This window comes from Salarias fasciatus (assembly GCF_902148845.1).
Source record: "Salarias fasciatus chromosome 23 unlocalized genomic scaffold, fSalaFa1.1 super_scaffold_20, whole genome shotgun sequence".
Classification (NCBI taxonomy): Eukaryota; Metazoa; Chordata; class Actinopteri; order Blenniiformes; family Blenniidae; genus Salarias; species Salarias fasciatus.
Window position 1 is genome coordinate 14,317,447 of NW_021941230.1, and position 72,089 is coordinate 14,389,535.

The 72,089-nt window shown below is 46.0% G+C and overlaps 4 long non-coding RNA genes across 4 annotated transcripts; 3 read left to right on the plus strand and 1 right to left on the minus strand.

The window, feature by feature from the left end:
• Positions 1–3,698: 3,698 nt before the first annotated feature.
• LOC115384210 (uncharacterized) lies at positions 3,699–8,815 on the plus strand. The gene is made up of 3 exons (XR_003930859.1): positions 3,699–3,745; positions 3,828–4,115; positions 8,757–8,815. It is a non-coding gene; the product is annotated as an uncharacterized LOC115384210 (long non-coding RNA).
• A 202-nt stretch (positions 8,816–9,017) lies between these two features.
• On the plus strand, positions 9,018–9,609 carry LOC115384098 (uncharacterized). Its single transcript, XR_003930799.1, has 3 exons — positions 9,018–9,071; positions 9,147–9,437; positions 9,556–9,609. It is a non-coding gene; the product is annotated as an uncharacterized LOC115384098 (long non-coding RNA).
• Positions 9,608–10,286, plus strand: LOC115384097 (uncharacterized). Its single transcript, XR_003930798.1, has 2 exons — positions 9,608–9,973; positions 10,059–10,286. It is a non-coding gene; the product is annotated as an uncharacterized LOC115384097 (long non-coding RNA).
• Positions 10,287–55,146: 44,860 nt separating this feature from the next.
• On the minus strand, positions 55,147–57,922 carry LOC115384237 (uncharacterized). Its single transcript, XR_003930863.1, has 3 exons — positions 57,644–57,922; positions 57,237–57,319; positions 55,147–57,151 (listed from the first exon to the last, which is right to left on the minus strand). It is a non-coding gene; the product is annotated as an uncharacterized LOC115384237 (long non-coding RNA).
• Positions 57,923–72,089: the final 14,167 nt, after the last annotated feature.

Consider the following 72,089-nt stretch of genomic DNA (forward strand, 5'->3'; position numbering starts at 1 on the left):
GATCTGTAATTCTGTCATGGAAACACGACCACCTCCTGATGTGTGACAGCATCCTCCTACCAGATCTGATTGTATAAGTCCGTTACTCAGGAAATCACTTCTTGCTCAACATGGTTACAAAAGTTTCTCAACCTGGACAAACATCCAGAGTTAAAACTCCAACAAACATAAAAGTCCAACAAACTGATGCAAATGACAACAAATAGATGTAAAGCCTCCAGAAAGTGATGGAAGCCGAAAAGCAGGTGTAAAAGTGCCGTAAAGACATAGAAAGTCAATCCTCAGGTGTGTAAATCCACCAATAAGAGAGCTGATGTTTGACTGGACACCAGGATGAAAACTGCTTCATTTGAATTCAGAAAAAGTTTCCCATGTGAGTCTGAGATAACAAGACTCTTTGTCGCTGGTGAAAAACATGCAGATTGGACGTGGGTGTATGTGGAAGCTCCACCTCCAGCTCCACCGAGTGGCTGATAAATGCTGGGGACAGTTGATGATGACTCGTCACTTTTCATTCTAATTGTTTTGAGGAATGCATCCACTGTTGTGCAGGAGTAAAAAAGTGATGTGAGGAATGATCCAGAGTGATTGAGAACAACTGTCATTTCTGGAATAAAGAGTTTTGGTCCCGATACTGACCCCTGGTGGACACTACAAGCAATGTCCAAGCATGAAGACTGAAAATCTCCTGTTTTGACAAACTGTTGTCTGATGCTTCAGTAACTGTTCCTCCAGTGTGAGGCCACGCCCCTGACAGCAGAACTCCAGTATATTGATGAATATCTCATTATTTATTGAATCCAATGCTTTTTTCAGATGAGTGAACTCTGGAACTGCTTCATTCTTTCTTCTTTCTCTCCATGAGCTCTGTTAATGCAGTGATGTGGATCTCTGTGATCTGGATCCATGGTGACTTTCACACAGCAGCTTGTGTTTGTCAGTAGATTCATCCAGTGAAAACTTTTTCTGAGTTTCTGGAAAAGTGTGGGAGTAAAGAAACGGGCCTGTAATTATTGATCTGGTGTTTCTGTTATGGGTACCGGCCTGCGGCTCCCGTGGGCAGTTATATGTTGCTGAAATGATAAAGTAGAGACGATGACATGGGAGCTGTGGCTTCTCCTTTGCCGGATCATGCAGTTATGAGAGTGAACCGGAGGGTGAGGTGACAGATACCACAGGCTCACAGTGCCTCCTACTGGTTGGAGTGCTGTGACTACATGTCCATTTCACCAATATACCTTTTATAGTACTTCTTCACAAAATAATACAGACACATCAAAGAGGGCAAACTCAAACACAAAAATACATTCACAAAAGTGGACATACACTGGTGGGCATCACATCTCCAGTTCTGTCCAGTGGAATGACTTCAGCTGTTTTCATCTCTTTTGGGGATTTACCAGTTTGCAGAGACAGACAGCTGATCGTCATGTCGATACCATCCCAGTCCTGAGAAAAACCCCAAACCAGCACAAAACTAACCTGCGACTCCAAAACCTGCCTGAGAGCTGAACCACGTCATGGATTTCAGACGTATTCCCAGATTTAGTTTCTCTGGTCCCGTTTACACAACAACGTTTCAGGAGGAAACAAATCGTTCTGGAGTTTTTGTTTTGGAAAAGTTTGGCATTCATGAATAAAACACTAGTTTAGTTGTGTATTGGGGTTTCTGTTTCCATGACAACAATGCTTGGAGTCTCTGAAAACACCAGTTTTTGGAAATGGCTTCCAGGGTGGAAGTTGTTGAAAACACTGGGCTCTGTCTCCTGGTAGAGGACAGGAAAGGAGACTTTGTGGAAATGCTCGGGGCGTCTCCTGGTCGACTGGGGAAACTCTGCTGCTGCACATGCACAGTCCGGCCGGGTCGACTGGGCTTCTGCTCATGCTCAGGAGATGGACGACAACAACATCCTGAACTCTGTCTCTGTCTCCCCTCAGGAGTCCATCTGGAAGACAGAAACCGTCCAGCTGGTAAAGAAAGTCCTCAGAGATGAAGACAGAAAGAGAATCTTTGTTCTTGCTGACTTTGTGCTCTTTGCTCAGAGGCTGATGGTGAGTTCAGGTTGGTGGGAGGAAGCTCTGGCTGTTCAGGTGGACTGGAGCTGAAACTCCTCGGAGAATGGAGACCAGTGGGCAACTATGGCTGGAACCTGAAGTTATTAACTGCAGTCTGTGAACGTCTGGACTGTGGCTCTGCTGTTTCCATCAATACAACATCTGAGTCATCCAGAAGATCTGTGTGGAGTGTCCACCCTCGATGTTCCCAGTCTCTGTCATATTTGAAGAACTGCTTCTGGTCCTCTGATTCTTACTCTTCCATTAATCTCAGGTGCTCAGGTAAGACCAGTGAGGTTTCATTAACTGCATGTTGTCCACATGGTGAGTTCAGACAGAAAGATTCTAACATGACATCAGGATGGATCAGTCAGTAAAGATTCAAGGTTTTTATTTTCCATCTGTTCACATAAACCAGCAGCTCAGACACACAGGCTTTCATGTTTCTGTGGAGTCAAGTTGAAAAAACAGATTCATTTATCAAATGTAGAATCAAATAAAGCAGGGCCGGTTTTAGCTATGCGCAATGTGGGCGACCGCCCAGGGTGCAATCTATGAGAAGGCGCACTGGCGCCGTGCGCACGAGACACAAAAACAAACAAACAAAAAAACCACCAGTTTTTCAGACTTGCTCTCATTTCCATGTCAAGTTAGTGGTGTGAGCGCTGAGGCACCATGATTTGTCAAACCATACAGCTTGTGTGTCTGTCCGGGCTGTCCGAAGGGGGGGGGGGGTCAACGAGTGATTACAGAGGTTGGTAAGGGGGGCGGTGGTGCGCAATGGTGCGGGGAGGGGGTACAGACCCACACATAACTGACTGGGTTATGTGGGAAAAAAAATGGAAAAAAAATATCTATGTAAATTTGTTTACGTCGCGTCACTCCGTACTCCAGTTGATTTACGGGTGAACCGTGACCGGAAGGTGCTGGCAAAAGGTAATGTTTTGATCATGGATCCAAGTAAAAGACCAGAGAAGCTATCAGGAGCCCAGTTTAGAAAAAGAAGAAAAGAAGAAGGGGAGAAACAGGCAAAAGATAAAGGTATGCATATTTTTATGAGAGATGTGAATGACATTATAGGCCATTTATTAGCCTTTTGCAAACATGTTGCTAAGCCACAGAAGACGACTGTATGTGTTATTTAGTTTTGCTGAACTGCAACTATTGTAATTGAGACATCATGTCATGCAACTAATTTCACCCAGAGGCAACCTAGTATAGCTACACACACTGCAGCTACAGCCGTAGCTGCAGTGTGTGTGTGAGGCTGTAGCTGCAGTGTGAGTGAGGCTGTAGCTGCAGTGTGTGTGTTTGAGGCTGTAGCTGCAGTGTGTGTGTGAGCTGTAGCTGCAGTAAACTCCTGTTCTGTCTTCAGACTGGGTGCGGCTGCTGAATGGATCCAGTCGTTGTTCAGGCAGACTGCAGGTGAAGACTAACCCGTCTGACCAGACCTGGTCCTCAGTGTGTGAAGCAGATCTGGACCTGCAGGATGCTCAGGTGGTGTGTCGGGAGCTGGGCTGTGGGGCTCCTTCAGTCCTGCAGGGGGCGCTCTATGGAGACGTGCAGACTCCCAGGTGGAGCCCAGAGTTCCAGTGTGGAGGCCATGAGTCTGCTCTGCTGGACTGTAGAAGCTCAGGCTCAGCTAGAAGCAGCTGCTCACCTGGTAAAGCTGCTGGACTCACCTGCTCAGGTAGAAGAGGAGCTGCAGCTTCCACTCCTCTTCTCTTCAGAATCACTCCATCCTCTCACTCTTCTCTCTGCTCTGGGTTCAGGGGGTGATGAGTTCAGGTTGGTGGGAGGAGCCAGTCGCTGTGCAGGAAGACTGGAGCTGAAATATCTTGGTGAACAGAGACCTGTGATGAGCGATACCTTCACCATGACGACAGCAGTTCTCGTCTGTGAACATCTGAACTGTGGCTCTGTTGTTTCTGTACAACCAACTGAAGTGTCAGTTCAATACATGTGGAGAATCGACTCTCGATGTTTTCAATCGGGATCTGATCGAAGGAACTGTGTGGAATCAAGGAGGTTCCCTGACACCCTGAAACTCACCTGCTCAGGTACTGTTTGGCAGGTACAGTTGACTTTAAAAAATGAATCTTTCCTTCCTGGTTTAACAGCAGATTAATTTCCTGCTGCTTCTCTGCTGCTTCAGTTTGTTACTCAAACCAGAGATCAGCTGATTGGTCTCCAACAAAATCATGTGAAAAAAACCTCAAATTCACAAAGATCTGAGGATGAAAATACCTCAACTGCTGGAGTTGAGCAGAGTTTCTACTGTTTTATCTGAGGTTCTATCGTTTTTTCTCGAGTTTCTACTCTTTCCTCTTCGGCCATGAGGTCAACCATGAAAAAGTGGCTAGAAAATGATTTTCGTTCCCATGTCTGGGCTCTCCTTTTAAGATGCATTTTTGTTCAGAACATACCCTTACAGACTTTAGGTTAAACATTTTCCGCAATACATGCTGCAGTTGTTTTTGTCAGAAGCCATATATCTAAATAGATATGAACTGAAAAAAGCGACACTTCTATGGTGCTAAATTCACCTGCTTTTTTTTTTTTATCAACATCCACTTTAGCAGCACATCTCTCACATATTTACGTTCATACATTCACACTTTGAGGTGCAGGATTTTTAGTCATCCAGGTCTCTGTTATGCCGGGCGGACACTGCGATTTCGAGGGGATTTCGCCACGATTTTGCCGTCGCACACCACGCTGCGTCATTGTGGAAACATCATAGCGTCGGGATGTCCGGTCGGGAGGTCGTAAGCCGTGCGGTGTGAGAACAGCCATGAGGAAGGATTAATTGCTGCTACGTTCTAACGATAATGCTGCGACCTCCCGATCGTCAGAATTTTTCGCTTAGCTCGTACAGTGATGTTACATCACGATTCTACGTTCGCACCTGCGCAGAAGACACCGGTGGAGCTTTTTGCCGGGGCAGTATAGTGTTTAAAGCAACATTGGCTGGCTCAGTGCGGCTCCATGCTAATGCTAATTGCTAATTCTAATGCTAACATGAAACTATCATAACAATATACAGTTTACATTAATGTTACCTCAAGCTCCTGATGAAGGATGGACATCCCATAAGGACCATGTCTCCTCAGCCATACACGTACCCAAATCCTTTTCTTTTTTTTTTTTAGTTTCAGCACAGAAGACGGCGCACACAACTGCAACAACTTGCTGCCTGCTCGCCATCTTGTTGTCATGCACGCTGTGGTTGTCATAGGAACTAGGAACCTTTTGTTTTTCGTTGTTCACACTCGAGCACGTCGTGCCGTCACACGCCGTGGTTGTCAATAATCTTGACTGACAGCAGTCGAACAGTATGAGTGCACATGTCGTAGGGTCAAATAGAGTACGAGTGACAAACGCAGTCCTGCAGTGGGAGCATTTCTCCGACGGTCAGATTTCTAAAATCGCACAGTGTCCGCCCGGCATTAGCTCCCTGTCTTCACTGTGCCGTCCTCTGCCACACAGAGCACCTTTCAGACAGCGTCTCAGTACTGCTGCCTGGTAGTTTTCCCTTTTGCAGTGCTGGAGTCGAGCATCGTGGTGGAGGCAGTGCTCGTTCTGCCGAAGCTGGTGCTGCCATATAGAATGCTCTGTATCCTGCATCTTTCATATTTTCAGCAGAGGACTGGCCGTACAGGCGGCACACATATTTGCAAAGTACTTCAAAGACGGACTCTGTCGTGATCATCCCGCCCCCAGCCGGTCCTTCCCAGGGTGAAGCTCTCCCCCCACCCCCCACCGGACCCTCCTAGCACTGGCCATGGTGAACCACAGGCCACCCTCACTTTCCTCCCACATCACCGACACCAAATTGGCAGAAACAAAAACTAAATGAGGCTGGTAAAAGAAAGTAAACAAAAGAAAGCACTAAATGTGAAAAATTAAATCATCCTTAAATGTGTGTTTTTATGAGCAACGCTTTAAACGGAGTCGCTCTTCTTCAGGCATAAACACGCAAAAAAAATTCTTCAGATGAATAAAGTGAAAATAGAGAAAATCCAGGTTCTCGTCTCTCCAGAGGATAAAGACAGAATCAGACAAAGCCATTGTTTGGCGCAGTTCTTGAATGTTTCCCATCACGTTGCTGAAAAATTCTGAATTTGTTCTTTTTTCTCAGATATCAGGAGCATATCGCACATTTTTGATGACTTCTTAAAAGTTTTCCTTGTGTTTTCATCCTCTGAGCTGCTGAAGATCGTAGCCAGGTGGCAGCCATCTTGAATATTTCATGCTCTCCTATTGGATCAGCAGGTTCCACATGACTCGAACCGCAGCACGCATGACAACAGCAACACTACGCCAGTGAAGGAAATAGTACCGACTTCAAACACTGATTAAAAAAAAAAAAAAACTGTGGGATTACAGATTGAGAATTTTCAACATCTTGGTCAGAACCAGTGCATCTTTTTAAATGAGTAAGAAGACTGCAGTGCCCCAGATGTGGGAACAGGATGAAACGATACGGCTTTGACCGTACGGCCAATCTGTGTTTAGACTGTTTCCTTCAAGCTTCTACTATTTCCTATGAGGTTTTATTGATTCATCTGAGGTTCTGTTGTTTCCCCTGGTTGATGTTCTGTTATGTGTTCAGCAGGGTTTGGAGGGTTATGTTAAAAATGTAATCTGGTACAGTTACAAGTTACCTGTCAAAAAGTGTAGTCAGTAACTTCCTCTAACTACTGAAAAAGTGAAGACAAAGTTATGTAGCAGAGTAGTTTAAATTAGTTTAAGACCAGTAAACAGAAATAAAGACAAGGACAAGCACAGTGTGTCATCCACTCAATGTTCTGACAACTCTCACTCTCCACAAACACTAAATACTCTCAGTAATGTGATTACCTGCTGAGCTCTGTGCTCAGCCTCAGTTGCTCCCAGCAGCGGTTGGTGCTGTGGTCAGTGTGGACAAGCGTCCAGGAAGCAGTCCCTGAAGGAGGAGCTGTGCTCCATACAGGTGAACTGTACAGGAGCTGGATCAGCTGGAAGCGGCTGCTCTTCATACATTCACTGCTGGGCTCCTTTGGTTTCCTGCGCCCCCTGGTGGCCACAAGGAAGAACAGTTAGTTCAAATGCAGTCCGGGCCAAGAGTCCACTCTTCATTAGTGTTGGGCGAAAGACTTTTAAAAAGTAATTATTTATAGTTACTAGTAACTCCTTCAAGACAGTAACTAAGTTATAATGTTTTTAATTACAAGGCAAAATCACTCTTGTCTTACTTTCGCAAGAAAAAATGCTGAAATACTTTAAAGAATCTGGCTCCCTCTGAATGGAACTTTAAGATGCGTGTTCAGTTATTTATTATAAAACTGAACATCTGATTCATGAAGTAAACAGTCACTTGACAGACAAAACTACAAGCAGGAAGAACTCCATTAATCAAAATGATTCAAATGTTATTGTGTGATGATATGAGACACCATCAAATCTGATTTGTCTCTGTAGATCACATTTCCACAGCTACTGACATGGATATTTGTCAGTAGAGGTCTGAACTTCCATTGAGTTTAAAAGCCTCTGAATGATCAGGGCTCTCTGTGGCTGTATCTCTGTCACGTCACGTGACGCACTTTGGACCAATCAGGTTCCTTTTTTCTGTAAACAAACTCCACTGGACTGTGGAGGAGGAAAAAACAGCTGAAAGGGTGAATTATAGTAACGGAAACACAGAATTTCATTGTCAGTAATGGTAACGGTGTAATGCTGAGAAAAGTCATAAGATGGATTACTTGTGACTCAAATAGTAATGAGGTTTATTTTAATGCAGCTCCTCCCATCACTGCTCTTCATATATCTATGGTAGTGTCATGGTTTGTGCTGTAAAGTCTGGACAGCTCATATGTCTGGAATATCCATCCATCCATCCATTTTCTACCGCTTATCCGGGGCCGGGTCGCGGGGGCAGCAGTCTCAGCAGGGATGCCCAGACTTCCCTGTCCCCAGACACTTCCTCCAGCTCCTCTGGGAGGATCCCAAGGTGTTCCCAGGCCAGCCGAGAGACATAGTCTCTCCAGCGTGTCCTGGGTCTTCCCCGGGGTCTCCTCCCAGTGGGACATGCCCGGAACACCTCCCTAGGGAGGCGTCCAGGAGGCATCCTAAACAGATGTCCGAGCCACCTCAGCTGGTTCCTCTCGATGTGGAGGAGTAGCGGCTCTACTCCGAGCTCCTCCCTGGTGACTGAGCTCCTCACCCTATCTCTAAGGGAGCGCCCAGCCACCCTACGGAGGAAGCTCATTTCGGCCGCTTGTATCCGGGATCTTGTCCTTTCGGTCATGACATCCCTAGAGCCAGTCTCTGTGTCCGGGGATCGGGTCGCCGGGCACCCTGCCGTCGGCTGCCACCCAATCCACACTGCACCCGGCCCCTACGGTTCCCTCGGTGGGTGGTGAGCCCACCGGAGGTCAGGCCCACGTCGTCCCTTCGGGCTGAGCCCGGCCGGGCCCCGTGGGCAAAGACCCACCAGGCGCTCGCTTACGAGCCCCAACCCCAGGTTCCATGTCTGGAATATTCAATCTGATTTTCAAATGTAATCTCACTCAGTAATCCATGTTTTTATTAGATATACCTGTAATGAGATTACAAATGTTTTATGTACATTAAAGGATTACAGTTACTCTTCTTTTGTATGCTATTAACGTAACTGTGTCACATGTACTCTGTTCCTCTCCAACCCTGGTGTTCAGACTCGGTGCGGCTGCTGGATGGATCCAGTCGTTGTTCAGGCAGACTGCAGGTGAAGACTAACCCGTCTGACCAGACCTGGTCCTCAGTGTGTGAAGCAGATCTGGACCTGCAGGATGCACAGGTGGTGTGTCGGGAGCTGGGCTGTGGGGCTCCTTCAGTCCTGCAGGGGGCACTCTATGTAGACGTGCAGACTCCCAGGTGGAGCCCAGAGTTCCAGTGTGGAGGCCATGAGTCTGCTCTGCTGGACTGTAGAAGCTCAGGCTCAGCTAGAAGCAGCTGCTCACCTGGTAAAGCTGCTGGACTCACCTGCTCAGGTAGAAGAGGAGCTGCAGCTTCCACTCCTCTTCTCTTCACTCTCACTCCATCTTCTCACTCTTCTCTTCGTTCAGGGTTTCCTGAAATCAGGCTGGTGGGAGAAAACAGTCGCTGTGCAGGTTCTCTGCAGATCAGAAGGTCTGGAGTTTGGAGACCAACAGATATCTCCTGGTGGTCTTTGAAGGAAGCAGCTGTTTTTTGTTCACATCTTCACTGCGGCTCTGCCGTGTCTGCAGATGAGACACATTCAGTCAACTCCACACTTACAGTGGTGATCAGCAACAGCTGCTTTCAGTCTGTACCTGATTTCATGAAGTGTTCATATTTCTATGAAAGTTACTCCAGCAATAATCTCACCTGCTCAGGTAAGTTCATCAGTGGTGTGTTCCTCACTCACCACAGTCAGAGTTACAGTTCTGTGTGTGTGTGTGTGTGTGTGTGTGTGTGTGTGTGTGTGTGTGTGTGTGTGTGTGTTCGTTCCAGACCTGCTGCTCCATCCAGTCATCTCCGTGTCCTCCTCCTCCTCCATCCTCGGGGTCTCTGAGGCCCAGAAGCAGGGGCTCCAGGTGATCTGGGGCTCCACCTTCACCATCAGCTGCTCCATCCAGCCACAGTACCCAGGAGGCTCCTTCCAGCTCACCTTCACCTCCTCCAACACCTCCTACAACTCCACCCAGTCGGCTGTCAATCACTCTGCACACTTCCTGTTTCCTGCCGCAGAGCCCGCCCACCAGGGAAACTACAGCTGTGTTTATCACCTCCATGTTTTTGGACACAACTTCTGGTCAGAGAGCCGCCTGTTGTCTCTGTCTGTGTCCGGTAAGAAGCTGTGATCGTCAGATGGGTGGTGGTGCCGCTGTCTCTGCTGCTGCTGCAGGGGGCGCTGTGGCTGTACTGTAAGGTACTGTTCACCTCTCTGCTGATGCTCTGGAGCTCTGGGTGGAGCCAGACTCTCCTCATTCCTGTGTGTCGTCATGTCTCTGCAGGCCAGCAGGGGGCAAACCAGCAGACCGGGCGGGCGCTGAGCGGAGTGCAGTGGAGGGATGAAGTCGTTCCTCTGAACCTTCCTGCTGTGAAGACCAGATGGTTTTTATGAGCTTCTTACAACAATGATGAATCTCATCACGTTCCCACAGACAGTGGAACAAGGTTCCTTTTCGTTTTGTGGACCGTGGTGAAAAAAAGAGCGTTGTTTTCCTGTATACTGGACCACGGTGGATGTCCTTTTTTTAATCTCCTTTTTACTCTTTTTACTACTTTTTCATTGATGTTTTTCAGTCATATCATAGATGCTCAGTTCATCATATATTATCATCTGCTCTGCTCAGGCTGACTGTGTTTAACTGAGGAGATATTTTTGTGATTGTAATCCAACTTATTAGCTTGTTCTGCACCAAGGTGAGGCAGGATGTGGTTTGCAGCAGGTGTTGAACAGTATGGAACCGGACCAGTTTGTGTTTCATCCTGAGTGGTTCCATCTGGCCTGAAGAACTCGTGTGGATCTCACTGCCTGCATGTTTTGTTTTTCTTCTCTCTTCTTTCTCTTTTTGTTGAGAACTGAGGCTGTGGTTGGTTTCCTTGGTAACGAAATAGCATCAGAAGACCTGTCCATGGGACTGGCGCGTTTAAGTAGACTCTGTTTTCCAGTGGGTGGCGCTCTCGCTTTGCCTTTCTGAATTGGCAGAGAAAAGATGGAAACCAAACCTGAAATCTGGAGAGAGGTCACCTCCGAGGTTGATGTCAGCCAGATACCAAATTTAGACTAAAAACAGATTATTATGAGCTGCAAAATCTAAAAACGGCTAACATAAAGTGACCTCATTAAAATAACAACGCGCCTGAAATTTCAGACATGGAAGAACCAACGCAACATCAGTTCTTTGATTTCTTAATTTTTGGAATTTTACTTTTTTAATCAGTTTTGAATTATAACCTGTAATCCTTTGAGTGAATAAAAATCTGGTGAACATTTCAAATCTCTGGTGGAGTGGCGTTATTTCTCTGAGTGAGACCAAAGAAGGAACTTGGAATCGGGTTTGAGGGACGTTTCTTGGCCCCTGAGAGGGAAGCCTCCAGTAGAACCTGCACTCCGGCACAGCACCAGACCCGGCTCACCCAGCCCGTCAGGAACGCTCACTCTGGTTTTCTGCCAGCTGGGAGCGTTCCAAACTTCAAGCAGTGCTTTGTGAAATAATCTGGTTTCTTTGTGCAAAGTCAAATAATGTGAGCATCAAAACCAACAATGAAAAAACCTTCAGTTTCACAGGATTCTGACCTCTACCTCATCATTCTTCACATAGATCTTTGTTCCAGAACCACTTGCGAGTGTTTTGTGTGTCTGTAGGGGGAGTTAAACTTTGGGGGAGGGAAAAAAGTGTTTTAATCCTGCTTTTAAGCCTCTCTGACTAACAGACAGTTGACTCTGTCTCCATCTTGTGGCAGAATTGTGTCACTGCACTTATTACCCTGATCCAGATTTGTTTCTTCTGTTTTGAAGGAATTATGAACTGAAAAATTTTAGTCCACATTCCCAGATGGATTTATTCACTTAGATCAATGTATTTAGTGGTAAATTTATTTCACATTTCAAATCTTCTTTTTATTTGGATGTAAGAAAAAAATATGTAAAAAGTAAACAAACTGTTGAATAAAAAAGTAATCTGCACAACCACTTTGACATCTTGATCAATTGAAGTAGAAATAAAGCAACAAACACGTGTAGATTTTCATCAATTAAGACAAAAACATCCTCAAGACATCCTATTAGAACATCAAAATGTTCTAATAGTTTCTTTTCTTTCCTCCAGAGCAGCAGGTGGAAGAGGCGGAGGAGTGGAGACAGGAGACGGTCCAGACACTCTTTTCACTCTTTCACTCTCTCAGCTTGGACTTTCTCAGGCAGCAGCTGATCACAACATCCGCTTCAACTCATTTCCAGTTCAAATGCTGCAACTGGAGAAAGTATAAGTTGACAGGTGTGGTGTGAAAATAGTCTTTTACCACAGAAGAGCTGCAGCTCTGAAGAGGGAAGAGTTTTTATTTGTTCATAAATGTATCCAGCATCACCCCCTCCTCCGCCGGGGAAAAGCTGGACAGGAACTGCTCCATGTTGAATAATTATATAGTATTCTTCACATCATGTTTATTTTAATATGTTATTTCGTAGTTTTCATATTATCCATGTCTCTGTTCAGGTACAGAGTGTTTGTGTAAACAGGTGTGGGAAAAGATGTATTATGTGTGACAAAAACCAAGTATTTTCTGGCTGTCTCACTCTTCCTTTTTTCTGCATGCCTTTTTCCTTTTTTCTTAGGGGCACTCACCTGGCGACCGGCCAGTCTGTTTTTCACTTTTTCTAAAAGCATAAAGCCACGCGTGTCTCTGCCTCTCTGTTTCTCTCTTTCACAAATGGGACCCCACTTGGCAAGTATCTGACACTCGTGAGTGAAGAGTATGGAGAGTTTGAAGGTCCTGATAAGGAGTGAGATGTGCACAAGGACCGGCACCTTTGTGAGGGAGGGAAAGAGGGAACTAACAGGTTTGCAGCTGTGCCAAGAGGTGTACATTCACTACGGAGTGATATCACTACGGAGTGTTTAGCATGTGTACAGTCCCCACTAGTAAGTGTCAGACAGGCACAGGTGTCCTTCCAGAAAACAGTATAAAAAGGGCAAGGCTGAGCTCGGTCTTTGCTCCAGTTCCCTTTGGTCGGGCTGGCTGCCGGGAGCATTTAGAAATAAAGGCTCTCTATTTTGCATTCTGACTCCGACTCTGTCTGATTTTTCTGAGGAAAACCAAGATTGAAGACTTCAAGAACCAAGAGTGGATATAATTAAAAATTTTACGATTTCTCTGGAAAATCTTTGTGGATTGTTTTTTTTTTTCATCGCAACTGGCCGAGGATACTTTTTAAATAAAAAACCACGACATCCACCTACCCATGTATTTTCCAGCCCTTCCCCTCCACCCTCCTCCCTCCCTGCCTCTCTGTCCTCTCAGTCTTCTGGTGAACCTCTGCTCTGTTCTGAATGTCAGTCCAACTCAAATCCAGTCCAACACGACTCTGAAGCAGTGCCTGGTTGTGTTTCCTTGTTGTTCTTTGCAATAATTATAGGTAAAATTATTTGGCTGTTTGTTATTTATGTATCTTCCTTTTTAAAATACAGTTCGTGGCGGTGTGGCGTGAGGGAAAAGACAGAGGACGACTCTCACAGGTGGAGGAATCTGTCCAGTGAAGACAGCTGTGAGACAGTCTGAGTGATTCCACAGGACGGAGGACATGGAGGAGTGGATTGTATTATATGTAGTTATTCAGTTTGTTCATTCTGGCAAATCCAGTTAATCCTGTCCTGTTTTCAGATGTTCTCAATGTGAATATTTACAGTAATTCTGTGGTCCATTGGTTTAATGATTGATTAACTCTTGTTGTCAGATCACACACACACACACACACACACACACACACACACACACACACACACACACACACACGTTAAACATAGTGCTGTCTATGGTGCTGAAGTATCAGCTTAATACAGTGACTGGATACATTGTGTGAAAACACACACTCACACACACACACACACACACACACACACACACACACTCATGCACAAATCCATACACAGTTAATACAGTTTGCATTTTATAATGTTTTGTTCTGTTGTTGTTGTTGTTTTTTTCATGTGTTTTAATTATCTTCTGCACCATATGATATTTATGTTCTCTGTTCTCATGGAGAAGTTGTAATTTGTGTAATGTTCAAATAAAAAAAAAAAGAAAGGTATGTGTTTTTTCAGTATTCATGCTCTTAAAGTTTAAATTACATTTTCTAATTCGTTGTATGTGTGCTGTGAGAACACTTCAAAGCATTATGAGCACTTTGTGACACTATGTGGAGGTTTACATGCTTCATTAGTGAAATTGCCTTCAGCAGCTGCACCTTGTTATCATATGGTCTGTATTGATGCTGATCAATCAGGGACTCTATCATCTGCTACTGTTTATCAGCTTCGGTATTCGGCTGTTGTTCTTATGTGTTAATTTGAAAGTGGAAATGTGGTCAAAACAAGACGGATGTGTTGATATATCTGTAGTTACACTGCATGCATTTTCAATCATCTATGTCTGTGTATAATTTTCAAGGACAGTTGTTGGTCATTTGTTCACGATTTGTTTTCTCATGTTAAAAAAGAGGAATACAATACACTTGCTTGCGATATTAGCCTGTTAAGAAACAGTAACTGGTTCACTCCTGTAGATTTATTAAACTAACGTGATCATTTCAATCCTCAGAGGTGTGATCAGACAGGGCTAGTGGCAGGAGGAAAGAAGGAAACAGGTTTTATCCATGTCTGCCCTGGAGCCCTGCTTCCAGTGTCCCCACCCCCCAACCCCCCAGTTTGCACAGATACACCAGCATGATACTACACTTCCAAATATTACATACATTAAATAGATTTTGTTACTTCCTGCTCCTTTTCAGACAGATAAAGTTTGTCCAAGTAGAGTTTCCGTAATTAACTGTCTCGCTGGAAATTGGGTCGCGACCACGCTCGCGCGTGCGCAGAAGCGGCTGCTCGTCTCCTGTCCTGTAGCTCCGCCCCCTTCAGCAGCAGCCTGGAGCCGGAAGTGTTTCAGGTGAGTCGCTGGAGTTTGATGAACAGTTCAGAGCAAACAGGCTGGAAATGAAGCAGAGAGCAGTGAGGAGCAACGCTTCCTGTCCAGGATGTGATCAGACGCTCTCAGAAGCGCTGACAGATGATTTGAGACTGTTTATGTAGCAAAACGCTCCGAGCAGCGCTGCTAACTCCACCCAGCCAGCCACAGCCTCCCGATGTCCGCAAACATTTACAGACACCAAGTTTCCCTCGTTTAAACACCAGCAGCTTCACTTTGAGTCCATTTCTGAAGAAGACGTGTGAATGTCTGCAGTGTGTTTGTCATGAAGTCTCGACCCCGCCCGCTCCTGCTGGAACAGTGTGGAAAACAAACGCCACAGAAACAGCAGTAAACATTGAGAGGGAATCATTTTAATGATTAATGATAAATATAATCAGCTGGAAGTATTGATAACAGGACAACAGCAAGGCTCCTGATTTGACCTTCTTAAAGTGTTTTTTGTTGTTTTAATCCTCTCAAACTAAAGACAGTTGACTCTTTCTCCATATTGTGGCAGAATTATTTCACTGTAAAGACAAAATGTTCTTAAAACCTGAAGAATGTTTATTCTTGTCAACAGGTGAATTTCCACTTTTTTTCCCACAAATAGCATCAATTTATTTCTTTTTTCAAATGTTTGCACTTGCTTTGCAATTGAACGCATTTCTGCTCCAAGACTTGATGAAATGCAAATAACCAGTTTAGTTGTATTTCTTGAGGCAGTGATCATTCTGAGACAGATTTGGTCGATGGGAGGATTCTTGTTTTATGTATATGCACTATGAAAATGTCTGAATTCTTTTTCCTTCACTGTTATAATTGTCATTGTTTATTTTTCTCATTGAAAAGATATTGAACCAAAAACAATTATCCTACTGCACTACTACTACACGGTCCCTAAAAATGGAGAATATTCAACTGTATTTCTGTTCTGCTCTCGGCTTCAGACCACTTTCAGGATTGATTTCAGGCCAGTTTAAAGCTGGAATTTCAACTATTTTCAGTCTTGTGCACAAGTAAACAGCATGAAACACTTTTCAGACTGGTTCGACTCTTGGGTTTTAGTTGGATTCACACTGTTAAAATTGTGTAGTGATTCACCTACAAGTCTCTGAATGACCTCCAAGTCCTCATCAGTGAGCAGATCAATCACTTCAATCGATTAGTTTTTGTTATTTTTAATGATCACTGGTGTGTGGAGGCAGCAGAATAATTCTTTTTGGTTCAATATCTTTTCAATGAGAAAAATAAACAATGACAATTATAACAGTGAAGGAAAAAGAATTCAGACATTTTCATAGTGCATATACATAAAACAAGAATCCTCCCATCGACCAAATCTGTCTCAGAATGATCACTGCCTCAAGAAATACAACTAAACTGCTTATTTGCATTTCATCAAGTCTTGGAGCAGAAATGTGTTCAATTGCAAAGCAAGTGCAAACATTTGAAAAAAGAAATAAATTGATGCTATTTGTGGGAAAAAAAAGTGGAAATTCACCTGTTGACAAGAATAAACATTCTTCAGGTTTTAAGAACATTTTGTCTTTACAGTGAAATAATTCTGCCACAATATGGAGAAAGAGTCAACTGTCTTTAGTTTGAGAGGATTAAAACAACAAAAAACACTTTAAGAAGGTCAAATCAGGAGCCTTGCTGTTGTCATGTTATCAATACTTCCAGCTGATTATATTTATCATTAATCATTCAAATGATTCCCTCTCAATGTTTACTGCTGTTTCTGTGGCGTTTGTTTTCCACACTGTTCCCGCAGGAGCGGGCGGGGTCGAGACTTCATGACAAACACACTGCAGACATTCACACGTCTTCTTCAGAAATGGACTCAAAGTGAAGCTGCTGGTGTTTCAACGAGGGAAACTTGGTGTCTGTAAATGTTTGCGGACATCGGGAGGCTGTGGCTGGCTGGGTGGAGTTAGCAGCGCTGCTCGGAGCGTTTTGCTACATAAACAGTCTCAAATCATCTGTCAGCGCTTCTGAGAGCGTCTGATAACATCCTGGACAGGAAGCGTTGCTCCTCACTGCTCTCTGCTTCATTTCCAGCCTGTTTGCTCTGAACTGTTCATCAAACTCCAGCGACTCACCTGAAACACTTCCGGCTCCAGGCTGCTGCTGAAGGGGGCGGAGCTACAGGACAGGAGACTAGCAGCCGCTTCTGCGCACGCGCCAGCGTGATCGCGACCCAATTTCCAGCAAGACAGTTAATTACGGAAACTCTGCTTGGACAAACTTTATCTGTCTGAAAAGGAGCAGGAAGTAACAAAATCTATTTAATGTCTGTAATATTTGGAAGTGTAGTATCATGCTGGTGTATCTCTGTGCAAACTGGGGGGTTGGGGGGTGGGGACACTGGAAGCAGGGCTCCAGGGTAGACATGGATAAAACCTGTTTCCTTCTTTCCTCCTGCCACTAGCCCTGTCTGATCACACCTCTGAGGATTGAAATGATTACGTTAGTTTAATAAATCTACAGGAGTGAACCAGTTACTGTTTCTTGACAGGCTAATATCGCAAGCAAGTGTATTGTATTCCTCTTTTTTAACATGAGAAAACAAATCGTGAACAAATGACCAACAACTGTCCTTGAAAATTATACACAGACATAGATGATTGAAAATGCATGCAGTGTAACTACAGATATATCAACACAGCCGTCTTGTTTTGACCACATTTCCACTTTCAAATTAACACATAAGAACAACAGCCGAATACCGAAGCTGATAACAATAGCAGATGATAGAGTCCCTGATTGATCAGCATCAATACAGACCATATGATAACAAGGTGCAGCTGCTGAAGGCAATTTCACTAATGAAGCATGTAAACCTCCACATAGTGTCACAAAGTGCTCATAATGCTTTGAAGTGTTCTCACAGCACACATACAACGAATTAGAAAATGTAATTGAAACTTTAAGAGCATGAATACTGAAAAAACACATACCTTTCTTCTTCTTTTTTGAATTTGAACATTACACAAATTACAACTTCTCCATGAGAACAGAGAAGATAAATATCATATGGTGCAGAAGATAATTAAAACACATTAAAACAACAACAACAACAACAGAACAAAACATTGCAAAATACAAACTGTATTAACTGTGTATGGATTTGTGCATGAGTGTGTGTGTGTGTGTGTTTTCACACAATGTATCCAGTCACTGTATTAAGCTGATACTTCAGCACCACAGACAGCACTATGTTTAACGTGTGTGTGTGTGTGTGTGTGTGTGTGTGTGTGTGTGTGTGTGTGTGGTCTGACAACAAGAGATAATCAATCATTAAACCAATGAACCACAGAATTACTGTAAATATTCACATTGAGATCATCTGAAAACAGGACAGGATTAACTGGATTTGCCAGAATGAACAAACTGAATAACTACATATAATACAATCCACTCCTCCATGTCCTCCGTCCTGTGGAATCACTCAGACTGTCTCACAGCTGTCTTCACTGGACAGATTCCTCCAGCTGTGAGAGTCGTCCTGTCTTTTCCCTCAAGCCACACCGCCTCGAACTGTATTTTAAAAAGGAAGATACATAAATAACAAACAGCCAAATAATTTTACCTATAATTATTGCAAAGTACAACAAGGAAACACAACCAGGCACTGCTTCAGAGTCGTGTCAGCCTGGATTGTCAGTTGGACTGACATTCAGAACAGAGCAGAGGTTCACCAGAAGACTGAGAGGACAGAGAGGCAGGGAGGGAGGAGGGTGGAGGGGAAGGGCTGGAAAATACATGGGTAGGTGGATGTCGTGGTTTTTTATTTAAAAAGTATCCTCGGCCAGTTGCGATGAAAAAAAAAACTACAAAAGATTTTCCAGAGAAATCGTAAAATCTTTAATTATATCCACTCTTGGTTCTTGAAGTCTTCAATCTTGGTTTTCCTCAGAAAAATCAGACAGAGTCAGAATGCAAAATAGAGAGCCTTGATTTCTCAACGCTCCCGGCAGCCAGCCCGACCAAAGGGAACTGGAGCAAAGACCGAGCTCAGCCTCGCCCTTTTTATACTGTTTTCTGGAAGGACACCTGTGCCTGTCTGACACTTACTAGTGGGGACTGTACACATGCTGAACACTCCGTAGTGATATCACTCCGTAGTGAATGTACACCTCTTGGCACAGCTGCAAACCTGTTAGTTCCCTCTTTCCCTCCCTCACAAAGGTGCCGGTCCTTGTGCACATCTCAGTCCTCCTTATCAGGACCTTCAAACTCTCCATACTCTTCACTCACGAGTGTCAGATACTTGCCAAGTGGGGTCCCATTTGTGAAAGAGAGAAACAGAGAGGCAGAGATATGTACACGTGGCTTTTTGCTTTTAGAAAAAGTGAAAAACAGACTGGCCGGCTGCCAGGTGAGTGCCGCTAAGAAAAAAGGAAAAAGGCAAAGGAAAAAAGGAAGAGTGAGACAGCCAGAAAATACTTGGTTTTTGTCACACATAATACATCTTTTCCCACACCTGTTTACACAAACACTCTGTACCTAAACAGAGACATGAATAATATGAAAATTACTCAATAACATATTAAAATAAACATGATGTGAAGAATACTATATAATTATTCAACATGGAGCAGTTCCTGTCCAGCTTTTCCCCGGCGGAGGAGGGGGTGATGCTGGATACATTTATGAACAAATAAAAACTCGTCCCTCTTCAGAGCTGCAGCTCTTCTGTGGTAAAAAATTATTTTCACACGTCTGTCAACTTATACTTTCTCTAGTTGCAGCATTTGAACTGGAAATGAGTTGAAGCGGATGTTGTGATCAGCTGCTGCCTGAGAAAGTCCAAGCTGAGAGAGTGAAAGAGTGAAAAGAGTGTCTGGACCGTCTCCTGTCTCCACTCCTCCACCTGCTGCTCTGGAGAAAAGAAAAGAAACTATTAGAACATTTTGATGTTCTAATAGGATGCTTTTGTCTTAATTGGTGAAAATCTACATGTGTTTGTTGCTTTATTTCCACTTCGATTGATCAAGATGTCAAAGTGGTTGTGTAGATTACTTTTTCATTCAACAGTTTGTTTACTTTTTACATATTTTTTCTTACATCCAAATAAAAATAAGATTTGAAATGTGAAATAAATTTACCACTAAATACATTGATCTAAGTGAATAAATCCGTCTGGAAATGTGGACTAAAATTTTTCAGTTCATAATTCCTTCAAAACAGAAGAAAGAAATCTGGATCAGGGTAATAAGTGCAGTGACATAATTCTGCCACAAGATGGAGACAGAGTCAACTGTCTATTAGTCAGAGAGGCTTAAAAGCAGGATTAAAAGACTTTTTTTCCCTCCCCCCAAAGTTTAACTCCCCCTACAGACACACAAAACACTCGCAAGTGGTTCTGGAACAAAGATCTATGTGAAGAATGATGAGGTAGAGGTCAGAATCCTGTGAAACTGAAGGTTTTTTTCATTGTTGGTTTTGGATGCTCACATTATTTGACTTTGCACAAAGAAACCAGATTATTTCACAAAGCACTGCTTGAAGTTTGGAATGCTCCCAGCTGGTAGAAAACCAGAGTGAGCGTTCCTGACTGGCTGGGTGAGCCGGGTCTGGTGCTGTGCCGGAGTGCAGGTTCTCCTGGAGGCTTCCCTCTCAGGGGCCAAGAAACGTCCCTCAAACCTGATTCCAAATTCCTTCTTTGGTCTCCCTCAGAGAAATAACACCACTCCACCGGAGATTTGAAATGTTCACGAGATTTTTATTCACTCAAGGATTACAGATTATAATTCAAAACTGATTTAAAAAAAAAACAAAACCAAAAATGAAGAAATCAAAGACAACTGATTTTGTGTTGGTTCTTCCATGTCTCCAATTTCAGGCATGTGTTGTTTTAAAATGGTCACTTTAAGTGAGTGGTTTTTAGATTTTGCCGATCATAATAATCTGTTTTTAGTCTAAATTTGGTATCTGGCTGACATCAACCTCGGAGGTCACCTCTCTCTAGATTTCAGGTTAAAGCAATACTTCAACATTTTGGCAAATTGGCCCATTTAACGCAATTCCTTAGTCATTTCGAACAGCATACTTACTTTTTTTGTGAGAGCGAGCTATTGTTTATTCAGAGGTGAGTCGGGGAAGGTTTTCAGGACGGACACAATGGAAGTGAATGGTATTTTTGTTCCCCCTCGTCAAACTCATCAAATACACAATCCAACAACCCCAAAACACTTTGGTGAACACGTTATAATCCGCACATTCACTACGCTGTGAAATTTTAAAGCAAAATTCCGAGATGGAGTTGTTGATGCGAAGATTGCCAAGACGGAACGACTTACCAAATATGGCTTCTGGGCGCAGTGATTTCAAAAGATAAAGTAGTTCCCAGTATTTGCTTCAGTGTCGTAATGCTACAATATTATTATTTGTTGGTGTTCCACAGCGTAGTGAATGTGCGGATTATAACGTGTCCACGAAAGTGTTTTGGGGTTGTTGGATTTTGTATTTGATGAGTTTGACGAGGGGGAACAAAAATACCATCCACTTCCATTGTGTCCGTTCCGAAAACCTTCCCCGACTCACCTCTGAATAAACAACAGCTCACCCTCACAAAAAAGTAAGTATGCTGTTCAAAATGACTGAGGAATTGCGCTAAATGGGCCAATTTGCCAAAATGTTGAAGTATCGCTTTAAGGTTCGACATTTTCTCTGATAATTCAGAAAGGGAAAGCGAGAGCGCCACCCACTGGAAAACAGGGTCTACTTATACGCTCCGGTCCCATGGACATGTCCTCTGATGCTGCGTTCACACCGAACGCGATTTTGCGTCAAAAATCGCGACAACACGAGAAGCTGAAAACGCGTCAATTCTGAGGTCCGACGCTGTACAACGTGGGGCCGAACACACACCGAACGCGTCAAATGCGTCACGTCTGGCGGGATGGTGGGGCTTTCGGCCATATTTCCTGTGCTAGCTTAGCATCATGGCTAACCCTGTTGAGCAGCTGGCTTGGCTTTATTTGCTTAATAAAGCCAGACAACGACGCCGTCTGTGGACAGTATGCCGTGCATGGGTGCACGATATTATCCGCAGACGGTCAGAGTTTGGCGAGTTTCACTATTTGCTCGAGGAGCTGCTCCAGGATGAGAACCACTTTCACCAGTCCCTGCTCCCTGACCTACGTCATCATAAAGACGCTCTCTAATTGGTTTGCCACAAAATCGCGACGCGTCAAAGTTCAGATTTCCCAACGTCAGCGGCGGACGCGAAATCGCAACGCGTCAACGCCCCGACGCATCGCGAAAACGCGTCTTACGCGTTGCGCCTCGACGCGGCTGGAACGCGCTTTCCCATTTGCTTTCAATTGTATTTTGACGCAAAATTGTGGAAATCGCGTTGGGTGTGAACGCAGCTTGATGCTGTTTCGTTACCAACGAAACCAACCACAGCCTCAGTTCTCAACAAAAAGAGAAAGAAGAGAGAAGAAAAACAAAACATGCAGGCAGTCAGATCCACACGAGTTCTTCAGGCCCAGATGGAACCACTCAGGACCAAATACAAACTGGCCCGGTTCCATACGGTTCCACAACTGCTGCAAACCACATCCTGCCTCACCTTGGTGCAGAACAAGCTAATAAGTTGGATTACAATCACAAAAATATCTCCTCAGTTAAACACAGTCAGCCTGAGCGGAGCAGATGATAATATATGATGAACTGAGCATCCATGATATGACTGAAAAACATCAATGAAAAAGTAGTGAAAAGGGTAAAAGGAGATTAAAAAAGGACATCCACCGTGGTCCAGTATACGGCAAAACAACGCTCTTTCTTTCACCACGGTCCACAAAAGGAAAAGGAACCTTGTTCCACTGTCTGTGGGAGCGTGATGAGATTCATCATTAAAGCTCATAAAAACCATCTGGTCTTCACAGCAGGAAGGTTCAGAGGACCGACTTCATCCCTCCACTGCACTCCGCTCAGCGTCCACCCGGTCTGCCGGTTTGCCGGTCTGCCCCCTGCTGGCCTGCAGAGACATGACGAAACACAGGAGTGAGGAGAGTCTGGCTCCACCCAGAGCTCCAGAGCATCAGCAGAGAGGTGAACAGTACCTTACAGTACAGCCACAGCGCCCCCTGCACCAGCAGGAGAGACAGCGGCACCACCACCCATCTGACGATCACAGCTGTTGGATCTGAACACACAGAGAACAATCAGCCGTCTGTCTGAGGACTGCTGGGAGTGAGACCATCAGAGTCCTCCATCTGGGCTCCCTCTTGGTCTGGATTAGGTCTGGGTGGCGCTACAGAGAACAAACCCCTCCAGACATGTCTGTCCCTTCCATCTTCCTCCAGCTCTTCTGGCTGGACTCCAAGTCTCTCCCAGACCAACCCAGAGAGTCCTGGACCCCCCTCAGGGCCTCCTCCCAGTGGGACCTGCCTGCTGAACCTCTAAAGGGGGGAAAACCCACACATGTTCTCTGGAAGGGTGGAGTAAAGGAGGAATCAGCTTCTTCTTACCGGACACAGACAGAGACAGCAGGCAGCTCTCTGACCAGAAGTTGTGTCCAAAAACATGGAGGTGATAAACACAGCTGTAGTTTCCCCGGTGGGCGGACTCTGCGGCAGGAAACAGGAAGTGTGCAGAGTGATTGACAGCCGGCTGAGTGGAGTTGTAGGAGGTGTTGGAGGAGGTGAAGGTGAGCTGGAAGGAGCCTCCTGGGTACTGTGGCTGGGTGGAGCAGCTGATGGTGAAGGTGGAGCCCCAGATCACCTGGAGCCCCTGCTGCTGGGCCTCAGAGACCCCGAGGATGGAGGAGGAGGTGGACAAGGAGATGACTGGATGGAGCAGCAGGTCTGGAACACACACACACACACACACACACACACACACACACACACACACACACACACACACACACACACACACACAGAACTTTAACTCTGACTGTGGTGAGTGAGGAACACACCACTGATGAACTTACCTGAGCAGGTGAGATTACTGCTGGAGTGAGATTCATAGAAAACTGAACACTTCATGAGATCAGATACAGACTGAAAGCAGTCGTCACTGATCATCAGCGTAAGTGTGGAGTTGGCTGAACGTGTCTGATCTGCAGACACGGCAGAGCCGCAGTGAAGATGTGAACAAAAAACAGCTGCTTCTTCCAAAGACCACTGCTGGATATATGCTGGTCTCCAAACTCCAGAACTTCTGATCTGCAGAGAACCTGCACAGCGACTGTTTTCTCCCACCAACCTGGTTTCAGGAAACCCTGAACGAAGAGAAGAGTGAGAGGATGGAGTGAGAGTGAAGAGAAGAGGAGTGGAAGCTGCAGCTCCTCTTCTACCTGAGCAGGTGAGTCCAGCAGCTTTACCAGGTGAGCAGCTGCTTCTAGCTGAGCCTGAGCTTCTACAGTCCAGCAGAGCAGACTCATGACCTCCACACTGGAACTCTGGGCTCCACCTGGGAGTCTGCACGTCTCCATAGAGCGCCCCCTGCAGGACTGAAGGAGCCCCACAGCCCAGCTCCCGACACACCACCTGTGCATCCTGCAGGTCCAGGTCTGCTTCACACACTGAGGACCAGGTCTGGTCAGACGGGTTAATCTTCACCTGCAGTCTGCCTGAACAATGACTGGATCCATTCAGCAGCCGCACCGAGTCTAAACACCAGGGTTGGGGAGGAACGGAGTACATGTGACACAGTTACTTTAATAGCATACAAAAGCAGTGTAACTGTAATCCTTTACCATACATAAAACATTTGTAATCTCATCACAGGTATATCTAATAAAAACATGGATTACTGAGTGGAATTTCATTTGAAAATCAGAGTGAATATTCCAGACATATGAGCTGTCCAGACTTTACAGCACAAACCATGACACTGTCATAGATATATGAAGAGCAGTGATGGGAGGAGCTGCATGAAAATAAACCTCGTTACAATTTTTAGTCACAAGTAATCTAACTAATGACTTTTCCCAGCGTTACACCATTACCATTACTGATAATGAAATTCTGTGTTTCCGTTACTAAAATTCACCCTTTCAGCTGGTTTTTCCTCCTCCACAGTCCAGTGGAGTTTGTTTCGAGAAAGAAGGAACCTGATTGGTCCAAAATGCGTCACGTGACGTGACAGAGATACAGCCACAGAGAGCCCTGATCATTCAAAGGCTTTTAAAATCAATGGAAGTTCAGACCTCTACTGACAAATATCCATGTCAGTAGCTGTGGAAATGCGATCTACACAGACAAATCAGATTTGATGGTGTCTCAAATTATCACACAGTAAGATTTTTTTTTTTTTTTTTTTCCCTTGTCCTGTTCGGTAGCTGGGGCGTGCAATATTGTATGATTGTAGCCTTTTACCATCCGAACAGATTTTAATATTAGCAGCAGGACGAGACTGAGTCTCCTCCTGCTGCTGCCTTTATTTAAAGCTGGCATCCGGCATGGCTACCGGACAGGACCGGGACGGAAATGCTCAGGGAGCAGGGACAGAAAGAGAGAAAGATAAAAAGAGGGAGAACGGAAGGGGGGGGGGGGGGCACAACCTATGTACAAAGTCACAATACAAAACAGTGTTGTCGACGCACCACACGCAACCTAGAACAATCCCAAACCCCCAATCTAGACAACACCAAAACAGAGCCGACAACCAACACAGAAAATTACAGAACCATACATACATTTTTTTTTTTCCCTCTTTTTTTCCAAACCATATTAGTGAACAGACCAGGCCACAAAAATAAAAGGAGGTGTAGGGGAGGAGGGAAATGCAAGGACACCACAAACCGTATTTTTTTTTTTTTTTTGAATATAGCTAGTCGTAACTAGTAGTAAACTAGGGGCGTGCATCAAGAGAGGTCTGCTACAGATCACCATTAATCTAACCACCACAAGAAGACAAGGTAACCCAGTATGTAAAGAGTGATTAAAGATCAACGTGATCATGTGAATATGATGGTGACAGTGATGGTGATAGTGATCATGCATATATGACCTCTGACCTCTGAGAAGGCCAGAAGCAGGCCAGAGAGGCCCTCAGAGCCCAGACAGCCGGCGGACATCACAGAGCCCGGATCCAAGCCGCCCCCCCAGGCAGACGCCCACGCTCCAGTCCAAAAACGGGGCAGAGGAAAGCCCCGGCCGGGGACCCCGGCAGTCCCGGGGCCCGGGCCCCGCAGAGCCACGACCGGCAGGAGCCGGTCCACCCTGGGCGCCGGACGCCCGGGGCGGGCAGGGCCGAGAGCCCAAGGCCCAAGAGCCCAGGAGCCAACCCCCCACCCAGGCGAAGGGCTATGACCCACCCGGGAGAACCAGCCCACACGGGCGGCTACCCACCCCGGGCCAGTACACCCCCCAGCGCTCCGGCCACGCACCCCAAGATCCAGGGCATCACCCCCCCCCCCACCCCCCCCCCCCACCCCACCCCACCCCACCCCACCCCACCCCCCACCCCACCACCCCCACCTGGAACCCACCCCCCCGCCCGTCCACCGCCCGGCCCACCCCTCCCACCCCCTGTCCACTCCCCCCCGCCCCAACCCAACACTCATACCCACTCACTCATACTGACACACACACATGCACACACGCACACACACAACCACTCATCCCTAAACCAAACGCACGCACACACACACACACACTCACATTCCAACACACTCACACCCTCTCACGCACACGCTAACAAGCACGCACACGCACACGCACACACACACAGACACACACAGACACACACACACACAGACACACACACACACACACACACACACACACACACACACACACACACACACACAGTCCATCCTACCCCAAACACACTCACATTCCCGCGTCATCCAACTGTCACATCCTGTGGGAGACACCCCCGGAAGGCAAGGGAACACCGAACCCCACATCCAGAACCCCCCGCCACCCACAACTGCCGCCCCCACCCCCCCACCCCCCCGCCGCAGACAGGTATGCACCCCCCTGAGCCAGCAGCCCCCCAAACCACAGCCGCTCCAAACCCCCGGCCTGTGGGGAAAACAACAGCCCCCCCCGCCCCACCCCCCACCAGAAGGAATCTGGAAACGGGGGCGCAGAAGACCCCATTGCCCTCCCTCCCCCCCCCCCCTCCGTCTCGTGAGTGTTGATGGAGTATATGTTGTTTGCGATTAAAATTTGAGGGTCAGTAACCACACCGTGCCGCGAGTGAGGCCAAACGAGCAGTCTCATCCACCTGAACAGCCCCACCCCCGACACAGCGCGCCAAGACCCCCCGATGTGTGTGTTTGTATGTATTTGGTCGTGTTAGATGACTAAGTGCAATTAAGACTGAGAGGCGAGCCACTGAAGGGTGCAGTGATTGGGGCCACTTAGATGGCCCCCTCCACCACACCCAACTTGATAAGCCCGCCTCCCAAAGCCCTACGTGTGTGTGCATGAGAGCGGGGGGGGGAGAGGGGGGTCCGGGGATGCCGCAGCACCCCCGTCACCCAGGAGCCCCCCGATGAAGGACAGGGCCAGGAGCGCCACCCCCCCCCCCCCCCCCCCCAGGACCAGGGCGGACAGCGACCATGGCCAGAGAACCACCGACCCAAGAAGCACACACCCATCATGCATCAGGAGGAGTGAAGGTGAGGACAGACAGGGGGCAGCAGAAGGTCCCAGACCCAGGGCCCACCGCCCCCAGGCCCACCGGGGCCACCCCCCACAGGACACCGCACTCTCTCATACTTAGCTCCAGTCGCCCACACATATACACACACGTACAGACATACATACATACTTACAGATACACACCCTCACACACATACATACCCCGCTCACAGATACATACCCACACACACATACATACACATACATAGTCATACACAAACATATCCAGATACACACCCACACACTCACATACACCTACATAAATACCCACACATACAAAAACATATATACATACTCACACATACACACCCACACACATATACACATACACGTACACGCACCTTCCCCAACCCCCTAACCCCCACAGCCCACCACCCCCCTATCTACACCCCCATCCACCCCACCCTGTCCCCCACCACCCACCCACCTCCCCCGCCACCCCCCACCCATCCACCCCACCCCCCTGTCCCCCACCACCACAACCACCCACCCCGATGCCCTGGATTCCGGGGCAGCAACCAGGCACCAGGGCGTGCAGCGACCCAGGCCGCGGCAGCACGCCCGAGCCGACCGGCCCCCCCAGCCAGGTCGACCCCCTCACCCTCATCACACAGTAAGATTTGAATCATTTTGATTAATGTACTTCTTCCTGTTTGTAGTTTAGTCTGTCAAGTGTCCGTTTATTTTATGAATCAGATGTTCAGTTTTATAATAAATAACTGAACATGCATCTCAAAGTTCCATTCAGAGGGATCCAGATTCTTTCAAGGATTTAAACGATTTTTTTCTTGCGAAAGTAACACAAGAGTGATTTTGACTAGTACTTAAAAATATTATAACTTAGTTACTTTCTTGAAGGAATTACTAGTAACTATAACTACTTTTAAAAAGTAACCCTCCCAACACTGATGGAGAGTGGACTTTTGGTTAATCCTGCATTTGAACTGACGGTTCTTCCTTGTGGCCACCAGGGGGCGCAGGAAACCAAAGGATCCCAGCAGTAAATGTATGAAGAGCAGCTGCTTCCAGCTGATCCAGCTCCTGTACAGTTCACCTGTATGGAGCACAGCTCCTCCTTCAGGGACTGCTTCCTGGACGCTTGTCCACACTGACCACAGCAACAACCGCTGCTGGTAGCAACTGAGGCTAAGCACAGAGCTCAGCAGGTAATCATATTACTGAGAGTATTCTGTTTTTGTTGAGAGTGAGAGTTGTCAGAACACTGAGTGGATGACACACTGTTCTTGTCTTTATTTCTGTTTATTGGTCTAAAATTAATGTAAACTACTCTGCTGTATAACTTTGTCTTCACTGTTTCAGTAGTTAGAGGAAGTTACTGACTACATTTATACAGGTAAGTTGTAATTGTACCAGATTACATTTTTAACATAACCCTCCAAACCCTGCTGAACACATAACAGAACTTCAACCAGGGGAAACAATAGAACCTGAAGCAGCAGAGAAGCAGCAGGCAATGAATCTGCTGTTAAACCAGGAAGGAAAGATTCATTTTTTAAAGTCAGCAAAACATACCTGAGCAAGTGAGTTTCAGGGTGAGATAGGAGCCCCTTGGTGACACACAGTTCCACAGATCAGATCCAGATTGAACACATCCTGAGTTGATTCTCCACATAGATTGATGTGACACATCAGTTGCTTGTACAGAAACAGCAGAGCCACAGTTCAGATGTTCACAGATGAGAGCTGCTGTCTTCATGGTGAAGAAGCCATCACCCACCACAGGTCTCTGTTCACCAAGATATTTCAGCTCCAGATTTCCTGCACAGCGACTGGCTCCTCCCACCAACCTGAACTCATCGACCCCTGAACCCAGAGCAGAGAGAGAAGAGTGAGAGGATGGAGTGAGAGTGAAGAGAAGAGGAGTGGAAGCTGCAGCTCCTCTTCTACCTGAGCAGGTGAGCCCAGCAGCTTTACCAGGTGAGCAGCTGCTTCTAGCTGAGCCTGAGCTTCTACAGTCCAGCAGAGCAGACTCATGGCCTCCACACTGGAACTCTGGGCTCCACCTGGGAGTCTGCACGTCTCCATAGAGCGCCCTCTGCAGGACTGAAGGAGCCCCACAGCCCAGCTCCCGACACACCACCTGTGCATCCTGCAGGTCCAGGTCTGCTTCACACACTGAGGACCAGGTCTCTTCAGACAGGTTAGTCTTCACCTGCAGTCTGCCTGAACAACGACTGGATCCAATCAGCAGCCGCACCGAGTCTGAACACAGGACAGGACGTCACTGCAGCTACAGCCTCACACACACACACTGCAGCTACAGCCTCACACACACACACTGCAGCTACAGCCACACACACACACACTGCAGCTACAGCCACACACACACACACTGCAGCTACAGCCACACACACACACACACACACACACACACACACACACACACACACACACTTTCATTCCTGAGCATCTGGTTTTCTTGTTGTTTTGCATCTATTCTTTATTTCACTCCTGCTGAGTCTTTATTTAATTCTACTTTTGATAAATGAATCTGTTTTTTCAACTTGACTCCACAGAAACATGAAAGCCTGTGTGTCTGAGCTGCTGGTTTATGTGAACAGTTGGAAAATAAAAACCTTGAATCTTTACTGACTGATCCATCCTGATGTCATGTTAGAAGCTTTCTGTCTGAACTCACCATGTGGAGAACATGCAGTTAATGAAACCTCACTGGTCTTACCTGAGCACCTGAGATTAATGGAAGAGGAAGACCCAGAGGACCTGAAGCAAATCTTCAAATCTGACAGAGGTTGGGAACATCGAGGGTTGACCCTCCACACAGATCTGAATGATGACTCAGACGTCGTATTGATGGAAACAGCAGAGCCACAGTCCAGACGTTCACAGACTGCAGTTGATAACTTCAGGTTCCAGCCTTCGTCGTCCACTGGTCTCCATTCTCCGAGGTGCTTCAGCTCCAGTCCACCTGAACAGCCAGAGCTTCCTCCCACCAACCTGAACTCACCATCATCCTCTGAGCAAAGAGCACAAAGTCAGCAAGAACAAAGATTCTCTTTCTGTCTTCATCTCTGAGGACTGTCTTTACCAACTGAACAGTTTCTGTCTTCCAGATGGACTCCTGAGGGGAAACAGAGACAGAGTTCAGGACTCATCAAGTTTCAGTGATTCTCACTTCTCATTTATTTATTTATTTATTTGATTGGGACAGTGCATGTTAATGAACATACATAAAAAACATGAATGTAAACATGCCAGATTATAGCCTAGGGCTAATTTTCATCTGTTGTTCCAAAAGGCGGGGTCACACCAGGGCAATACAAGGACAAGGACAATCCCAAAATTACATGAAAATTGCACATTCTTCACATTTGTACACTTCACTTAATTACACACTCAGTTGTCTTGATGTTTAACAAACTCCTTTAGCGGCGGTGGGGCAAGGGAGTGTAAAACCTTCTCGATCAGACAGACTCTTTTAACATTAACCATGTTATTGAAGTCTAATAGTTTGTGCTTTTTCAGAACATGACAGTGGTGGTGGGAAATGGGCTTTTTATCAAGTATGTTTAAACTTCTTTTGTAGAGGTTTTCAATTGTTTTAAGCGACCAAGAGGTCAAACAATAATCTATGTGAGAAACAATCATTGAACAAAAATAGGTTTTAGCAACATTTACATTTAAATTATTTAGAATTTGGCTAAAATTTCGATTATTAAATTTGATTACTTGGGAAACTTTCTTTACATGGTTCCTGAAGGACAGTGTTGGATCTAAAGTTACTCCGAGATATGTAAACTGTGAAACCACATCAAGTTCTATTCCATTTAGTAAGACACTTGGTTTGTTTCCTTCAGTGGGGCGTTTGGAGAAGTACATACAGACAGTTTTTGTAGTGTTCAACAACAGGCATGAGTCCTTGAGCCAGTCATGTACAGCCGATAAAGCATGCAGCTTGAGTTCAGAGTCAACATTCCAGTGAAATATGTTTGATCTGAAGATGAGCTGAAAGTATGAAGAGTCCAGCTCAGGTCAAGAGCATCCAGACTGGGCCAACAGAGGTAAAAGGTCGAGAATTAGATTATTTCTAAAAGCAAATCTAACAAACTGAGTCTGACCTGAAGTCTTAAAGTGTGGGACAGAAAACTCCACATTTCAGTTTGGAATTGACACCGAGGCTCCGTTTTTAACGCTTCTAAAGAGGAAACTCATCGTTTTTGTTTGCGTTTGTTGTTGTCGTCCATCTCCTGAGCATGAGCAGTAGCCCTGTCGACCCGGCCGTGCTGTGCATGTGCAGCAGCAGAGTTTCCCCAGTCGACCAGGAGACGCCCCGAGCGTTTCCGCAAAGTCTCCTTTCCTGTCCTCTACCAGGAGACAGAGCCTAGTGTTTTCAACAACTTCCACCCTGGAAGCCATTTCCAAAAACTGCTGTTTTCAGAGACTCCAAGCATTGTTGTCATGGAAACAGAAACCCCAATACACAACTAAACTAGTGTTTTACTCATGAATGCAAAATGTTTTCTTTTTTTTTTAATAACTTTATTTAAACAGGTTTTCAGTTATATAAACAAGTAAGCAAACAGACACACAAAATGGCAAAGAAGAACATAATCCCATAACCCTCCCCATATACCCTCCCGTGGGACCAAAAGTACACTAAAGGAAGAGAGAGAGAAGAGAAAAAAAAAAAAAGAGACCCATTGATATCTGGTGAAATTTCAGACTTGCAAGGCCATAATGATCTTGGAAGAGTGATAATGACGATCAATAAGGCATGGGCAGAGCATGGCATAATTTAAGAGAAGGGGTGACTAGCATCACTGTTAAAGCTGTCAGTGTCGAACTATAATCTCGGTGGACCATTCAAACAGGTCAGCTAAGCCTGTCGTTCGGATGACACAATCTAGGAAAAATTTGACTTCTTCACAAACTCAATAAATGGAGACCACACTCTCACAAATTTGTCATCTGACCCATTTAATGTATGCCTGGTTTTTTCTAGTTGGAGTAAAGACAGCACCTCCTGAATCCATCTCCTAAAGGGTGGACATTTGTCGGATTTCCAATTAATTAAGATCAACCTGCGTGCTATAAGGCTACCAAACGCTATTGCTCTCTTTTGAGAGTTTGTAGTATGTGCTGCCGTAGGTACGACTCCAAAGATAGCCGTTAATGGATTAGGATTGAGAGATGTATTGCATAGAGCTGATAGACAATGGAATACAGAGCACCAGAAATTTGTGAGGCGGGGGCAGGACCAAAACATATGACCTAGCGATACTAAGTTGGCACACCTGGGACAGATGGGCTGAATGGATGGATATATTTTTGCTAGTCTGTCGTTAGAGTAATGAATTCTATTAAGGACCTTAAATTGTAGTAACCCATGCCTAACACATATAGAAGAGGAGTGTATGTTAGTAATGCATTGAGCCCAAACATTATCTGTAACTGCGGTACCGAGATCCCGTTCCTAAGCTTCTCGTGTTTTAGTTTGCAATGGAGGGTCGATGCTTTGTATTATTTTATAACTCCTAGAAATTAGACCCCTATTCCATGGATTTAGGTTTAGCAAATTATGAGAGACATTTTTGTCTGGGGGCTTTGGGTAAGAGTGAAAAGATTTAGAAGCGAAACTGCGGACTTGGAGGTATCTGAAGAAATTAGATTTTTGGATATTGTGATCTTTTACAAGGAATTCAAAGGAGAGGAAGGAATTTTCATCAAATAGATCATCAAAAAAGACCAAACCATGTCTGCGCCAGCCAACAAAATTTGAGTCAGTTTGTGAGGGAGCGAAGAGGTGGTTATGGGATATAGGAAAAAGGCCACTCATCTGATCAAGGTTAAAGTGCTTGCAAAATTGTATCCAGATTTTAATGGAACTTGAAACAACAGGATTGGAAAAAATCTTATTATTGGTGCACAATGAGAGTGGAGCCGTCACAAAAGAGATTGGTGATATTGATGCATGTGATGAAAGTTCCATTGATGCCCAAGCGGGCCCATCATTGTCAGAAAATGTTGATATCCAGTATGACAATTTGGAAATATTCGATGCCCAGTAATAGTAAAGAAAATTTGGGAGACCGAGCCCTCCTTCAGGTTTGGGTCTTTCAAGATAAGTTTTCTTAATTCGGGGTATTGAGTGGTTCCATATGAAAGCTGAAATACATTTATCTAGTTTAACATAGAAACATTTTGGGAGCCAGACAGGAATTGTCATAAAAAGATACAGGAATTTTGGTAATACTGTCATCTTGAGGGCATTGATACGGCCAGCTAGTGAGATTGGAAGGCGTGACCACCTTTCCAGTTCTTTTTTTGTATGTTCTAATAAACTGTCAAAGTTTACTGCTCTGAGTGTTTTAAATGAGCTGGTTACATTCACACCTAGGTATTTAAATGACTGACGTTCAGTTTTAAATGGGAACAAACTATAATTTAATGTTTTACTTATGTCATTAATAGGGAATAATAAACTTTTTGTTAAATTTAATTTATAGCCTGAAAAACTCCCAAATTTCTGTAATAAAACTAAAAGATGGGGAATAGACTGAAACGGATCTGTGATAAAAAGAAGCAAATCATCCGCATAGAGCGCAACTTTGTGAATTACGTCTCCTCTCTGAATGCCCTTAATTCCCTCATCACCTCTCATCGCTATTGCAAGAGGTTCTATGGCTAAGTCAAACAAAAAAGGTGACAAGCAACAGCCCTGACGTGTCCCTTTAAGAATAGGAAAATATGAAGATATTAAACCATTTGTTTTAACAGCCGAGGTTGGGTTGCTATAAAGAATTTTGATCCAATTACAAAATGTTTCACCAAATCCAAACCTCTTCATGACTGCGTGTAGGTATACCCACTCTATTCTATCAAAGGCCTTTTCGGCATCAAGTGATAGGATTACCTCAGGCAGCTGTAATGTGTGAGTGGAGTACATGACGTTAAAGAGTCGTCTCATATTAAAAAATGGTTGTCGACCTGGAATGAAGCCGGTTTGGTCTTGATGAATTAGTGTTGGTATCACATCATTCAGTCGGTTTGCCAGTGTTTTAGTCAGGATTTTGTAATCGCAGCAAAAGAGACTGATAGGTCTGTAAGATGAGCAGTCAAGCGGATTTTTATCTTTTTTCAATATCAGAGATATAGTTGCTTGAGTGAGAGTTGGTGGTAAGCAGCCATTTTCTAAAGTCTCCTCGTACATTGCTTTCATAATAGGTACTAATTTGGGTGCAAATATCTTGTAGTATTCGCTGGGAAACCCATCAGGTCCCGGAGCTCGTCCACTCTGCATGGAATTAATTGCAACTTGTATCTCATTAGCGGTGAGAGGTTGATCAAGTGAGAATTGAGCATCTGAATTAAGAGTAGGAATATTTAAGGAATCTAAGAACGATTGTATTGAACATATGCTTGCATCTGTGTTTGAAGCATATAGGTCCGAGTAATATTTTCTGAATTGACTGTTAATAAGTTTTGGGTCACATGTAGTTACATCTGGGCCAACGTTTATTTCTGTAATTTGGAAATTACTGTTTGACGGAGTTGATGAGAGAGTAGTCGACCTGCTTTCTCGCCATGCTCGTAACATTTTTGCTTAGTTTTGAGTAAGTTTCTTACTGCTTGATCAGTGCATAGGTTATTGAACTCCATCTGAAGCAAAGCACGTTCTTTTTGTAACTCTGATGTGGCAGATACTGAGTGTTTCTTGTCAATGTCCAAAATGGACTGCTCAATTTCTGAAAGACGTTTATTGCGTTGTTTATTTTGATGGGCGGTATATGAAATTATCTGGCCTCTAATGTAGGCTTTATGTGTTTCCCATAGAACACGTCTTGAGATGCCTGAACAGTCATTTGTTTCAAAAAAACATCAAAGTTGACATCAGGTAAAGAGGCAATTAGCTTAGTAAAGAACTGCGGATCATCCCAGTTGGGGCCATAGACATTTACAAGAATGGTTGGGGAATTACAGAGTTTACCTATTAATATAATGAATCTACCATTGGAGTCAGTAATCGTTTTGGTATGGTTAAATTGAGCTCCCTTCTTAAAGAGGATTGCAACACCCCTGGAGTTATGGTTAAAGTTGGAATGGTAAACCTGACCGATCCAGCTATTTCTCAGCCTTGTATGATGGTTGACCTTTAAATGTGTCTCCTGTAGAAAAATAACGTCTGGGTTAAATGATCTCAAATGACTAAAAATGTTATTCCGTTTAATTGCATTGCCCATGCCTCTGATGTTCCATGAAATGAAGGAGATAGAGCCCGGAGCTCTGTTCACCTGTCTTCGTGATGTCATATCCTTTTAAGCTTACAGAGATATGCTATGCCATCAAGTCCTTGCAGAAGACAGTTGGGTCTAGCAATACAAATGCACAATTCAAGCCAACTTAAAAACCAAATACAGAAAACTACAAAACAATAGCAAATAAATACAAACTTTTGGTACCCATCCCAGCAGGCTATCAGCCCATCAAAGTAGGTTGCTCCATCTCCAGGTGAGCAAACCATCAACACGAACACTTCGTACTAAACTAATCCCTAAGAGAGCTATGCATGAACTGAACAATGCAAAAAAGTAGCTGTCCTCAAAACTAGAATTCCCAAAAGTGATTGCTTTAAAAGCTGCCATAAATCGAAAATAAATATTTAAGCAAAAAACAGGAGGGAGGAAAGAAAAAAAAAAAAAAAAAAAAAAGGGGGGGGGGGAACAAGGGGGTTGAACAGTGGAAATTTAGAAACATTACACAAATAAAGAGAGCTGAAAATAAGCCAAGGGTGGATAAAATGCTGATCAAGTTGCAAATCCACTCTGAATGAGTCCGATATACTATTGCTGAACATAATGAATATAGTAGGACATGATAATTAAAATAACTGAGAGGTTCCCAAAAAAGAAAAAAAAGGGGGGGGGGGGGGAAGAAAAAGAGTAATGGAGTAGCATGGTGATTGAGAAAGCGGATTGAACAATATATTAATTATTTACGAACTGATTGGCATAAACAGACCTGTGACAAAGGAACTATTCTCACATCTTTAATGTCAGCTTTCCGCGCTGCTGTAGTTTCACACAATTGTCTGAGTCACATAGGCAAATAAAGTCTGTGACAGCATCGCAGCTTTTCCTGTAAGTGTGAGAGTTACATCCTCTCAGTTACCTGAGTCTCCGGTCTGCAGGTGATTGATAATGTACTCCTTTGCTTCGGCCGGGTTATCGAATGATCTCTGTTCACCGTTTGGAGCAGTGATTTTCAACGTCGCAGGAAACAGGAGGCCAAACCTGGTGTTGGGGCAGCGGCTCAGCAGCTCTCTTGCTTCTCTGAAGGCAGCCCGACGCTTTCTCACGGCAGCAGTGTAGTCCGGATAAATGAAGATCTGTTTGTTATTATGCTGGATGGGGCGCTGGTTTGACGCTTTCCTCAGGATATCCATCTTTTCCTGGAAGTAGTGAAACTTAATGACAATCGGCCGTGGAGAATCCCCCTGTTTCGGCTTCGGCTGTAGGCTTCTGTGGGCACGGTCGAGTGTCGGGGTGTAATCCAGACCCAGTGAGTCCTGCAGCAGTTTAGCCACCGGCTGCTCCATACGAACATCTCCAAAGCTTTCATCCACGCCGATAATACGGCAGTTATCTCTGCGTTGCCTGGACTCCAAGTCTTCCGCCTTGGCTGTCAGTTGCTTGACTTGGGAGCTTAATGAGGTGAGCTGTGTTTCTAGCTCAACTACCCGGTCGGAGTAATGGTTGGCCCCGTCCTCCAGACTCCGTATCGATGTAGCATGTAGCTTTAGCTCCTGGTTAGCATTATCCAGCGCATCATGGAGCTCGGAGCTAACTTTGGCTATTTCCCCGCGCAGCTCTTTGGAAAGGTTTTCTATCTTAGCATGCAGGTCCGACGACAGTGCAGAAACCGAGCCTTCGATCTTAGTCAGGACCGATTGCTCAGAGGCTTTGATGGCTTCCATGATGGTAGCGACGGCCAGATCCGGCGTGTCTTTCGGGGGACCCGTCTCAGGGGAGCCCGGGGCTTTTGTTGTAGCTTGTTTGGACTTGGCCTTGTGAGACATAACGACGGACGTTGCTTGGCATTAAGTAGAAAAAAAACCCGCTCGGAGAGAAAAAAAAAATGCAGCTATATTATCCGAAGAAGTTTATCGTTTGTTTAAAGTAGGTCTAGTATTGTTTTAGAGGATATAATTTAGTGAAATTGTCGCTTTCATGCGGAGCTCAAGGAATACACGTCTTTACATGTTGCTGCTCTCGAGCACCCCCGCAAAATGTTTTTAAAACAAAAACTCCAGAATGATTTGCTTCCTCCTGAAACGTTGTTGTGTAAACGGGATCAGAGAAACTAAATCTGGGAATACATCTGAAAACCATGACGTGGTTCAGCTCTCAGGCAGGTTTTGGAGTCACAGCAGGTTAGTTTTGTGCTGGTTTGGGGTTTTTCTCAGGACTGGGATGGTATCGACATGACGATCAGCTGTCTGTCTCTGCAAACTGGTAAATTCCCAAAAGAGATGAAAACGGCTGAAGTCATTCCACTGGACAGAACTAGAGACACCAGATCAATAATTACAGGCCCGTTTCTTTACTCCCACAGTTTTCCAGAATCACAGAAAAAGTTTCCACTGGATGAATCTACTGACAAACACAAGCTGCTGTGTGAAAGTCACCATGGATCCAGATCACAGAGATTCACATCACTGCATTAACAGAGTTCATGGAGAGAACCAGCAGCTCCACAGACACAAAGAATGAAGCAGCTCCAGAGTTCACTCATCTGAAAAAGCATTGGACTCAAATAATTAAATATTCATCTTTAAACTGGAGTTCTGCTGTCAGGGGCGTGGCTTCACACTGGAGGAAAAGTTACTGAAGCAAAAGACAACAGTTTGTCAAAACGGGAGATTTTCAGTCTTCATGCTTGGACATTGCTTGTGGTGTCCACCAGGGGTCAGTATTGGGACCAAAACCCTTTATTCCAGACATGACAGTTGTTGTCAGTCACTCTGGTTCATTCCTCACATCACTTCTTACTTCTGCACAACAGTGGATGCATTTCTCAAAACAATTAGTACAAAAAGTAAAACCGAGTAGAAAACCTGCAAAAACGTGTCACTTGCTCAAATTGGATAGCTCATTCCTTAAAAGCCAGTTTCCTGTCAGTGTCATTAAAATGAAGTCCTTTCTGCTCGACTTGTTGAAACTAATAAGATCAGATCAGAAACTGCTTCACACACTCCTCATCAGAGAAAGCTGAAGTTTACCTGAGAATAATTCTTCACTTTAGGAGACATTTTCAGGACAAACAGATTAAAAATGACTAAATTCTGCTTGACCGATGTGGACAGCCACTCGATGGTCTCAGTGGTCGGGGACGCTCCGGTTCGGAGTTCCAGGACTTCTAAAAACATCCACTGAGCGTCCTGGCTCTTCTCCAATCTCCAACAACGCAGCGCTGCGCTCAGCAGCGACTCTTTGAATCCTTCAAACAGCTGCTTATCAGAGCACATCAGCCTTCACAGGGCCCAGCGCACCTTCACTCCTTCATCCTACCCAGACTCCATTACCCATACTGCCCTGGGCTTCACCACAGAAGTGCGCATGCCTGCTTCAAGCTGCCTGCAGTAAACATGGCAGTCCAGCCACAGCGTGTGGAACCGGAGCTCTTCAGTTCAGAAAATACAAGGAGAACTCTGCCACGCTCTCCTGGCTCAAAGCTCCAACAAGAAGAGAAGCAGAGTTCATCTGGACTGACGGGACATGAGCAAACCATCATGTTATCAAACAGCACAGAGCTGGAGGACAGCAGCTGAGGACTGTCCACAAGCAGTGGACACTTGTTAGAAGGAAGAGAAACTGCTGCTGTGATGAGAACAAATGACTGAATGTTGAGGAGGCTGAACTGACTGCTGAGAGACAGGAAACAGTCATGAGAGAAATGCTCCAAAGCCACTGAGAAAAACTGTCATGAAGGAGGTAAAACCTGTAAAATACTACAGTTTATCTAGTTTTCTGATGACACAGATATTTTCTGTCCAGGGAGAATTTAGAGCAGCTCTCAGAGGAAATCAACTCAGAACTGAACACATTCAAGAAGAGCTTTGATTCAAACAAACGCTCAGTAAATTCTGTTGTTTGGAAGTCATGAGGGGAATATAGAGACTCTAAAGTTCTGACAGAAGGTGTAGAAGCAGACAGAGCTCCAGAAATCAAGTTTCTGAGGGTGAAAACCAACAAGAAGATCTGCTGGAAACCTCACATCAAACATGCTGAATCCAAAACATCCACAAGTCTTCAGTCCTCAGCAAAGCAGAATCCTTCCTGAACAGCAAAGCTCTCCAGATGAGATCTTGTTCCCTGATACTGTCGTACTGGAACCACTGCCTGGAGGTTTGGAGCAGCAGCTCCAAATCCTCACTGCAGAAAAGAGGCGTCAGGAGGATCCATGAAGCAGCTTTCAGGACCACACTAATGTCTTCCTTCGAGTTGGTGGAGCACTAAAACTCCCCGATGGAGGAGAATTCCCAGCAGAGAGAGAAGCAGCAGTGAGCAGCAGAGTCCTACCTGAGCTCCACAGCAGCAGCAGCAGCAGCAGCTTCAGCTCCATGTCCAGCCAGACCACGTCTCTCTGAGTCTCTCTGAGTCTCACCACCAACTGTCCACAGCATTTATCAACCATGGGGTGGAGCTGGAGGTGGAGCTTCCACATACACCCACATCCTATCTGCAGGTCTTTCACCAGACACTAAAGAGTCTTGTTGTCACAGACTCACCAGGAAAACATTTTTTTTTCTTCCATCACTGTCTGGAGACTTTACATCTATTTGTTGTCATTTGCATCAGTTTGTTGGACCAGACCTCTTTAAAAAAAATCCTCACTCAGATTGATTCATTGAAAATGACTAAATACACCAATTCCATGTTGCTGGAACCGTGGTTCTGCTGCCACAGGAGCCATGAAGTTGTATTGTTGATGTATTGGTGAAATTGCCTAAAAACATAGCACATGTGGTTCTATTTTTTTTTTTTTTAAGACAGCTATTAATGTTATGGCATAACGGCTGGTACCAACTGAAAGTTTATAAAATTTCCTTTCACATGGCACCAAGCACATACACAATTAGAGGATCTGAAGTTGTCTATATCACTTAAAGGTGCTGTAGGCAGGGTTCGGCATGAGCAAGATGGCGATTTGAAACCCAGCACAGCCAATTGTGTGATGTTTTCTCTGAGATCACACCCTTACACAAGTTAAGCTCCTCCAACAAGAACGTGCGACAAACGCCACGAGACCAATCACAGTTAGAGCCTCAGGGGCTCTTCTGATTGGTCAAAGATACCGGGAGCGGTCGAGATTCCTTTTCAGCTCAGAACAGAGACAGATGGAAACGCTGCGCCCTCGCAGTAGTGAAATTCTACTACACTCCTAAAGGATTATCAATGGATACTCTAACATTTAATCCAAAGAAAACAGAAAAATTAGCATTGACTAGCAAAATCCTGCCTGCAGCACCTTTAAAGTATGTACATTATCTGGCTTTGGCAAAGGTGGAAGGGAACAGGCACCATGTTGACAAGGAAAACATTACATTTCATTTCTCCTGAGCTGCTGTTGTGGCAGTGTCCACCACGTTCATCTGACCAATGATGATTCAAATCTTTCACAACTTTTGCCAGCAAGTCAACAACAATTAATTTGGTCACACAAGAATTCTCTCAAGTAACTACCGATATTGTGGCAGTTTACAAATTCAAATATGCTGAAGAATCTTGTGCTCTCATTTCAGCTTGTGAGCTGCTGACAGCCAGACACCATGGCGTTTGGGAGAGAGCTACGTAGGCGGGGTCACTCTGGACAGGTCACCAGACTGTTTCAGGGCTGAGACATATAGACAGACAACCACGCACACCAATTAACCTGACATGCATGTTTTTGGACCGTGGGAGGAAGCCGGAGAACCCGGAGGGAACCCACGCACACATGGGGAAAACATTCAAACTCCACACAGAAAGGCCCCGAGCTCCAGTCAGGACTTCAACCCAAAGTCAAAGTCAAATTTATTTATATAGCACATTTTACAACTGAAAAAAAGCTCAAAGTGCTTTACAGTAAAACACATACAACAGCATACAATAACAGGTAAAAAAAGGAGGCACTCAGCTCGACTCATGTCTAAAAGCCAATGAAAACAGATGTGTCTTCAGCAAAAATTTAAAGTGCATTAAGGATTCTGCAGTCCTGATGTAGAAAGGCAGACTGTTCCAGAGACGGGGGCCGGCCACAGAGACGGCCCGGTCCCCTCTGCTTTTGAGCTTAGTCCTCGGGACATCCAGCAGCCACTGGAAGGACGACCTGGTGGCTCTGGCCGGAGTGGGAGCAGTCAGCAGGTCACACAGATAAGAAGGGGCCAAACCACTGACACATTTGAAAACGAATAGCAACAACTTAAAAGTAACCCTGAAGGGGACTGGAAGCCAGTGCAGGGACTGCAGCACTGGGGTGAACCCAACAACTTCTTGCTGTGAGGCGAGAGCAATAACCGCTGCTCCACCGTGCAGCCCACTTGTTTTCCTGTCAATATGGTGCCTATTCCCTTCCACCTTTGACAAAGCCACACAATGTACATGTTTTAGTGATATAGAGAACTCCAGATCCTCCAATAAGGTGTTCCGAATGACGTCATCGGTTGCTGAGCAACAGTTTCAGGTTAGAGGGCATACAGAGTTGTAAACACGTCAAGGCAATGGCAGTTTACTGTGGACTTTTGATTTAAAAAAAAAAAAAAGGATTCTGTATCACGAAAAGTGCAAGGGGACTGACTATGTTGATCCATAGTTGAGCGCAAGCACGGAATTTACTCAGAACGAGGAGAAATGGCCTGACATCAGCTGCTTAGACATCATGCATTACCTGGTCTACTCGCCAAAACCCTCTGCACACTGTGACAACGGAAACTGCGAAATGCAGCGGTTTCATTTCGGCTGAATGAACATCAAGGAAACCTCAAAGGGTAAATGTTTCTGTCCAGAATGCAGAGGTAGTGGGTGAAAGAGTGGTCAAAAGCAGCTCATGACATTAAACCTCCTGTGTTGCTTCACACCTGCTAGAGGTGTGACTGAAGTCTGGTGTGACTCAAGTTGTGGTAGTCATGAATCTGTAGGAGTTATTTTCAAGTTATCTGGCCTTTTGTTGTTTTTAAATAAAATTTTGGAGATGTGTTTTGATGTCTACTCAGCTTGCTGAAACATTTTACATATACTGAAGTGATTGTGACAAAATTCAAACCAACACATATTGGTATGCACAGAAACATTTACAGTTCAGTCAAAGGGCACAGCGGTGTCATGATGTTTGTCAGTGCACAGCATAGATGCACAGTTTTGTCCATTAGAGTTTTATTATTGACATCCTTGGTCAGTAGATAGTCTGTAGTCAAGTCAAGTCAAGTCAGCTTTATTTATAGAGCACATTTACAAACGGCTTAGCCGCATCAAAGTGCTTCACATAGTGCAAAAAATACATTAAAAGTGCATAAAATTCATAAAAAGAATCAGAAAAGCAAACTAAGACCTAATTGAAGGCCAGCGAAAAGAGGTACGTCTTCAAGTGAGATTTGAAAATCCCTACGGACTCGGCTGCTCGGATGTGGGGGGGAAGGGAGTTCCAGAGTCGAGGGGCCGCTATAGAAAAAGCTCTGTCCCCCCTAGTTTTCAACCTCGACCTGGGGATGACAAGAAGGCGCTGGTCAGCCGACCGAAGCGCTCTGGTCGGGGTGAAAGGGAGGAGAAGATCAGCCAGGTACGGTGGGGCAAGCTGGTGCAAAGATTTAAAAACTGTTCAGAGAATTTTAAAATCAATGCAGTAGCGGATGGGGAGCCAGTGGAGGGAAGCAAGAACCGGAGTAATGTGATCGTGTTTGTTAGTGCAGGTGAGGAGTCGAGCGGCCGCGTTCTGGACTAACTGCAGGCGGTGAAGTTGGGCTTTTCCTATGCCGGTTATGTAGGTAGGTCTGCCAAGGACTCTGTATCGCTGGCGTACACATCCTATCACATGTTCTACATGAATGTGAACTCTAGCATCCTGCATGCCAGTGATGAGGACGCCAGTGAGATCGGTCTGACACTCTGTTTCCTCCTCTTCTGGCTGCAGCTTGTAGCTCTGGTCCTCCATTGTTTCACAACCACCTGTCACACAGTCACTTCGTGACATGTTCTGTAAAGCCACCAAACTCTCAGCAGCTTCTAAATCTTTCCTCCTCTTGTTGTGGCTTCTAGCACGTTCTGCACGGGCCTGGGCTGCTGGAGGTGGTGCTGGGACCTTGTCGTTGCCCAGATCCACTGATGGCAACCAGTCAGCTGTGTCTGGGGGACGCAGGTGTGATGGATGTCCTGGAGTGGAAGGATTAAAAAAAAAAAAAAAAAAAAAAAAAAATTCAGTTTCACGCAGGAGGTCATTACATGAACGACACGTTACATAGACTCCATGAGCAATAACCCTGGACATACTGTCCTGCAATCATGGCCACTTTATAACTCCCATAATCAATCATGGTCACTTTATCATAAACACATTCTGTTGCACTAAACATACTGTACATATTTGTATATATATGTTAAACTTAGAATTGATTAAATTTTGGTGATGATCCGGATCACTGTCTGGATCCAGGAATTTTTTTAAGGATTCTTTATCATTGAGAGATAGGGAGTCTTTCACATGGTTGGGCAGGCCCACCGACAGGGGGCGACAAACGCCTGGTTCCCACAGGACGCGAGCTGTGGCGGAGGTCTGCACTCTCTGAGTGCCAAATTCTAGTTCTTATTAAGATTTGCCCTATTACTTATTCCTTATGTTATGTATTTAGTTAGACCTGTCAGTTCAGGGTCAGTCCGCTAGGGGGGGCTCTAGGCCTGTTTAGGAGTTGGATGTTCAGGAATGTTGACAACAGGGGTAGCAGAGCCAGATCAGGAAGTAGTTGTTTTTCTTCCCCCGCTGTACCGGTGATTTTGGTTCTCATTAAACAACTAAACTAAAGCCACCTCTTGTCATCTGTCAAATAACCAAGGACTTAATACTGGCGACGAGGCGGACAATGCTCTGGATAACATTACATTTGGAGACATACATGAACTCACGTGAAGAAGGACTTGAACTACCGTTACTGGCTGAGGAGGCGGCCAGCTAGCAAGAAAAGTGAACCCTGGAAGCACAGCGTGGCCAACGTGGACTACTATCATGGCTACGTTCAGAAGGATTGAGGAATTCTCGGGGGATAAAGACGCCTCATGGGAGGAGTATGCAGAGTGGCTGGAATGTTTTTTTTCAAGCAAATGAGATTACAACTGCCGAGAAGAAAAGGTCAGTGCTGTTGAGTGTTTGTGGAGCAGCCACGTACTCCATGCTGCGTTCCCTGGTGGCTCCAAGGAAACCAAGTGAGGTGGATTATGATGTGCTGATAGATAGGCTACAACGTCATTTCAATCCAAAGCCCGCAGAGGTTGTGCAACGTTTTCATTTTCACAAGTGTAAGCAACAGCCGGGTCAGTCCATTTCGGCATTCATAGCGGAGCTGAGGAAGTGGTCTGTGCATCGCAATTTCGGAGACCAGCTGGAGAACATGCTCCGTGACAGGATAGTGTGTGGTGTGCAGGACCCGGCCCTACAGAGACAGTTGTTATCAGAACCTGCGTTGACTTTCAAATTAGCGAAGGAGAAGGCTAATGCAGCTGAGATGGCGACGCTGAATGCTAGCATGCTGCGTATGGGGCCATTGGTTTCTCAGTCAGAGGGAGTTCACAAGACAACACACACACCTGACACTAAAAAGGAAATGGAAGCTACAGACGGAAAAAGGAAGTGTTTTCACTGTGGAGCTTACCATAGTCCCTCTGAATGTAAATTTAGCATGGCAGTCTGTCATTTCTGCAAAAAGAAGGGACACATTTCGCATGTCTGTATGAAAAAAGCTCAGACTACGGCGGCTGCCAAGCCTGAGGACACGTCACAGACGCATGCTTTAACATTGGAGAACCAAGATGAGTATGTCATGCATCACACCACAACAGAACACGCCACAGCAGACCAGCTGGCACAAAAGAGGGTGGATTACACAGCTAAGGTGTTCCTGAACAAAGCGCCGCTCGATATGGCAGTGGATTCTGGCTCAGCATGCACGCTGATCAGTGAAGAGACGTACAACAGCCTATGGCCAGCAGACCCACCAACCATTACACAGGCCAGTGGGGTGCTTAAGATGTGGTCCCAGACCAAACTACAGATGCTGGGAAAGATCTATGTGAATGTTGAGTATCAGGCGTTTAAAGGCATACTCCCCCTGTTTGTGGTGAGGGGAGAAGGAACAAGTCTGCTGGGAAGAGACTGGTTTGAACCACTGGATATCGGTATGACAGGGGTGCACGCCATCCAGCACCAGTCATTACAGTCCATGTTGGAGCACTATTCAGAGGTGTTTGGGGAGCTAGGGGCCTGTCAGGGGCCGCCTGTCTCCTTGGCCGTGGACCCAAAGGTAGCGCCTAAGTTTTTTAAGGCACGCCCAGTTCCTTTGGCGCTGCGTCCAAAAGTGGATGAGGCTTTGAACAAGCTGGTCGAGCAAGGTGTCTTGGAGCCGGTGAAGCATTCCACGCAGGCCACGCCCATTGTGCCCAAATTGTTTGGGCACAATTTGTGCTCCGTGTGTCCTTCTTTGTGCCCAAAGAAGGACAGGAGTCTGCGGATCTGCGGAGATTACAGATGCACAGTGAACACAGCTGTACTTCCAGATGTATACCCCCTACCCACTGTCTCGGAACTGTTCTCCTCACTGGCGGGGGGGATACTGTTCACAAAACTGGACCTTAAGCAGGCTTACCAGCAGCTTGTTCTGGATAAAAATGCAGCAGAGCTACTGACCATGAACACTCACAGGGGACTTTTCAGGCCTACAAGGTTGCAGTTTGGAGTGTCAACGGCTGTTGCTATTTTCCAGAGATTCATAGACACCCTGCTGGCTGGAATTCCGGGAGTGCAGCCGTATCTCGATGATATCCTCATCACAGGGATCGCCAGAGGAACACGCAGACAGGCTGCAGGCTGTGCTGAGCCGAGTGGCAGAGGCAGGACTCCGGCTGCAGAAGGAGAAACGTGTGTTCGCAGCAACAGAGGTGGAGTTCTTGGGATTCCGGGTGGACAAGGATGGAGTGCACCGCACAATGGAGAAGATAGAGGCCATCAGGAATGCACCCACACCCAAGACAAAGACAGAGCTGCAGGCGTTCCTTGGACTGCTGAACTTTTACAGCTGTTTCTTACAGAACAAAACAACAGTCTTGGAACCACTGTACCAGTTGTTGGACCACGACACAGCCTGGGACTGGACCCCGGTCCACGATGAAGCCTACAGGCAAGCAAAGGAGCTGCTTCAGGCCGATGGGGTGCTGGCCCACTACGATGAGAAGAAGCCCCTGGTGTTGGTTTGTGATGCCTCGCCATATGGGGTTGGGGCTCTGCTGTGTCACATGGAACCAGATGGCCGTGAAGCACCCCTCTGTTTCGCTTCAAGAACACTCACCCCAACTGAACGGAACTATGCACAGATTGACAAGAAGGCGCTAGCTATTGTTTTTGCTGTGAAGAAGTTCAACCAGTACGTGATGGGGAGAGAGTTTGTCATCTACACAGACCACAAGCCCCTGCTGGGGTTAATGCATCACTCAAGGCCGGTACCACAGATGATATCTCCTCGTATGCTGCGCTGGAGTCTGATGTTAGGTGCGTACCACTATGAGCTTCGCTACAGGCCAGGGAAGAAGCTGGCTAATGCAGATGCCCTGAGTCATCTGCCGCTGACCCATGGAGGGGCTGAGGCTCCGCCCCCGCTAGAGGTGCTGTTACTGGAAGTTGTTCCTGAGGCACCACTCCATGCGCAGTGGATCGGCAGCCTGACACAGACGGATCCAGTGTTATCTCGTGTCCAGCACTGGTTACTCCATGGCTGGCCAGCAGAAAAGCAAAGTGAGTGTTTCACGCCTTTCATCCAATGGCGGGACGAGCTGTCAACACACAAGAACTGTGTGCTCTGGGGAAGCAGGGTGGTGGTGCCCCTGGCTGCGAGAGCTGAAGTCCTGAAAATGCTGCATGATGCTCATCCGGGAATCGTCCACATGAAAGCCTTGGCGAGGAGCTATGTCTGGTGGCCGGGCATGGATAACGAAGTGGAGAAGGTTGTCAAAGCATGTGAGGCCTGTCAGCTTACTCGCCATAATCCACCCAAAGCTGCGTTGCACCAGTGGGAGTGGACAAACAGGAAGTGGTCCAGACTCCACATTGACTTTGCGGGACCTTTCCAGGGAAAGGTTTTCCTGATAGTGGTGGATGCCCATTCTAAATGGCTGGAAGTGTCCATCATGCCGTCTATGTCATCCAGCGCCGTCATTGACACCCTCCGTGGGCTGTTTGCTACTCATGGCATTCCGGATGTCCTGGTGTCGGACAATGGCACCGCCTTCACGTCGGCAGAGTTCAAGATGTTCGCGGAGAAGAATGGAATCAGACATGTGACAACGGCCCCGTACCATCCCTCCTCAAATGGACAGGCTGAGAGGATGGTGCAGACTACAAAGGATGCCCTGCGGAGGATAGCTGTGGGGGACTGGCAGACTCGTTTAGCTCGGTTCCTGCTGGCTCAACACATCACACCAAACTCTACGACCGGGAAGAGCCCTGCCGAAATGCTGATGGGCCGTCGGCTGAAGACTGCACTCGATCGTCTACACCCGGACTCCCAGGACGAAGTCCGCACACGGCAGGAGGAACAGGCCCAGAGGGAACAAGGCGTCCCGAGACACTTTGAACCTGAGGAAGCTGTGTTTGCCCGCTGTTATACAGGGGCTAGATGGATGCCTGCTGTGGTAGAGCGGGCCACCGGGCCAGTGTCATACAGTGTCAGAACCCCAGACGGCCAGGCGCATCGGCGTCATGTGGATCAGCTGAGAGGGCGTGCTGCCGTAGAGACTATTGATGACGATGCTTCTCGTCCCGTGTCAGCTGGGGAGCGAGCACAAGAGAACTCGGGGGTCCAGGAAGTGGTGGGATCCCAGCTGGGGGGAGGAGGAATGATCGAACCTGCACTTACTCCTAAGAGACATGCACCAGGTACCAGATCCTCTTTAGTGCCGGTTCTCCAACAACCCCAGCGGCTCAGAGTTCATCCCAAAGGCTGGGATGATTATGAACACTAACTAGGGGAAAGGAGTGTTATGTATTTAGTTAGACCTGTCAGTTCAGGGTCAGTCCGCTAGGGGGGGCTCGAGGCCTGTTTAGGAGTTGGATGTTCAGGAATGTTGATAACAGGGGTAGCAGAGTCAGATCAGGAAGTAGTTGTTTTTCTTCAGCCGCTGTACCGGTGATTTTGGTTCAGAGCGTGGGGCCGTAGAAGGGGCACCCCCACCAACACTATCGGAGACAGTAAAGCCAGACAAAGTGAAACCACTTTTCATTTGTGTCACACTTCAATATCAATGTTCTCCATAAACATCAATAAGATCAGTTCCTCCAAGTGCATTGTCATTTTTATTTTTTTGCCCTAAGTTACCTACATTTCAACGACCATTTCCAACTGATCCACTGTCACAAAAAACACCAAGTGACACTCAGTCATGGATGCACAAATTTAAACAAATCAGCATACCATGGGACAGTGACAGCTGGAAATACCTTCATTCCAAACAATCAATCCTGGTCCAGACCAATCAACCAGGAAGGCAAAAGATAATCATTGTCAGATCTGTCCAATCAAGCTAAACTAAGAAAAGAAAGAAAACCCATCAAAATTAGCAAAAACATTGAACACAACAATAAAACACTGAACTTCTGGTCGTTCTCTAAGTCAGTCATCAATGTCAATGTTAGTTTGTTGTTTTAAAATGTGCTCTAGAAATACACCTGATGGAGACATTTGATCATAAAACTGAATTTAACTTTGAATTTGAAGACGGAGAGATGCAGTCAAATGAATCAGACACAAACATGTTCTTACTTGTATTTTTTAAACTGTGAGTTTCAAAGTGCTGACCACATGAAGGTGTGACTGGCTTCTCATAACAGGTGAAGAAAGGAAGGAAGCTGAAGGCAGAACCACAGCTTGTGAAATCCTGTTTGTTGTAAACATCAGTTTTCAGCCTGCAGAAGATGTGTCAACGCCTAAACCTTTTTTTTTCATTTAAATCAGACTGCTTTAAACTGAGAGAATATCTCCAATTATATATCTCTAATTCTGTCATGGAAACACACCCTGACTTATGACAGCAGCCTCCTATCAGATCTAATTATACAAGTCAGTTTCTCAGGAAATCACTTCTTACTCAACATGGTATATGTATATATATATATATGTGTGTGTGTGTGTGTGTGTGTGTGTGTGTGTGTGTGTGTGAGTGTGTGTATATATGTATAAGGGCTGTCAAAAATAACGCTTCGATGGCGTTAATTTATGTAATCAATCTCGTTAAAATTTTTAACGCAGTTTAACGCATGCGCGTCATGACAAACAGGCCAGCTGGAAGTAAATATATACTGTATATATATATATATTAGGGGTGGGACTCAATTAAAAAAATTAATCTAGTGACACACTGAGGTCTCCTGACGTCACATCACATCCTTTGAAGTTTGTGATGTTCCGCAGTCCCTGCCACACCTCTCGTGGTCTGTTGCTGGCGAGATGGGACTCTATCCTCCGGTTGTAGTCCGCTTTGGCTTTTGTAATTCCCCTTTTCAGGTCAGCTCGAGCCGCACTGTACAGAGCTCTGTCGCCTGACCTGAAGGCGGAGTCATGGGCTTTGAGGAGTGAGCGGACCTGGCCGGTCATCCAGGGTTTCTGATTTGAAAAAACCCGGATGACTTTGTCCACAGACACAGTTCCCATACAGAACTTGATATAGTCCAGTACCATCGCTGTGTATGTCTCCTGGTCCTGGTGTTCAAAGAGGTCCCAGTCTGTGTGTTGGAAGCAGTCCTGGAGTCTGCTGAGTGCATCCTCAGGCCAGGTTGTTACAGTCTTTGTGGTGGGCCTGGATCTGCGACTGAGGGGAGTGTATGCAGGGATGAGCAGCAGGGAGAGATGATCTGACTGTCCCAGGTGGGACAGGGGTGTTGCTCTGTAGCCGTGCTTGATATTTGAGTACACATGATCTAGAATGTTCTCTCCTCGTGTTGGGCACTTGACATGCTGATGGAACTTCGGGAGTACAGTCTTTAAATTGGCCTTGTTAAAGTCTCCAGCAATGATGTGAACGCCATCAGGATGGGCCCGCTGCTGTTCGTTGATGATGTTCAGCAGGAGAGAGAGTGCCGGCGTAGCGTTAGCATCTGGCGCGATGTAAACAGCGGTGACAGTCACAACACTTAGCTCTCTCGGGAGAAAATGAGGCCAGCATCTAACAGTCATGTACTCGATGTCAGGGGAGCAGTGCTTCTCTATGATGTTGCTGTTGTTGCACCAGTCCTCATGCATGTAAATACAGAGCCCCCCGCCTCTGCTCTTACCGGAGTCCTCTGTTCGATCCCAGCGGTGTAGCGAGCGGCCGGCTAGCTGCACGCTAGCATCGGGGATCCTCGGGTTGAGCCAGGTCTCCGTTATGATTAGAACACAACAGTCCGGAATTTGGCGGTTTCCCACAAGTTGCAACTTCAGGTCATCCGTTTTGTGGGTGATGGATCTGGCGTTGGTGAGATACAGGCTCGGCAGGGGTGGCTTATGAGGGTTGTTTTGAAGCTTAAGCAGTAGGCCGGACCTGCAGCCCCGCTTTTGCTTCCTCTCCCGACGCTGCCTGTGTCTCCTCCCAGACCCGACAACAATCCACAGAGCACCCGGTGGTCTCGCCAATTCGTCAGGGATGTTATGTCGGTGGTGAAAGTCCTTGCAAACTACGTTTGTGTCAGTAGCCAATGTCCAAAAGATCCTGGCGGGTGTAGCGGTATAACGCCAATGTATACGTGGACAGAGTCCACAAACTAAACATCAAATTAAAAAACATCTGTTGAGACTCATTTTGTCAATTCTGAATCCCACCGCTGTTGAAACTGTTCTGTCTTTTCTTTACAATTCAACAATGAAGACGGATATGATCAGTCACCAACACAAAGTTTGCTTCACAGCCAGAACACACACCCCCCCTTCTTTGAGAAGACAGTCCTGAAATGAAGAAGCCATGTTTTCACTTGATATGTCTCCTGCAGGACAGCACCACCTGAGACACACTGTCAATTTAGAGAATTTCACCTTCTGACTCCTGCTCGTCTTTTCACCACAAACTCCACCCATGTGACTCCAGACTGGACACCACCTCCGTCAGTGTGGAACCAGCTCCACTTCCTTCCTGGTTCAGAAAGGTGACAGTTAGAGCCGCTTCAGATGATCCCGAAGACTTTTCAGTTTAACGTTTCACCAAAAGTTACGTTTAGATCAAGAAGTTCTCCTGGAAATCAGTGTGACAGTCTGACGCTCTCACGAAACCAGAGCATTCTCATCCCCCTTGACTACCTCAACAGTCCTCTGTTCATGTGGAAGTTCACTTCCAGGCTGATGATCAGACATGTGAGCTGAATTATTTCATGGTTTGACAGGAGGAGGGTCCAAACCGCCTTCAATCAGAATCCAGACACTCCCTGGAAGAAACAAGAAGCGTCTGGAGGCTGTTACTGCTGATAAAGGAGGCTCGGCTGAATGTTGATGGGATTTTTCTGTTGGCAGGCCCAAATCTTTACACCTGTCTAATTTTGTTTTGATGCAGATTTTCTGTGACTCCAATAAACCTCATTCCACTACTGCGACATTCCTGTGTCCTTCTGACTGATCAACATGAAGCTGCTGATCCAAACACCTCAGGATTGATTCATGAAATCAGAGAAATTCCCCGGGGAGCCCAAACTTTTTCACACCACTGTGATTCTAATGTCCACCATGATGAGAACACCAGACGTTCATGACGGTGGTCACCACTGCACAGTCACACAGTGCTGTCAGCACGAGGAGCTGCAGTCCACAGTGCAGTCTGAACAGGAACACTCACGGTAACATCAGAGACAGACAGAGGAAGACGCCATGCTGCCTCACTGCTTCACTCAGGCCTCAGGCTGCAGGTGATCTGAACTCACCTGTGGACTGGCTCCCTGGGAAGCGGCTTCCTCCACCACCTCGTCTACATTCAGGCTCTTGTGGGAGGCAGGCCCGACATCCATAATGCCAGCAGACAAGCCAGGAGGAGTCCTGGAGACACAGGGAGTCAGACTGTCGTCAGACAACCAGAATATCCTCTGTCCTCGATGTCCGGATATTTTCTTCCTTCTCTGCCTCCATTAGTAAAAAAGGTATCCTTTTTTTAGTGCAGTAGTTTGTTAGTTTTGGAGCCAAAGCTCACTGACTATGAGAAGCAGCTCTGCAGGCTCAAACACTGCAGCTAGCCGCTCATGCTAACTAGACCCAAATGCTCAAATGTGACCGAAGAGCAACTTTTTTTTTTTTTTTTTTATTAAATCCTCTAAAGGGCTTCTGGTTCTGCTGAGACCATCTCCACACACGTTTTTAAAGACACCAGTTTCTTTTGATGGAGTCTGTTTGCCCACCTGGACAGTATCAGTCTGATTAATTAGCAGCTGGCTGGGAGACTAAACTGATCCTGGGTCAGTCTGGAGCGCTGCCAAAAGACAAAACCAAGCTTGTGTGTCAATAACACTGATCTGAAACCAGTTTAAAATCACAAACGACAGTAATCTGAAGCCAAACTGGGACGAGCTCAGAATAAAACCTTAAATTAGTCTAAAGTCCAGCTGGGATATTGTGAGTTAGGGTAGAAAGCGTGGTTTCCCATGTGAACGTGGGTGGAGCTGGAACGAGGGGGGGGGGGCGTCCGGCGGCTTTTTGAGATTTTGGTTTTAATGTGTCTGATGTGGGCTTTCCAACTTAACTTATTATCTATCAATAAACTTAAAAAATTTATTTCTGAGACACTTTCAATTTGCACACCATCTAACTCAACTTGATTTAATGATTTCAACTTGTAATTTCCAAAAATCATTGCTTTTGTTTTATTTAAATTTAAGGACAACTTATTACGATCCATCCATTTCTTTATTTTTCTCAATTCATTATTCACATTGTTAAGTTCATCTAAACTGTCGCTGCTATAAAATATGTTTGTATAAATAATATAAATTTTACCAGTTGAGAAACATTGAAAACATCATTGATATACAAATTAAACAATTTAGGCCCCAGCACTGAACCCTGGGGAATCCCACAAGCAATGCCAAGACATCCGGAAGAGACCTCTCTCATTTGAACAAATTGTACTCTGTCGCTTTAGTAACTCTGAACCCATTTTCCAGAAACCCCTCAGATTCCATAGCGTTCTAGTTTTTTTAGGAGTATTTCATGATTAATAGTATCAAACGCTTTTTGCAGATCAATAAAAATTCCAATTGCATATTTTTTGTTGTCCAAAGCCCTTGTGTACTGGTCTCACCACCTGATAGGTTACCCAATCAGTTAAACACAGGGCTCAATAACACCAGGGAAGCCAGGGCTTGCATTGATGATTTACTGAACCTCAGTGTGAAATTGTAACAATACATGAGGCGAGTACATACTTTGTAAATACAGTAAATAATACGTTTTTTCTCATTTACAGTTGATCATGACAGGTAAGTAATTATGAAGTACAGATATGCATAAAAATACACAGCCACAGACAGTCTTCACAACATCTGACTTAGTGAACAACTTAATAACTAAATAATTTAACAACTACCAGTTAAACTTCACAAATAATGTATTCTCAATATTAATATAAACCTTCTGAACATATATATTTACAGACATTGCGTCTTAACAAACCATGAAGGTCGACAGAGAAAGGAAAAACACAAAAACGCTTCCTCAACAGCATAGCTGTTAAATTGGTCTCCCAGTTACCGTCACTTCCGCTCTCAACAACGTACTGGAGTGACGTAATGCTGAGACTGGAGAAGCGGCCCCACCGCCCAACTGCCAGCAGGGGGCGCCAAACAATATACAGGGAACACAATGAAATTATAAACAGCAGTCCATATGGGGTCCATAACACCTTGATATCTCCTCGGTAGCATCTATAATGGCCATAGAAGTTGAACAGTGAGTTCGAAAACCATACTAACCATCATTAATAAGCTTATGCTTTTCAATAAAATTTTGAAGTTGATTGTCAAAAACTTTTTCCAGAATTTTTGAAAATTGAGGGAGAAGTGAGATGGGTCTATAGTTGGTGAAATCATGTCTACACGGACACAATGGAAGTGGATGGTATTTTTGTTCCCCCTCGTCAAACTCATCAAATTCAAAATCCAACAACCCCAAAACACTTTGGTGGACACGTTATAATCCGCATATTCACTACGCTGTGGAACATCAACAAATAATATTGTAGCATTACGACAGTGAAGCAAATATTGGGAAACACTTTTTCTTTTGAAATCACTACGTCCAGAAGCCATATTTAGAAAGTAGTTCCGTCTTAGCAATCTTCGCATAAACAACTCAATCTCGTAATTTTGCATTAATATTTCACAGCGTAGTGAGTGTGCAGATAACGTGTCCACCAAAGCATTTTGGGGTTGTTGGATTGTGTATTTGATGAGTTTGACGAGGGGGAACAAAAATACCATTCACTTCCATTGTGTCCGTCCCGAAAACCTTGCCCAGCTCACTTCTGAATAAACAACAGCTCACCCTCACAAAAAAGTAAGTATGCTGTTCGAAATGACTAAGGCATCGCGCTAAATGGGCCAATTTACCAAAATGTTGAAGTATTGGTTTAAGTTGACTTCAGCACCATGGACAGTGACATGATTACTCTGTGTGCGTGTCTGTTTCATGCAATGTGTAAAAAAGACCGTCTTTTTTTTTGGTTTTTGTGTTTGAGAGTGAAAAGAGTCTCTGAACCGTCTCCTGTCTCCACTCCTCCGCCTCTTCCACCTGCTGCTCTGGAGGAAAGAAAAGAAACTATTAGAACATTCTGACCATCAGGATGTTTTTGTCCTCACTGATGAAAATCTACACTTGTTTGTTGCTTTATTTCCACTTCGATTGATCAAGATGTCAAAGTGGTTGTGCAGATTACTTTTTCATTCAACAGTTTTACTTTTTACATGTTTTTTCCTACATTCAAATGAAAGTTAGATTTGAAAGATGAAGAATAACTTTTCCACTGAAAACATTGCTCGAAGTGAATCAATCCATCTGGAAATGTGGACTGAAATGTTTCAGTTCATCATTCCTTCAAAATAGAAGAAAGAGCTGTGGATCAGGGTCAATAGTTGCAGTGACAGATTTCTGCCACAAGATGGAGACAGAGCCAACTGAACTTTCAGTCAGAGAGGCTTGAAAATGGGATTAAAACACTTTTTTTTCCAAGTTTAACTCCACTTGCACACACACAAAACGCTCGCAAGTGGTTCTGGAACAAAGATCTATGTGAAGAATGTTGAGGTTGAGATCAGAATCCTGTGAAACTGAAGGTTTTTTTCATTGTTGGTTTTGGATGCTCACATTACTTGACTTCGCACACAGAAACCAGATTATTTCACAAAGCACTGCGTGAAGTTTGGAACGCTCCCAGCTGGTAGAAAACCAGAGTGAGCGTTCCTGACGGGCTGGGTGAGCCGGGTCTGGTGCTGTGCCGGAGTGCAGGTTCTCCTGGAGGCTTCCCTCTCAGGGGCAAAGAAACGTACCTCAAACCTGATTCCAAGTTCCTTCTTTGGTCTCAGAGAAATAACGCCACTCCACCGGAGATTTGAAATGTTCACCAGATTTATATTCACTCAAAGGATTACAGGTTATAATTCAAAACTGATAAAAATGTAAAATACCAAAAATGAAGAAATCGAAGAACTGATTTTGCGTTGGTTCTTCCATGTCTCAAATTTCAGGCACGTATTATTTTAATATGGTCAATTTAGGTGAGCGGTTCTTAGATTCTGCTGCTCATAATAATCTGTTTTTAGTCTAAATTTGGTATCTGGCTGACATCAACCTCGGAGGTCAACTCTCTCCAGATTTCAGGTCAGGGCTCCATCTTTTCTCTGCCAATTCAGAAAGGGAAAGCGAGAGCACCACCCACTGGAAAACAGGGTCTACTTAAACGCTCCGGTCCCATGGACATGTCCTCTGATGCTGTTTTGTTACCAAGGAAACCAACCACAGCCTCAGTTCTCAACAAAAAGACAAAGAAGAGAGAAGAAAAACAAAACATGCAGGCAGTGAGATCCACACGAGTTTTTCAGGCCCAGATGGAACCACTCAGGACCAAATACAAACTGGTCCGGTTCCATACGGTTCAACACCTGCTGCAAACCACATCCTGCCTCACCTTGGTGCAGAACAAGCTAATAAATTGGATTACAATCACAAAAGTATCTCCTCAGTTAAACACAGTCAGCCTGAGCGGAGCAGATGATAATATATGATGAAATGAGCATCCATGATATGACTTAAAAACATCAATGAAAAAGGAGTAAAAAGGAGATTAAAAAAGGACATCCACCGTGGCCAAGTATATGACAATACAACGCTTTTTTTCACCACGGTCCACAAAAGGAAAAGGAACCTTGTTCCACTGTCTGTGGGAACGTGATGACATTCATCACTGTTGTAAAAAGCTCATAAAAACCATTTTGTCTTCACAGCAGGAAGGTTCAGAGGACCGACTTCATCCCTTCACTGCACTCCGCTCAGCGTCCGTCCGGTCTGCCGGTCTGCCGGTCTGCCCCCTGCTGGCCTGCAGAGACATGACGACACACAGGAGTGAGGAGAGTCTGGCTCCACCCAGAGCTCCAGAGCATCAGCAGAGAGGTGAACAGTACCTTACAGTACAGCCACAGCGCCCCCTGCACCAGCAGGAGAAACAGCGGCACCACCACCCATCTGACGATCACAGCTGTTGGATCTGAACACACAGAGAACAATCAGCCATCTGTCTGAGGACTGCTGGGAGTGAGACCATCAGAGTCCTCCATCTGGGCTCCCTCTTGGTCTGGATCAGGTCTGGGTGGCGCTACAGAGACCAAACCCCTCCAGACATGTCTGTCCCTTCCATCTTCCTCCAGCTCTTCTGGTTGGACTCCAAGTCTCTCCCAGACCAAAGCAGAGAGTCCTGGACCCCCCTCGGGGCCTCCTCCCAGTGGGACCTGCCTGCTGAACCTCTAAAGGGGGAAAACCCACACATGTTCTCTGGAAGGGTGGAGTAAAGGAGGAATCAGCTTCTTCTTACCGAACACAGACAGAGACAGCAGGCGGCTCTCTGACCAGAAGTTGTGTCCAAAAACATGGAGGTGATAAACACAACTGTAGTTTCCCCGGTGGGCGGGCTCTGCGGCAGGAAACAGGAAGTGTGCAGAGTGATTGACAGCTGGCTGGGTGGAGTTGTAGGAGGTGTTGGAGGAGGTGAAGGTGAGCTGGAAGGAGCCTCCTGGGTACTGTGGCTGGATGGAGCAGCTGATGGTGAAGGTGGAGCCCCAGATCACCTGGAGCCCCTGCTGCTGGACCTCAGAGACCCCGAGGATGGAGGAGGAGGAGGACACGGAGATGACTGGATGGAGCAGCAGGTCTGGAACACACACACACACACACACACACACACACACACACACACAAACACACTGGAGGGTCTATCAAAGGCTACTTTTAAACTCAATGGAAGTTCAGACCTCTACTGACATATATCCACGTCACTTACTGTGGAAATGTGATCTACAGGGACAAATCAGATTTGATGGTGTCTCATATCACACAATAACATTTGAATCATTTAGTTGAATGTAGTTCTTCCCGTTTTTAATTCCATTAATCATATGTTCAGTTTTATAATAAATAACTGAACATGCATCTTGAAGTTCCATTCAGAGGGATCCAGATTCTTTGAAGTATTTAAACTTTTTTTTGTCTAAAGTAACACAATAGTGATTTTGCCGTGTAATTACTGATTTTTAAAACATCATAACTCAGCTACTTTGTTGAAGGAGTTACTAGTGACTATGACTAACTTCTTTTTAAAAATCTTTCGCCCAACACTAATGCAGAGTGGACTCTTGGTCCGGACTGCATTTGAACTGACTGTTCTTCCTTGTGGCCACCAGGGGGCGCAGGAAACCAAAGGAGCCCAGCAGTGAATGTATGAAGAGCAGCTGCTTCCAGCTGATCCAGCTCCTGTACAGTTCGCCTGTATGGAGCACAGCTCCTCCTTCAGGGACTGCTTCCTGGACGCTTGTCCACACTGACCACAGCAACAACCGCTGCTGGGAGCAACTGAGGCTGAGCACAGAGCTCAGGAGGTAATCACATTACTGAGAGTATTTAGTGTTTGAGGAGAGTGAGAGTTGTCAGAACATTGAGTGGATGACACACTGTGTTTGTCCTTGTTTTTATTTCTATGTTTACTGGTCTAAAACTAATGTAAACTACTCTGGTACATAACTCTGTCTTCACTGTTTCAGTAGTTAGAGGAAGTTGCCGACTACATTTTTTGACATGTAACTTGTAAATGCAGCAGATTACATTTTTAACGTAACCCTCCAAACCCTGCTGAACACATAACAGAACGTCAACCAGGGGAAACAGTAGAACCTCAGATGAATCAGGAAAACCTCGGGGGAAGAATAGAAGCTCAGAGAAATGAATAGAACTCACAAGAAACAACAGAACCTCAGAGGAAACAGTAGAGCCTTAGGTGATTCAGTAAAACCTCAGGGGGGAAATAAAAGGTCATAAGAAACAGTAGAACCTCAGAGGAAACAGTAGGAACTCAGATGAATCAATAAAACCTCACAGGATACAAAAGAAAATGAGAAAAAAATTACAGCACCTCATAGGAAATAGTAGAAGCTTGAAGGAAACAGTCCAAACACAGATTGGCCGTACGGTGAAAGCTGTATTGTTTCATCCCGTTCCCACATCTGGGGCACTGCAATCTTCTAACTCATTTAAAAAGATGCACTGGTTCTGAGCAAGATGTTTAAAGTTCTCCATTTGTAATCCCACAGTTTTTTTAAATCAGTGTTTGAAGTTGGTACTATTTCCTTCACTGGCATAGTGATATTGCTGTCATGCGTGCTGCGGTTCGAGTCATGTGTAAACTGCTGGTCCAGTAGGAGAGCACGAAATATTCAAGATGGCTGCATCCTGGCTCCGATTGTCAGCAGCTCAGAGGATGAAAACACAACGAAAACTTTGAAAAAGTCATCAAAAATATGCAATATGCTCCTGATATCTGAGAAAAAACAACAAATACAGAATTTTTCGGCAACGCGATGAGAAACATTCAGAAACTGCGCCAAACGATGGCTTTGTTTGATTCTGTCTTTATCCTCTGGGGAGACGATAACCTCTATTTTCTCTATTTGCACTTTATTCATCTGAAAATATTTGTTTGCGTGTTTATGCCTGAAGAAGACCGACTCCGGTTAAAATTTTGCATGTAAAAACTTTAGGTTACTTAAAGCTATAGTGCGTAACTTTTAAATGTCTATGAATGTCTGTTTTAGCCAAGCCACTGCTAGTGGAGATGACAAAGTGCAGATTAAGCCGATCGGCTCCTCTAACATGTCGCGGGATTTTTCAATATATATAATTCTTGCTTTGCGTGTCGACCGGCGACATTCCCGCGCTGGCGTGCAGGAAATTATGCATTTTACGTCATAACAAGAAGGGAGGGGGAGGACGCGCAGAGGGTCTCATAGCAACAGGCAGAGCTCAGGCAGAATGAGGAAGCGGCATGGCGGATAATCCAAAGAAACGGCCGAGAAAGAGTCCTGAAGTGGATCCTACCACCAAAAAAAAAATAAAGCCTGGACGGTTGGGAGAAGGAAAGTGACCGACGGAGAAGGCAAACCTGTCAGGTACAAATTAGCAGGCACCTTGTCTCCCGTTTGTAATAAGCTATTTGCGTTTCTGTGGCAAAACAAAAAACAAAAACAAAAACAAGAAAACAATAATTACCTCTTCGGAAGAGTCCATCTTTTTTTCACCAGCTGTCCTTATTCACACAGAATAAAAACCGTTTATTCCAACCGATGATTCGCGCTGTGGAAACGCGAATCACCGTGGCAGTGGGGGGGGGGGGGGTACACCGGGGCGTACATCATGTGGAAGCGCCGGCTTTATTATTGTAAGAACGCAGAATTCCGCTAGAGGGCGCCCGAAGTTACGCACTATAGCTTTAACGTAACCCCACTTCTCAGAGTAGCATGAGTGAGATGGCATACACCCCCAGCGTATGCCTCAGAAGCATTTATCTCACTATGCCAATCCTGATTGGCTGGTGATCGCGATGCCCTCCGAGTGTGAAGCCACTTACCCTTAAGTAGCCTGCGTCATATGCGCAGCGTCACTCAAAGTACTCATGCTACTCTGAGAACTGGGGTTACGTTAAATAACCTAAAGTTCTCATTCATAGCATTCGTTTCGATGTCTCATTATGGGATATGAAACTCCCGTTTGCCAGACATGCTTATCTCGATCGACCACCAGCTCTCAGGAAAGGCCCCCTGCCCTAAGAGAGCCCTGCAGTCAGTACTGCATGAGCCAGGCTCAGAGCAGGGATGTCCAGCTTATAAAAGTGGACAAAGGCGAGAGGTGAAGACCAGCTTGCTGCTGCACAAATCTGCTGAATTGACACCCCTTTACACAGGGATGCAGCCAGGCCACGTGTAGAATGAGTCCGCAGGCCCACAGGGGCCTGAAGACCTTGACACGTGTAGGCCAGAGCGATCGCTCCCACAATCCAGTGGGAGAGCCGCTGCTTCGTGATGGGTCTGCCCCTGCAGGGGCGAGCCCAGGACACAAAGAGCTGGTCACCCTTCCGAAACCCCATTGTCCTGTCCATTTAAATCCGCAAGGCACGGACTGGACACAGCATGTGCAACCGCCATTCTTCCAGAGAAGAAAATGGCGGTGAAGAAAATGCTGTAAGAATAATAGGAGAGTATGAGCCCACCACCTTGGGCACGAAGGCCACGTGGGGCTTCAGTGACACCCTGGCATTCCCAGGGGCAAACTGAATGCATGAGGAGTGCACCCAGAGTGCATGAATGTCACTAACACGCTTGGCAGAGGCTAAAGCTAGAAGCAGCGCTGTCTTCAGAGACAGATGCTTCAAGGCAACCTCCTCCAATGGTTCAAATGGAGCTCCGGAGAGCCCATTTTAAACCACCGCCAAGTCCCATGGGGGCGCCAGCGGCCTGGAAACAGGAAGAAGCCTGCGTGTCCCTTTCATGAAACGGCAGACTAGAGGATGTTGGCTGACCGTTTTTCCACCAAACCCCACATGGCATGTGGCAATCGCAGCCAGATACACCTTTATTGTGGAAAAGGCTTTATGCTTGTCAATCAAATCCTGCAAGAATGACAAAATAACACCAACTGTGCACTGGAAGGAGATCTGTCATTCTTCCTAACACCACTCCTCAAACACCCTCCAATTACAGTCATAAAGAGACCTAGTGGAGGATGCTCTAGCGCTCTGAATAGTGTTAATCACATTCTGAGGGAGTCCAGCAGTATTTAAATTACACCACTCAGGGGCCAGGCCCAAAGAGCCTGGCGCTCTGGGTGTGGGTGAAATACTGCTCCCCCTGCCTGTGACAGCATGTCCTTGCGGAGGGGAAGCTGCCACGGCTGCCCCGACAGGAGATGATAAATCTCCGCCAGCCAGTGCATGGCTGGCCAGTGTGAAGCTATCAGAACCAGCGTGTGGCGATGCTCCCTGACTCTGTCCAGAGTCGGGGGAATCAAAGCCAACGGGGGAAAGGCGTACAGGAGGACCGATGGCCAGACGTGCGCGAGCGCGTCCACGCTGAGCGGCGCACCTGGACCGCACATTGAGAAAAACAGCGGTCATTGCGCGTTCTCTCTCGACGCGAACAGCCACAGCGGCTCTGCCAAAGCGGGCCCACACCTGCTCCACGATGGCTGGATGTAACATCCACTCCCCGTAGAGCGGCGCACCCCGAGACAACAGGTTCAGAGCCCCCGGGACATGGGTGGCTCTCAGAGACCGGAGGCGCCCGCTGCTTCACAGGATCAGTCTGCGTGCCAGCATGTGTAACTGCTCGAAGTGCAGACCCCCGTGACAGTTGACAAATACCACTGTCGTCGTATTCTCCGTTCTCACCAGGATATGATGTCCCCAGAGAAACGAGAGAAAGCGTATCAGTGTGAGAAACACCGCCAGGAGCTCGAGGTAGTTTATGTGCGCGCGCTGGAGATCCTTGCCCCAGACGCCCCTCACGTAACAGTCCTCACATATACTACTCCAGCCCGACATGCTCGCGTCTTGTGGTGATCACTTTCCAGGACAGAACGGGGCCCATAGGCACCCCTGTCACCAGAAAAGCTGGGTGGCGCAAGCGGCGCAGTGCTGTTACGCATTGCGCACTGACCGTCACCCTACGTGCGCTACAACGCGAAGGATTCAGTCTGAGGGAGGACGCCCACAGCTGAAAATCCCTCATGTACAGACAGCCGAGCCAAACCAAACCAAGCACGCTGAGGAAGAAATACGGGTGGGGTTGCTGAACGTGCAGCGCCGGCACCGGTCTGAAGAAGGAGACCATCAGGTCGTCTTCTTCTTCTTCCTGCAGACCGGCAGTCTGCGCATTCTGTGACGGCAGAGCTGTTGTCGCTGCAGTGGCCTTTCTGGGCCAGCCGGTTCTCGCCTCCTGTCTGGGTGGAACAGCAGGGGCAGGATGGGCTTTTGGCTGTGTGGGGATCTTGAACTGAGGGAAGGAAGGATGTGCCGTAGCTTGCGCGACGCTGGGGCAGGTGGACGCTCAGCTTTGCAAGGGAGGCAGAGCTGGAGAGCTTCAGCCTCCCTCTTTGGCGGAGCCAAAAATGCCGTTTGGTGTGATCAGCAAGTCCAACATGTCCTCCTTCTCTCTGTCCGATAGGTTAGACAGGTTGAGCCATCTGGCTCATTCCTGTAACATCATCGTCCCCAGAGATTTACCCGTGGCCTGGACCACACAGCGCTGCACGCGGAGGCAGTTGTCTGTTATGACGGTAATCTCGTCCCACACCGCTGGGTCAGGTTTGGTCACCATGTCCTCACACAGCTCCGATTGGTAAGCGTACAGCATGGAGGAGACATTAAGCACCCTGACAGCCAGTGCTGCTGCCCTGTAAGCTCACTCAGTCATGGTGGACTGGACGCGGTCTGCTTTGAAGGGCAGCGTGGGATCCCTGGAAGAAGTGGCTAGCTGCGGGTGAAAATGCGCAGCGACTAACGGCTCCATGGGGGGCATACGGAGAATACCAAGCTTCCCCATGCCCTCGCAATCCAGGGAGGAAACTCGGTGTATGGAGCTTTTGCCGCTGAACGGGTGATCTTTCCATGAGGAGGACAACTTGTCGAGAAGCTCGGGGAAGACGGGGAGCAGCTGCTTAGCTGTCCTCGCAGCCTGTGGGAATTTCTTCCCTTCATAACGGGACCTGGTGGTCTTCGTTACTGCTTAGGCCAGGGGATGTTCAGCCGGGATGCAGCGCGTTTACACACGGCCTGCATGTCCATGCTGACAGCAGAGGGAGCGGGTGCGCTTCCCTCCTCACCCCCGAGGACAGCCTCAACACCTGGCGTGGCGAGCTGAGCAGCAAGCTGAGCGGAGGGAATGAGGACATCATCCTCACTCCCCTCCTCAGATATGAGGAGAGGAGGTCCAAAATTGTCTCATAGTCATCCTCATAGTCCAACTCCAAAACGTCTTCCACGGGCAGAGTCGGGGCGGCTAGGTTCAGCTGGGAGCCCCAGCTGCACCCCGGCATATACACCGTTTAATGTTGATTTTCTTTTCCCCGTTTTCTAAATGATTTCAGGAACTATCAGCAATGATCCTGTTTCTCCTGCATACATATCATCGAACTTCACCTTAAAGTGGACCGTTTAACAGCTGCTCTACAGTCAGTCGTTGCAAACAGAGCTCCTAATTCAATACCTCAGGGCAAGGAGTACGACAGAAGCCTCCCCATTTCCACATTAGAGGAGCTAAACAACTTTGATGACAGACTTTGTCAGGACAGCAATTTTAAGAAACATGTAGTATGTCCTTTACTACCCTACAGTATATTTACACGAGGGTGGACTGTCCGGATTTAGGCCGGACAGTCCGGATTTTAAACGCCTTGTCCGGCGTCCTGCGCAGCCTCAAGCCGGACGGTCACTTGTCCTCTTTTTTAGAGTTGCACCTGAATGCAACACTGCATATCATCCAATGGTGTGAGACTTTTGGTTAAAAAAATAAATTCTCTGGTTTCTCATTGGTTGAAAAAAATGTAAACAAGCCGTCCCTGTTCCCATGTGCCAGCTGCCACTCTAGTTGAATGTCAATATGCTGAAAAGACAGATGTCATTCAACTCAGAGTGGTCAAAAGAGCAGCCACTTTATTAGCAAGAGCAGCAAAGGCGATTTACATGCTTATTGCACACTTTGTCGATGTGATGTTGACATTAGCACCCAAGGAAAGACGGCCATTGAAAGGCACATGGGCACAGAGAAGCACCAATGCAACAGACAGGCTGCAGGTGCATCCTCCCTCCAATTATTTTTTCGGGAAGCAACGTGTCTCAACTTCAATTGTGTCTTTTCATTACTAACACCCAAAATTGACCAGCATTTTTTTTTATGTCAGTATTGCATTTCACATTTGACGGTAAAACGTGTAATTCTAAAGGTCCAACCTAAAATAATAAAGGTCGCATATCTGATTTGGGAGAAGCTACGAGCAGCATGGTGCTGCAGCGTTAATCGTTTGAACGTCAGCCGGTGGTCATTTCCGATCAAATGCTGACGTCTCGGCAACGTCTTGTCAATGAGCAAATGCTGTCCATGCGACGCCTTGGCGATGAAACGAGGAACGTCGGGCCGACGTCGGGAAGACGTACGTGTGCTGTCTGGGTACCAGGAAGCAACAATGAGACGTTGTCTGACAGGTGTTATGTGTGCAGCCTCAGCCACTGGCAGAGGATGGCACAGTGAGGACGGGGAGTTAACAGAGACCTGGATGACTAAAAATCCTGCTCCTCAAAGTGTGAATGTATGAATGTCAATTTGTGAGAGATTTTTTGCTGCTAAAGTGGATGTTGATAAATAAAGCAAGTGAACTTAGCGCCATAAAACTTTTGCTTTTTTCAGTTTATATCTATTTAGATATATGGCTTCTGACAAAAAAAAAAAAAAAGAAAAAAAAAAACTGCAGCATGTATTGCGGAGAACTTTTAACCCAAAGTCTGTAAGGGTATGTTCAAAACAAAAATGCATCTGAAAAGGAGAGCCCAGACATGGGAAGGAAAATCATTTTCTAGCCACTTTTTTATGGTTGACCTTATGGCCTCAGAGGAAAGAGTAGAAACTCAAGACAAAACAATACAACCTCAGAGCAAACAGTAGAAACTCAGTTCAGCTCCAGCAGTTGAGGTATTTTCATCCTCAGATCTTTGTGGATTTGAGATTTTTTTCAGACAACATGATTTTGTTGGAGACCAATCAGCTGATCTCTGGTTTGAGGAACAAACTGAAGCAGCAGAGAGGCAGCAGGAAATTAATCTGCTGTTAAATTAAGAAGAAAAGATTCATTTTTTTTAAAGTCAGAAAAACATACCTGAGCAGGTGAGATTCAGGGTGTGAGAGGAGCGGTATGATGCCACACAGTTCCACAGATCAGATCCAGATTGAACACACGTCGAGTTGATTCTCCACATAGATTGATATGACACATCAGTTTGTTGTATAGAAACAGCAGAGCCACAGTTCAGATGTTCACAGATTAGAGCTGCTGTCTCCAGGGTGAATAAGTGATTGTCCATCACAGGTCTCTGGTCACCAACATATTTCAGCTCCAGACTTCCTGCACAGCGACTGGCTCCTCCCACCAACCTGAACTCATCGACTCCTGAACCCAGAGCAGAGAGAGAAGAGAGAGGATGGAGTGAGTTTGAAGAGAAGAGGAGTAGAAGTTGCAGCTCCTCTTCTACCTGAGCAGGTGAGTCCAGCAGCTTTACCAGGTGAGCAGCTGCTTCTAGCTGAGCCTGAGCTTCTACAGTCCAGCAGAGCAGACTCATGACCTCCACACTGGAACTCTGGGCTCCACCTGGGAGTCTGCACGTCTCCATAGAGCGCCCCCTGCAGGACTGAAGGAGCCCCACAGCCCAGCTCCCGACACACCACCTGTGCATCCTGCAGGTCCAGGTCTGCTTCACACACTGAGGACCAGGTCTGGTCAGACGGGTTAGTCTTCACCTGCAGTCTGCCTGAACAACGACTGGATCCATTCAGCAGTCGCACCGAGTCTGAACACAGGACAGGAGGTCACTGCAGCTGCAGTCTCACACACACACACTGCAGCTACAGCGTCAAAAAACATTGTACCTACAACCAGAAACACTGTAGCTGCACTCTCACACACAGCAGAGAAGACACGATCAGAACACAAAACATGTTTTTACAACAGTTTTTTTCCTGACAGTGAAACTGAAGAAAATTGAGATGGAAACATCTCTCTCTCACACACACACACACACACACACACACACACACACACACACACACACGACAGCCTGTGTGTCTGAGCTGCTGGTTTATGTGAACAGATGGAAAATAAAAACCTTGAATCTTTACCGACTGATCCATCCTGATGTCATATTAGAATAATTCTGTCTGAACTCACCATGTGCAGTTAATGAAACCTCACTGGTCTTACCTGAGCACCTGAGATTAATGAAAAAGGAAGAACCAGAGGACCTGAAGCAATTCTTCAAGTCTGACGGAGACTGGGAACATCGAGGGTCGACACTCCACACAGATCTGCTTGATGACTCAGATGTTGGTTTCACTGAAACAGCAGAGCCACAGTCCAGACGTTCACAGACTGCACTTGATAACTTCAGGTTCCAGCCTTCGTCGTCCACTGGTCTCCATTCTCCGAGGAGTTTCAGCTCCAGTCCACCTGAACAGCCAGAGCCTCCTCCCACCAACCTGAACTCACCATCAGCCTCTGAGCAAAGAGCACAAAGTCAGCAAGAACAAAGATTCTCTTTTTGTCTTCATCTCTGAGGACTTTCTTTACCAGCTGGACGGTTTCTGTCTTCCAGATGGACTCCTGAGGGGAGACAAAGACAGAGTTCAGGACTCATCAGGTTTCAGTGATTCTCACTTCTCATCATGCAGCTTGAGTTCAGAGTCGACATTCCAGTGAAATATGTTTGATCTGAAGATGAGCTGAAAGTATGAAGAGTCCAGCTCAGGTCAAGAGCATCCAGACTGGGCCAACAGAGGTCAAAGGTCGAGAATTAGATTATTTCTAAAAGCAAATCTAACAAACTGAGTCTGACCTGAAGTCTTAAAGTGTGGGACAGAAAATGCCACATTTGCAGTTTGGAATTGACACCGAGGCTCCGTTTTCACCGCTTTTCAAGAGGAAACTCATCGTTGTTGTTTCTGTTTGTTGTTGTGGTCCGTCTCCTGAGCATGAGCAGAAGCCCTGCCGACCCGGCCGTGCTGTGCATGTGCAGCAGCAGAGTTTCCCCAGTCCACCAGGAGACACGGTTCCACAAAGTCTCCTTTCCTGTCCTCTACCAGGAGACAGAGCCCAGTGTTTTTAACAACTTCCTCCCTGGAAGCCATTTCCAAAAACTGGTGTTTTCAGAGACTCTGAGCATCGTTGTCATGGAAACAGAAGGCAACATCAAATATTCATCAATAAACTGGAGTTCTGCTGTCAGGGGCGCAGCTTTACACTGGAGGAAAAGTTATTGAAGCAACAGACAAAAATTTGTCAAAACGGGAGATTTTCAGTCTTTATGCTTGGACATTATTTATTGTGTCCACCAGGGGTCAGTATTGGGGCTTACAGTCAAGTCGGCCCCATGCGAACTCTCGCGGAGCTCTCAAGGGGCTGAGTTGGTCGGCCGACTTGACTGTAAGCTGATTACTAACTTGGCCCAAAGCCTCTTTTGTCAAGCACTCACGCCATACATTTCTCACGCTGAAATAAAAAATACCAGGAAATAACCGGGAGGACTCAAACATGTCTGCAAGCCTCTCACTTACCTGCCAATCAAAAAAGGAAAGGGGCGGGCTAAAATAGTGCAGCAACCAATGAAAAAAAGCATTGTTATCATGTGAGCCTGGTGGAGAGTGAGCGGCACATGGGATGAGCTACACGCGGCGGGTGGAGGGGAGCCACTCGTCCCCGCATTGAAATCTTGGAAAAAAAATACCGGTAAAGAACCGGGAGGACTCAAACAAGCTCACTTACCTGTCAATCAAAAAATAGTGCATCAATCAATGAAAAAAAGCATCATTATCACGTGAGCCTCATGTTCTTTTTTTTCATTGGTTGCTGCGCTACTTTAACCCGCCCCTTCCCTTTGTTGATTGGCAGGTAAGTGAGAGGCTTGCAGACATGTTTGATCCCTCCCAGCTGTTAACCAGTATTTCTTTTTTCAGCGTGAGAAATGCAATGTGTGACAAAAGAGGCTTGGGGCCTGTGTTGGTAAGCAGCTTACAGTCAAGTCGGCCCTGACCAACTCAGCCCCTTGAGAGCCCCCCCACGAGTTTGCATGGGGCCGACTTGACTGTATCCCCAGTACTGAGACCAAAACTCTTTATTCCAGACATGACAGTTGTACTCAGTCACTTTGGTTCATTCCTCACATCACTTTTTACTTTTGCACAACAGTGGATGCATTTCTCAAAACAATTAGTGCAAAAAGTAAAACTGAGTAGAAAACCTGCAAAAACGCGTCACTTGCTCAAAATGGACAGTTCATTCCTCAAAAGTAAGTTTTCCTGCTGCTTATCAGAGCACATCAGCCTTCACAGGGCCCAGCACACGTTCACTCCTTCACCCTACAGACTCCATTACCCATACTGCCCTGGGCTTCACCACAGAAGTGCGCATGCCTGCTTCAAGCTGCCTGCAGTGAACATGGCAGTCCAGCCACAGCGTGTGGAACCGGAGCTCTTCAGTTCAGAAAATACAAGGAGAACTCTGCCACGCTCTCCTGGCTCAAAGCTCCAACAAGAAGAGAAGCAGAGTTCATCTGGACTGACGGGACATGAGCAAACCTTCATGTTATCAAACAGCACAGAGCTGGAGGACAGCAGCTGAGGACTGTCCACAAGCAGTGGACACTTGTTAGAAGGAAGAGAAACTGCTGCTGTGATGAGAACAAATGACTGAATGTTGAGGAGGCTGAACTGACTGCTGAGCAACAGGAAACAGTCATGAGAGAAAAGCTCCAAAGCCACTGAGAAAAACTGTCATGAAGGAGGTAAAACCTGTAAAATACTACAGTTTATCTAGTTTTCTGATGACACAGATATTTTCTGTCCAGGGAGAATTTAGAGCAGCTCTCAGAGGAAATCAACTCAGAACTGAACACATTGAAGAAGAGCTTTGATTCAAACAAACTCTCAGTAAATTCTGTTGTTTGGAAGTCATGAGGGGAATATAGAGACTCTAAAGTTCTGACAGAAGGTGTAGAAGCAGACAGAGCTCCAGAAATCAAGTTTCTGAGGGTGAAAATCAACAAGAAGATCTGCTGGAAACCTCACATCAAACATGCTGAATCCAAAACATCCACAAGTCTTCAGTCCTCAGCAAAGCAGAATCCTTCCTGAACAGCAAAGCTCTCCAGATGAGATCTTGTTCCCTGATACTGTCGTACTGGAACCACTGCCTGGAGGTTTGGAGCAGCAGCTCCAAATCCTCACTGCAGAAAAGAGCCATCAGGAGGATCCATGAAGCAGCTTTCAGGACCACACTAATGTCTTCCTTCTAGCTGGTGGAGCAGTGAAACTCCCCGATGGAGGAGAATTCCCAGCAGAGAGAGAAGCAGCAGTGAGCAGCAGAGTCCTACCTGAGCTCCACAGCAGCAGCAGCAGCAGCAGCTTCAGCTCCATGTCCAGCCAGACCACGTCTCTCTGAGTTTCTCTGAGTCTCACCACCAACTGTCCACAGCATTTATCAGCCACGAAGTGGAGCTGGAGGTGGAGCTTCCACATACACCCACATCCTGTCTGCAGGTCTTTCACCGGACACTAAAGAGTCTTGTTGTCACAGACTCACCAGGGAAACGTTTTCTTTTTCTTCCATCACTTTCTGGAGACTTTACATCTATTTGTTGTCATTTGCATCAGTTTGTTGGACTCGAACTCCTCAAAAAAATCCTCACTCAGATTGATTCCTGTTGTCCAAGCTCTAAAATGACTAAATATACCAATTCCATGTTGCTGGGACCGTGGTTCTGCTGCCACAAGAGCCATGAAGTTGTATTGTTGACGTATTGGTGAAATCGCTTAAAAATATAGCACAAGTGGTTCTGTATTTCTTAAAAAAGATGCAGCTATTAATGTTATGGAATAACAGGTGGAACCAACTGAAAGTTTATAAAGTTTCCTTTCACATGACACCAAGCACATACACAATTAAGGATCTGAAGTTCTCTATATCACTAAAGTATGTACATTATCTGGCTTTGGTAAAGGTGGAAGGGAACAGGCACCATGTTGACAAGCAAAACATTACATTTCATGTCTCCTGAGCTGCTGTTGTGGCAGAGTTGTAAACACATCGAGGTGGATTACTGCAGACTTTTGAGCAAAAAAAAAAAAAAAAAAAAAAAACAGGATTCGATTGCGGAAAGTGCACTGGGATGTGTTCTTGATGGATGTTGATCCATACTTGATCGCAAGCACGGAATTTACCCGGAACAAGGAGAAATGGCCTGACATCTGTGACTTGGACATCGTTCATTACCTGGTCTACTCGCCAAACCCTCTGCACGCTGTGACAACGGAAACTGCGAAATGCAGCGGTTTCATTTCGGCTGAATGAACATCAAGGAAACCTCAAAGGGTAAATGTTTCTGTCCAGAATGCAGCGGGTGAAAGAGTGGTTAAAAGCAGCTCATGACATTACACCTCCTGTGCTGCTTCACACCTGCTGGAGGTGTTACTGAAGTCTGGTGTGACTCAAGTTGTGGTGGTCATTGAGCTATAGGTGTTATTTTGAAGTTATCTGGCCTTTTGTTGTTCTTAAATAAAATTTTGGAGATGTGTTCTGATGTCGACTCAGCTTGCTGAAACATTTTACATATACTGAAGTGATTTTGACAAAATCCACACCAACACATATTGGTATGCACAGAAACATTTACAGTTCAGTCAAAGGGCACAGCGGTGTCATGATGTTTGTCAGTGCACAGCATTGATGCACAGTTTTGTCCATTAGAGTTTTATTATTGACATCCTTGGTCAGTAGATAGTCTGTCGGTGGAGGTCTGCCAAGGATTCTGTCTCGCTGGCGTACACATCCTGTCACACGTTCTACATGAATACGTACACCAGCATCCTGCATGCCAGTGATGAGGACGACAGTGAGATCGGCCTGACACTCTGGACCAGTTTCCTCCTCTTCTGGCTGCAGCTTGTAGCTCTGGTCCTCCGTTGTTTCACAACCACCTGTCACACAGTCACTTCATGACGTGTTCTGTAAAGCCACCAAACTCTCAGCAGCTTCTAAATCTTTCCTCCTCTTGTTGCGGCTTCGAGCACGTTCTGCACGGGCCTGGGCTGCTGCAGGGGGTGCTGGGAACTTGTTGTGGCCCAGATCCACTGATGGCAACCAGTCAGCTGTGTCTGGGGGACGCAGGTGTGATGGATGTCCTG